Genomic DNA, 72089 nt, shown 5'->3' on the forward strand with positions numbered 1-72089 from the left:
GAAGAGCAGAACACTGATGAGTTTGATTGTCCTGCAAGCAAGATATTTTCAATGAGACTGTTAACAAAATGAAGCCACTATGATAATTTAATTCCTAGTTCAGGCCTTCCAGCAGCTTTTCAACATGAGTAATCTCCATCAGTTCAATACCCCCAAAATTATAAATAACAACCAGTGAATACATGCCATTCAAATGTCAGCAGGCATGAACTTATGAGGTAGTTCATAACTTTTATAGCCTCATCACCAATTAACAATGTAAATAAATTGCTAAAGCCCTATCAGATTATAATTTCCCCAAAATAACATTCCTGTGATTATGTTTGCATGATTATAGTTATGAAGTAACTAATCAGAGCTGGGGGGAGAACCCTAGAATAACCCAAATTAGCAGGAATCAAGATGGTTAGCTTGTCATGGGTCCCTGCCTGTAGTGTATCTTTACATCTGAGAACCACCCCCTAGCTATTCTGCCAACTTCTGGGCACATTTGGCTCATTAGCAAAGTACTGAGTGATGAAAAAGGAGTGGACTCAGCATTATTTGATTGGTCACAGTAAAGATGTTGTCTAAGGATGAATGTAGTGAAAAGTGTGAGATCTCCTCATCGCTCAGATAATGAAAAAGGCAGGAGGCTACACCTAATTCAGCACATTATTCAAAGTTCATTGATACAGCAGTAGCACCTTCCCATCACAAACTGTATTACAGACTCAAACAATATTTAGCTACTCCTTCGGCACTACATGCTGTATCACGTGGGAAGGAACGTGGAGAAGGGAGGAAAACGGACTCCCAGCCACACGTAGAACTTGGGGAAATTGCATTTAACTGTCTTTTGCACAAACCCAAGAAAAGCTTTGATCAATAAAGAATTCCATTTTTACACAAGAAATACCACAAAGAGGCAGCAAAGCCTCAGAAATAATTGATAGATGTTTCAAAGGGTTTTGACAGAACACTAAGTTTCGATTTCTTTAGTGACATCACATTTGAGCCAATTAAGAAAAACAAACCTTGTTAGGAGAAAACCTAGGAACACATTTGTACCAGAAATGGTTTTGCAGCTTGTAAGCCCATGTCCTTTTCTTTACATATTGGCCAAAATCAAGGGAAAGAATAAACTGTTTTTTTTAAAGCACGTTTTTTAATGTTGAAGTTTTTTAAGTAATAAGAACAAAGATTTACTGTTGACTTTGTTCCTCATTTAGGAAGTTCTACTTTGAGTCTAGAAAACCCAGCATTTATAGAGTTGTTTTTATAATCAAATTAGTTTGCTAAAAATAAAAGCAAATTAATTTCTGAGACCTCACTGTACCTAGTGAGAGATCTTAAACTTTAGTCTCATATCAAGCCATTAGACTACAAACATTTGGAAGGTTAAACATTACTTGCAAAAATAATATCCATTAGAGACAATTATTTTGTGAAGAACAAATGTGATTATGAATGAGATCTCAAAGTGAGATTTTCCTATTCACTTTACCTTCCATAAGCCTTCTCCAAAAATAAGCAGGATTTCTGTAGGCTGCAGAAGAGTCAGAACCACCACATTACTGTTCAACTTTGTATTTGACAATACTTGAGAATGTAGAGATCAGACATTTGAATAGTGCTTGGATTTACATAGCAGCAAGTCCAGCAAGGAGCTTGAGAGCAAAAACACTTTAACACTGGCTTGCTTACAAGGAGAAACTGCCCATTGTCCATAAATTTACAGAATATTAAATGTTAGTTTTGAACAAAAAGGGTACATATTGTGAACATCAAGACTGGAATTTTAAATTCTTGCCAATTCTTGTATTTGACTTCTACTCTTAATCAAAGTATGTGTTTAAAGTATGTATAAGTAGAGGTAATTTGAGTTTACTTCCATTATATTGTATAACCAGTAACACATTGGAGCAAAGCTGTCAATGCCCTCTTGGACAGCTGCTTAGACAAACTTGTTGTGACTCATACTGCTTCAAACCTGCTGCTGCTGCGGCTGCACAAATTGTAAACCTTTCTGTACAATTTGTAAGCCTTTCAGGAAGGGTTCAAAGGGCATTTATTTCTTTAAAAGAAAAGTACTATCCCTGTCACAGTAAAGGCTTATCAGTTACTTGTTATTCAACATGCAAAATGAAATAACCTCAAAGATACCATCCTAAGGTTTGAAAGGTCAAATTAAGTCTGTGAGTCTTTAAAGCAGTACACGAATTTTGATAGCAAATACTAGCATCTGCATAAAGCTGAAAAGGTTGATATTTTTCAGGTTAGAACTGGTTACTAATATAAGAAGTGGTTTGACTGCACAGCTGAATATTTAAATAGACAAAGCATTCAGGAAATACATCCACCAGTACCCTCCACTTAATGGAGCCAGGTAAGGGCTGGTGCTCTAAGTGTTTATTGTTTATGCTGCTGGAAGCAATGAGGCTGGGAACATTAACGGAATAGGCTCACAAAATAAACACTGAACTCAAATGGAAGGCAAGAGGCCTACTTTAGCTAAAGGAATAAGACCAACCCAAAATAACACATGTTTAAAGCCACAAGAAATATTTATTATCAGCATTAATTTGTGCTATGTTTTATTTTTCTATACAACAAAACTACTGCATAGCTTTCACAGCTGGAAGAACCACTCAGAGCTGATGTACACAAATGAAAATTATTTTATCGTCTGTCCAACATACATTCAGTGTTCCTGAGAAACCACTATATCCGAGTTGAAACTGCAAGATCAAACACCTACAATCAGCAGAACTAGTCTTGTTATCTACAGGAATGTTATTTTACTGCTGTTACCATATTTAGTTTAATCCCTTGATAGTGGAAGCTTGGATCTCCTTGATGCCAACCACTTATCTCAAACACATCAGTTCCAATTAAGAGGCAGCCCAAGCTTGTCATTTGTGAAAGGAAAAGAGAAGAGAGGGGCAAATGCTCTCATAATGGTTTCATTCTGGTTTTAAAGCTGCCTGTTTGAAGCTTAAAAATATGAGACATTTGTATTACTGGGAACCAATGCTCAATTCTAGGAACAGTTCCAGCAAGCACACATACCCCAAAACAAAACTACCAGTGTCAGAGGTACTAGTAGAAAAACAAACTAGGCTGACCATTTTTCCCTCTGCTTCACATAAATCTAATGTCACATACAGAGTCATAAGGTTAAATAAATTTAGGTCAATAAACTACCAGTGTAAGTTAAATAATTTTGAAAGGTCAAAAAACTACCAGAGTAAGATTATACTTCTAATAGTAAAATATGTTTATTATTAAAACCCTCAGCTGTTCTAAAACCAAGATAAATGTCTAATCTTCACGAACTACAGTAAGTGAATAAATTTGTGTACTTTACAATATAACTCTCTGCTATCTACTGTTATGGTGTGCTATGGCTTTTTATTGCTATACATTATCAGCAATGAACTAGAGCAATCTGATTACAAATTAATAATTGTAGCTGGACTGGATGGTAGGAAAACTCTGCCTTTTGACTTCTGCTATGGTATCTTTTCAAATGAAACCAAATGGTGAAAGCTAATGTCAGCATTTTTGCTTTAAACTGCATTTCTTATGGCAAATAATGAGCAGTTTTCAGTATGCACCATGTAGCAGTGCAGGATGCAGGTTACATGCCACAAACCAATGCTGTGTCACAAGCCCTGATCCAAAAAGGGAGGTGGTGATCAGACAAAACTGACCAAAATGATACAGAACGTACCAACCCAGGCTGGCCCACGCCAGCTGCTCTCTACCTTCCGTGAGTGGGCAGAGGTACAAAGAATGAAGACATTCCCATAAACCCCAAAGGAACGTCAGCATCTGTCTTTAGTACTGCAGTACCTACAGTTCTCCCAAAGTAAGAGTTCAGGGGCTTTTATGGCATTAGAACACAGCAAAGCATGGACTCACCATTTATCCTATTCCCTGACAAAATTTCTAAGTGCTAATCTAAACACAGTATTAACTGGTCACGTCTTTATATCTCCATAATGAAGGTATGTACCTAACCACACGTACTTAACCATTAGTAACTACCTCTGTGTCTAACAAACCTAAATACAGTTACTGTCTCACACTGATACTAGCCCTTTACTGCTCTGAGGTATTACACAGCAGCACAATTAAGAATGAAGACTTCCTCTTTTCAAAAAATATACTCCTTTCACTTAGTACTGTTTTCCTGTCATCTAATCCATATTCTGCATTTCCAAAAGTCCCACATTATAAACAGCTTATTATATACAAACCAAATATTTTCAAAAAACATCAGAATGTCTCTGACAAAAAGATCACTCTAAGTAAACAACACATCACTTTTCCTTTTAGATTCTTCCAAAGCAGATAACCAGTTAATCCTAAGGAGCAGTTCATCTCTACTCCAAAACACATGTACACCCTTGACTAGCAGACTGAACACTCTAGAGTGGTGTCAGTAAGGCAGGGAACACAGCAGAACAGCAAATGGTGCAGCTGCTGGGGGCAGCTCTGTAGTTTATTTGGGAACCCTCGCTCCACAGACCAGCAAAAAGAGCCCCAGTGTCGTGCAGTCAGATGTGCCTTTTCACAGAACAGAAGCTGAATTTCTATTTGACACCAGCAAACTCTTAATTTCCAGCTTTTCCCCTTATTTACTGACTGCATGCTGTGTAAGTAAGTATAAGCAGCTAGAGCTCTGACAATGGGCAGAGCTCTGAGTATTTTTAACGTTTAAAAGGGAGGCAGTAACCTCCCTACACTTATAGATAAAGCAGTCTAATTTCTATGCCTCCTTCTTGGTCTCCTTTTGTTTCTCTGGGCAACCTTTTTTGACATTTTTCCCATCAGAAAAAAGAGAACAAGGTTTTGTCTTTCAACACTGAACTTTAAAAAAACCCAGAGCTACTCTCAAACCCAAGTTCCTCAGCATGCATCTGCTGTACCCCTGAGACAGCAGTAGCTAAGGAGGTTGCTCCTGATAGTTTCCCTGTAGGAGTCAGGAAACATCTTACTTCAAGAAGCCCTGCTGTCCCTGTCATTACTCCTTCAGAGATAGGTAGTGACTCCTTAGACATCTGGCTCCCCTCCCACTGCTATATGGCTCTAAAATTACATCAAAAGTGAGATTTGCAGTAACTCTAAGATATCCACAGTGATTTAAGTGAGTCTATGTTTCTGCCCTGAACCCCTGAATGGCCTCAGCTGAGATCAGTACTGGACAGAGAACAGACTGCAGAAAGCCAATCCAACCCTAGGGCTATTCTCCACTACTCAATTCTTAGCAAAAGACTCCATACACAGCACACACAGTCCCCTCTAAGAAAATGCTTTAGCCCTAAACTCAAGTATTACAAGTGCTTTGTGAGTTCTTCAATACAGGGGTGTGTTTTTCAGGAATACACAAGTATCAAATGCAATAGGTTCCCCAGGTGTCAAGGCTTCCATGTCTTCCTGAAGCACTATCCCCCAGATTCCATCAGCATCCCAGCAGGAAAGCTGTTTCCTGTTGTTTGCAGGAGGGGTGGGGGCACCCGGCCTGCTGTGTCCCCAGTGACAGCTGCGACACCACCAGCCTTCCAATTAAGCCCAGGTGTCACCAGCTTAATTGGAAGGTGGCAGAGTTGCAAAGCTGTCAGAGGACATGAGTTGGCCAGTAGTATTTGTATTCCTAGTAGCAAAAGAGCCCAGGTCAGCTGTCACAGCCCAAGCTGAGCTTGTGGGTATGACAATTTAAGGAAAACCACCAAAAACAAGCCAAAGTCTTTCCTGTGTCAAGTTCCACTCACAGCCATAGCCATCTGCTCCCCCATCCCCAAGGACCTAAGCTACAGCAGCTGATGCCAGCTGGTTCTGGGGTCCCTGAGGCGTTTCAAGCAGAGAACTGTCTGTGGCCCTTGCCAGACCTAGGCAAAGTCATGCAGAAGGTGGTTCTACACCATTTAGCTGAAGGCTGCACACAAACACTAGAGCAATTCTTACCTGGGAAGCAGCCAGTTTTCAGCACTGCACAAAGCAGCCCCCTCTGCTCATCACACAGAGGATAAGCAAGTCATCAGGAAACCCCACATATCCAGCCCAAGCCATCCTACTAGAGCAGCAATTTGCAAAACCAACATTTCCACGTTCAGGAATATTAGTTTGAAAAGCTGCTTAAGGAGTTCAGAATCCCTGTTTTACATAAAACCTCTTCTAACTGCAGTCAGAAAACACAATCCAATTTGAAATTTTATGCAGAGTGAAGCTCTTTCCTTCCTTTCTACTAAAAATGGTTTGGTAGGGTAACAAAGTCCAGACTCATCTAACATTCCCTCTCACTTAGCAAACCCAAGACAGACTCCCAAGTCCCACTGCATATTATAAATCCACTCAAATTTTAATCTTCTGACATCTTTATCTTCACTATTACTATTTTAGGTCCTAGCAAAGTTTTCAAAACTTCTCACCATCATATAAATGGCAATTAAAAGCTGGAACTGGAAGAAAATCCTCCAAGTATTCAAAGTAATTTTATAGCCCACTACTGATTTAAATAGGACAGGATACCCCAAACATCAGTGTTTAAAATTAGTCTGAGGTTAGTTATCAGCTCTGCAAATGTAACCTATTTTTGCTTCAGCCTTACAGCGGCACAGCTCTCTTCCTAAGGGAACCAGTTTCAGCAAGAGCTGATCCAGCTGCTCTTTGCCAGAAGGACCAAAGCTCAGTGTATTCCAGGGGGAGGGAAAAACAGAAATCTGATCAAATACATTAAACCACAGAATGGCTCAACCAGACCTTAAAGATCATCTAGTTCCAACCCTCCTGCCATGGGCAAGGACACCTTCCACTAGAGCAGGCTGCTCAAAGCCCCATCCCACTTGATCTGGAACTCTCTAGGGACTGAGCACCCACAACTTCCCTGGACAATCTGTTGCAGTGCCTCACCACCTTCACAGTGACAAATTTCTTCCTTATGTCCAATCTCAATCTACCCTCAACCAGAGTAAAACCCTTGCTCTTGCCCTGTCCCTGGTAGAAGTTTTTACCACAGGCCCTGGTAAAAATCCTCACTCATTCTTCTAAAACCTCTGGAGGTATTTTAAAGGTCATAATAAGGTCACCTCCTTCTTTTCTCCATGCTGAACAATACCAAGTTTCTCAGCCTGTCCTCCTAAGAGAGGTGCTCCAGCCCTGAGATCAAATTTTACTATAAATTCCTCATGGGATTATGCTGTCAAATCATATTTCACAAAAAATCACTACAAAATTACAATGGTGCAGTGTGATTTGATCTACAGTGTCACTTATGCTATTGCTTGTGTTGATCCTAAACAGTACCTGAACACTGCCCAGCAGAGCAATTTCTACCTGGCCACACACACTTCACTTCATAGGACACGCTACTACAGTTCTGTCTGAGAAATATTTAGGGCTATGTTGGAAGAAAGCATTCTCCTAACACATCTGCATGCATTCTGAGTTTTCCTAAATAATTTTAACAAGTTTGCAAGGGATGAACATTGTATGCATCATATTATATCATCATTGTGCTGTTTAAACATCTGTACTTTTAGTATTAAAATATTAAACTACTGCCATGTCAATCAAACAGCAGTTTAATGGGAGACTAAATGGGCTTCTCATATTACAATCAAAACAATAGAAATACTGACATACTGTGGCACAAAATTAGTATAAATAGACTTTATTGAAGTCAGTACCCTTGTACTGAAGCCAAAGATTGTGTCTACAGAAGCACAAGTTGTAACATTTCACAACTTCTAAAAGGAATGTCAACAATTACAACGATCATGCATACCATGGTCGATAATCACATTTTTAGAAGCATTTTCAACCATTTCTAAAGAAATGCTTATAACATTGTTATATATAGAACTACTTTCAATAAACTGCAAAACATTGATTAGCTTTTCCAGTATGAGCTACAGTGTCAACACAAAAGGGAGGCATAAATGTTTAATTTATGAAATCAGAATGGAATATTTACTGTAAAGAAAAATTAAAAAGCTTTCAAATAAAGGCCATTATTGAACCAAAGTGAAGAGCACAACTTGAACTTTGAATCCTTTCATCTCTTAAAGCTGTCCTCTGAATAACTTCAGTTCAAAGCATAAATTCAGTACTGTGAGTATTCCTTGGACTGAAGTTTGGCAATGATGCGATCCAACTGTCTCTTTGCTTCACACTGTGGAAAATTGCTCATGTCATAATATTGAGGGGCAATTTTCACCAGCCTGTCAAAAAAGGAGAAGCTTGTTACTGATACTCAAACTTTAAAATGCATTTTACAGAAATTCTACAACTGAAAGAAACAAAAGTTATCCATTATTTTCAGCTCATTCTGCAATTCTAAGATTAACTGAAATTTACACAGATGCACACATTTAAAATGGCAGTGCCATCCTGAGTAAGTGTCTAAGTTCAAAGCGAAAAGCACGCACATGAGTCTCACGAGATGCTTCTGTCTGGCCATGTGCATCTTACAGACTCTTGCTGCTGCTTCAGTACCTACCATGGCAACCCACACGGTCAGAGCCTCTGCTTAATGTCAGAGTCCATCAGCCACAGAAGTCTACACAAACAACCACTTGTGTCAAGAGTACAGCTCAGCCTTAGCTGTTTTAAACTCAGAAGTACAACCAAGGCCATAGGATCCTGCTTTAGGTTAGTGTTTGCTGAACCAAGATTTCTAAGCAGGGATTCAAACACATTTTCCATTAAGATACTACAGACAATAAAAATACGTATGCTGTGTTTTCCAGCTTATGAATCTTTAAACTCTTCCTGCACAACCTGCTTACTACAACCTGGTAAATAAAGTACAACCTTAAAGACAGGCAAGATGCTTCAGATCTCTGCTTGTATGCAGAGATTCAGGCTTCTGATTTCCTTGATATATTTAGCTGATGAGTAAGTATCATAACATGGGAGGCTGTACCACTATTATCATCTCTTTCCTTAGAATTTTAAGCAAGCACGAAATACTGTTCAGAGCCTTCTGAAAAAATCAGACAGAAGTCTTAGATCTTGAGAACAGAAGCACTGATACTGAGCTATCTCCTAGCTAACTCAGGTATGCAAGTGGGTACTAGGACATACCCACAAAACTCAAACTCCAAGCAGCTCCAGGCTTACTGAAGTAACTAGTTCTAAGTCAAGCTGTGCACTGTACACAGAGTCCAGGCATCCGAGGTCTAACACAAAACCCATGAAAAGGCACAAGTACCCATAAAGAAAACCTTCAGTCATCTACAAGACCTCAGTCCATACCACTGCCGTTCCTCAAACCATTTCTGTAAAACTAGCTTCAGGAAAAGTGAAAAGAATTAACTTGACTTAAAAAAAGGAAAAAAAAAAACACCCCAAGAACTCTACAGTAGATCATGACTGTTGCAATACTTTGGCTTACCATTCTGGCTTGATGTCTGTACATGTCCGGATGTAATTCTTCGTTGTAAGGACAAACTCATTATACAGCACCCATTCTGGTTTGTGATCAAGAACAGTGGAGGGATGCAACTGCACCACCTGGTTATCTTTCACTGTTAAATAATGCCCTGTTCGCTCCAAATGTGCCACCTAAATAAAAAGACATTTTTCCATTAACACAGGCAATTTTTAAATGAAGCAATTTCAAGCTGATTGTTAAGTGTTTTATACAAAACAAACCAACCCAGCTTTCAAACCTTATCTAAATTTGGCACGTTACTTGACCACTTCAAGTATTCAAGGTTTTTTATAGACACAATCAAGATGCCACATGTTTTTGCTAACTACCATGGTATGTGTATATTCTAATACACAATTCAAGCAACATACAAAAATAATTATCACCCAAAGAGAATAATCATTATTGCAACAGCAGCAATGCAAACACAAAGGAAGGGAATATATACTGGACAGGTTTGCAACATCACACTAAGTCAACTGTGGTCTACTACAGACATCTGCTTCAAGCATTTCATTTGCAGTAGCCACTGTAGGGCCAGCAAGCCACAACATTATCCTTTTATGAGAGAGGTCTCACTAGAGCATGAGCTTCAGAGCTGAAAAATGTAGGTTCAGCGACACATTTGTGCTGTGACCTTGGTGAAAATCAATTAACCTCCCTCTGACTAAGCTTCTTGCTCTATGAAAGGGAATAATGCCTGCCTTGCCAAGATGCTCCGATACCCAGCTCATTAAGATTTGGTAAAGCAGACAGTTATCCTTTGAATGATATCCTCTGTACCAACAGCTAATCTAACAGAACAAGTAACTAAAATTAACTCTTTGATACCAGTAGTTGAAAATAACCTCCTCTCATTATGTATATACACACACACACACGGAGTGAAAAGACTAAATAGGTTGGGCAATGGCTGAAAGACAGCAAAAATTTGTATTCATAATAAGATCATTAGCTGTTTTCCTTTAATATAGACTATATACTTCCTTGTTTTCTTGAATTCCTAGGTATATTTCACCTTTTTTTTTTGCCAAGTCAAGAGCAAATTCCACCTATTAGATTAAAACCCCAGGCCTTCTAAAACAATAGCTACCTCAAGTTTTAAACCAGAATATCTCTTTACTAAGAAATTACTTACTTTGAGTGTACTTCTCTTTAAAATGTTATGACATTAATATCCAGAACATGTTTTAGGAGTAGAACAAGATATTTCAATAGTTTGCAAATTTTGTCACACAAGATTTGAGAGATAACAGTTTATTTCAAGTCTGGGAAACCAGAAGACATTCCTTTAAATGGAGATTAACAGCACACTGTCTGTAATGATTTAGGCCTAATTTTATTTAGCTCAATGTAACATCTGTAACATTAAATAGCAGTATAGGTGCAAACCAGACTAGATTAGACACTCATGTGTCACAGGCCTAGCACAAACACAGCACACCTTGCTGTAGGATTACAATTTTTTTCAAAGGAAGTTTTGTTTAAAAATCAATTTCATTTTTCAGATCAGAAGTACACATGCATACAGAAGTATCTATTTTACCTGTTCTAGTTCTTTCTAGAAAAGGACAGAACAATGCATTATTTAGGTTTTATTCTAGAAAAGTGTGCTGTTAAATTCAATACAATTTACCTTTAGCATCTCAGTCTCACCCATATGTATTAAAACAGTAAAGTCTTATACTCTAACTTTCCCAAATACAATTTTCTTTTACATGTCATTTGTAATGGTAGAGTTATGTTTCTTATTGACTTTGCATAATTCTGAAGCATACTCAAAGAAAAATAAATGCTACAGAAATGTATCTCTTAATTAGCTCTTAATTTCCAGGGAAGGACAAGAATTTAAATAACCCCAATTACAAAGAAAATGTTTCCTCAGACCATTGATATCAGGGACAAGCCACCTTTAGGTGGTTATATACTATTGTGACTGGCATCAATCCTGAGGTAACAGTGAGCTGCAGTATTTATCCTCTTTAGCTGTTTCTACAGAGTGTGCTTGCTGGCACACACCTTGGTAAAGAATTTCAGGGTCAGTGATGGCAACTCTGTGGGGAAATACACAGTGAAGCTATAGCTCCAGAGCAAGTCACGGGGATCTGCCAGCTGCTGCATTTTCCTGCTCATTCCTGGCCTGCACTGTTCCAGCACAGATGACCGAGCCCATTCTTGCTTCCACTTTGTGAGTGGCCTGCCAGGTCACTGAGCTGAAAGAATTTAGAATGGGCTCAGGCAGGCACCAAGGCTGACATAAGAAAGTGAACAAGGACAAATGGGAGGCAGCTTCTATCGCTCCTCTGAAAGCCTGGCTTGCAAGCATAACCAGTGCCTTAAGTACAGGGGTGGATAGACCAGGTGTCCTCCAGAGGGCCTTTTCACCTCAACCATTCTGTGATGTTTGTCAGAGTATAAAGAGCATAAGCTTCCACAGAAACCACAGGATTATACAGAGTATGTTGAGGAAATGGGTGCATTTTTGATGAGCAGTGGTAGCAAGCAAGATACTACAGAACATACCTGAACCCTGAGATCCCAAAGAATCAGGCTAATTGGACATGACTAAAAGAATGGGCAAGTGCCAAGCCAGCCCATGTATCTCTGCAACAGATTACTTTGAAAAGCTCTCTAAAACATGGCTGATGTTTTAGAGACAATTATAGTATTTCTATGAACGTGACAAACCCAAACAAGGGCACATGCCACAAGAAGAAAAAATGTTTCACTTCAAATTCTCACCACAATTTTGTTAAGAATTACACACCCTCCTCTGAAATTTTAAGTATGCTTGCGCTAATTTATTAGCTATCATGTCATGGAATCTAGAGGGCAAAGTCAGGGGTCTTCAATCAAACACTAACACTAAATCCAAATGCACTTGGAAGGTCAAAAGCAGGAACAGTACCCTAGCCCTTTCAGATTTAAGGCTATACATTGTGATGCGGTAGTCTTGACAGACTGTTTAGAGAAATGATTGGTCTTTATTCTTTCTGACAAACCAATGCTAGCATGCACCAAAGGAACCTTGGCAGTTGCCTGGATTTCCAAAATTTCTGCTTGGAGCACATGCAAGAGTGTTTCTGAATCTATTAAAAAGTTTTACACCACTCTTCTGCATTCCTAAAGAGCAAAATGAATACTATTAAATGCACCACTGACCACCTTTGTGTCGTAAGTTTATTAAATTACCATTCTATTATTGTAGGAGCCTGATTATGTAAAGACTTCAAAATATACATAATTTCATATAAGAAATAAGCACCAAAGACTGAGTAGCATCAGGAATGAGATTTTAATTAGAAGGCAAATCATCTGACATCTAACTTCCTGTACAGTATTGGTCATTATCCTCTGTAGTGACCATGATATGTATAGCCTGTATTTGACTATGTCACATCTCCCAAGAAAGATTCCAAGCTTGATCTGTATACCTTTCTAGCCAAGAGGGCCAATGGTATCCTGGGGTGCATCAGGAAGAGCACTGCCTGCAGCATGAGGGAGGTGATCCTGCCCCTCTACTCAGACCTAGTGAAGCTTATCTGGAATGCTATGTCCAGTTCTGGGCTCCTCAGTACAAGAGAGACATGGAGCTCCAGGAGCAGGTCCACAGAAGTGCTATAAAGATGAAAGGACTGGAGCATCTCTGTTACAAGGAAAGGCTGAGGAAGCTGGGCCTGTTCAGCCTTGAGAAGAGGGACCCCATCAGTACCTAATCAGTATCTGAAGAGAGGGTGGCAGGAGGAAGGAGCCAGGCTCTCTTCTGTGGTGCCAAGCAAGAGGACAAGAAGAAACAAACAGAAATGAATTTAAGTTCCATTTGAACACGAGGAAGAACTTCTCTACTCAGCAGTAGCAGAGCACTGAAAGAGACTGCCCAGAGAGTTTGTGGTTTCTCTCATGGGAGACATTACAGATCTGTCTGACCACAATCCTGTGCCATGTTCTCTAGGATGAGACTGTTTGAGCAGGGAGGCTAGACCAGATAATCCAACTGTAGCCCCTTCCAACCCAACCCATTCTTTTATTTGAGAACATAGGACTTGCTTCCACCTTTAAATTCTGATTTAAACTATCAACTATCAGTTCTTGTTCTGTCTTCAATACTAGATTGAAAATACAATGATAAAAACCTAGGTTGCTTTTGACAACTGATAAAAAACAAAATCACTAAGAGGAAGATGACCCATCCTGAAGTCATTTGCTTGCCTTTTCCAATTTGTTTCCTTATCTTACTTCCTGTGGTGTTACTATTTTTTGCTTAGTTTTAACCACAGTTACTTCAGCTACTATTAACACTTTAAAGATTCTAAGCTTAGTTTTGAACAGGTATCAGAGATAAGCCTCCATTAAGGGGTTATCTAGTCTTTTGACTTACTTTGATCCCCACCTAACACTAAGCTACAGTATTTATCCTACTTAGATTTTTCCATAAAGTCTGCTTAGTTACTTAACAGAAGTAGGAGAAATAATCTATACCTAGTTCCGTAAATTTATTACCAAATTACAAATATATTACACAGTACAATATGCCAATTCCTCTCCCTTTGTAAGACAGACTATGTTTGGAACAAAGTAATTGAGAAATCAGTGCTTCTCTTTTTGCAAAGACCACCCTTGCTGTATTTTACATATCCTTTGCATATTCTGATATGTGATACAGAAAGTTATTTTTAAAAGTTTTGCATTATAAGAACTAGAAGAAATCTGAGACACAGCACAAAAATTTTAAAAGACATTTAACTTGTCAATATCTATCTTTCCATAAGTTTTACTATACACAGAACTGTTGACAGTTTTAAATTATTTTACTATTCACTTTGCTTGTCTATGGTAGATTTACTGGAATTCAAATTTGCATTTAAATATGAAGGGTAAAGAGATGATTCATCACCAGCAGAAATTCCACATTTATCTGTCTCTGACACACAACTGAAGGCAGGTATACAGTACTTAGCACTGATTACATAACCAGTACTATTACAATAGTCAGTACAAACCTATACTGTCTGACATAAACTACATATCTTGATTAGTACAGTAAATTCTACAGTTAATTTTTATAACTGGTTTTAGGACAGTAGGCAATTACCAAAGTCTAAACCATCCAGCAAACAAGAAGTATTTCAAGACAATGGCTACCATTGCTTTTTCCATTTCACACTGCCTTTTTAAATTTAGAAAGTTTGAAGAATCAACTTCTGCCATGTGTTGTCCACACACCTCAGTACTTTACATGCAGAAGCTATCCAGAGTACATGCACACATTTCACAAGTGCCCACACTTGGAATTCCACACATGTTCTCTACTAAGAGGACAAAGGATGATGTATGCATTTCATTACTAAGGTTTTCTGAACAAGAGCCCCCAAATGCTACAGCCTGAATATTAGCATGGAGAGGGTGTACTGTAAGTACTGTAAGTACTTCAGCTGCTGGTAAGTAACATCTGAGTATTTAAAATTTTTCTACTGAAGGTTTCTTAAAGCAACATGGAATTCATCATAAAAAGTTCAGAGCCAAGGTCAAATACATACCACACTATCACAGAGGTTTAAAGAATTGAAGAAACTCAAACTAAAATAGACAAACACTTTGAAGCAGAAGAGTAACAGCTGAAATGGCTTCTACTCCAAAGAGGTCAAGAGGATATAGTTATAGCTATATCCTGATACACCCCAAAAATTCTACTAGGCACTTTGTGTGAGGGAGGCAGTAATGAACCTACTGACCATGGAAGCCCAAGGAGACTTCTGGACAAGCTTTAATTTTCACCTGCATGAGCCTATTTACTACTGTACTTACAGCAAAAATACTAAGTCAGATCTTTAACTCCTATGACACAGAGACCAAAAATCTACTTGCACCAACACTGGTGCAGCTCCCCATGCATGGGAACAGGTGTTCTCTAATAAGAAAACACCAATTAAGAGGAAGAGTTTTGCTCCGAGTAACATAAAACAAACTGAGAGCACACCAACTTCCAAGTACATGGCCTCTCCACAGGTCCAACTAAGAGAAAGAAGGCATGGGGTATAGTGCCAAACAAAAGTGCGGCTGTGGCACTCAGTCCTGCCTGGGGCCCAAAATGGAATGCTGGGCAGAACTGTTCTTTGTTTTTCAAAAAATTTACAGAATTAAAGGGGTAGGTGGGAATGTGTTCTGAAGCATTTGCCAAGAAATATGCAGAAAACATGTCCCAAATTCAAGGACTGAACACAGTTACAGCCTACTTGCCTGAAAGGTTACAGCAAGTAAGGCTTTAGAACCATTTAAGTATTTAAAAGCAGCCTTAATCTGACATTTGCATTACAGTGAAATGCAGTTGCTGACATTGGGATCTCTGTATTCTGAAAACCCAGAACATGTTTTTGCTGCAGACTGGCTGGCTGAGCCCTGGAGACAACACTTGGCAGGGGCGGTTTAAGGACAGGGTGCCCAAGTCTGCGCCCCAGCTGGGGCATGTAAGTGCAGTGCTTGTCAGGCCCATGCCATCTCCACCTGCACAGCACTGACCAGCTGGCAAGTGTCTGTGTTTGAACACCACCAGAGTGCAGTCCAAGGGAAAAATCAGGAAATGCAATGGGCACTGGTCAGCCTCCTAAAGATAACAAGATTGTACTCTCCAAAAGTGAGGTTTTAGGCTCTAGCAGAGATGTTGCAGAGACGTGACAAATGCTTTTTTGCTATGAAAAGCATTATCACAACAGTCCAAAATCAATGAGCATGGAGATCCACAGTTTGTAACTGCAAGAGCCAGCAAAGAGACTCTAGCAGTCTTAAGCGATGAACGTTGAAGAGAAAAAACACAGCAGGATGGGACTAAGGGGGGAAAAAAACCCCAAAAAAACCCAAAACCAAACAAAAAATAGACAAAACCCCAAGCAGTCTGCATTCTAGCTTGGGGCATGCTTAACCTGAAATGCAAAGCACGCAGGTGGCAGCAGTGGAGACTGGCTTCCATAGCATCCTGGCTCAACTGGCAAATGCACTTCAAACAGTATACATCTTAAGATTACAGAAGTGCTCCAGTATCTGACCCATGTAATTGAAAATTGAAATATAAATATGGAAAAATATACAAACGAAAATACTGTCTTTCTGTAAGTACCGTGTTTTTTTCATATTTACATATCACTATACTTCCCCTTTTTGGTATCAGATTACAAATAACTTTAGAACTACATATTCTGCAGTTACTTCGAAATGTTTTATGTAGGCATGAATGCTCATAGCAGAAAGGAGATTTTGATACACTGATAAGACTGCCCTCAACTTTTTTTCCATTTGACTAAAGAATGTGCTACTTGAGTCATCACCAAGCAACCTGACAAAGACTACATGGTAATACAGTTAGCCACATGTAATTTAAGTAACATTTATTAAGCTTTAGCAAACTATAACAACAATACTAATATTATGAGCCACATAAACACTGAACAACTTTCCCTATGAGAATGCACACATACCTGCATGAAATACCCAGTAACTAACGCCTTCCTTATGTTGATGTAGTAGTCTCGACTGGTAAAATCTGTGCTTCTACGAGGCAAATTAAATCTATCCATGATTCGTGACAGCTGCTGGCGTACATTGTCTGCAGACATCAGGGACCTGTAGTTAATGAAGTTGTCGTAACACCACTGAACCGACTCATGATCTGCAACATTAGAAAACATGAATCAAAATTAGAACAAGTAAATGAAATAGCAACTAACCAATTCATCAATCAGATGAACCAGAAAAAAAAAATCCATAAACTTTTATAAATGGTAACAGCTCTTGGTTTATTCAGTTGATTTCCTGCACTAGGTAACTTGAAAAAATTTTCTATCCAGGAAGCACGTGGTCAGGACAGAAGAAAAGCAGGGGTTTTCCCCCCCTCACCAATATAACATAAACACAATCACTGCTGTTTTACTGAAATACCATACCACTAAATATTAGACACTTCAAAAATCCCACCCTGCAACTAGAAAAACCATCTTCCTAGAAAAACCTGAAGTGTAAAACATTTCATGATGTCAGGAGGACTGCACAGCCTTTAACTGCAGCATGTAATAAACATACAAGATAACTGTACCTAACTACGCTGTATCTGAGAAATGAAACCCTACTTCAATTAAACATTCAAGTAAAAGCTAAGAGCTATACAGTCTGTTCTCAAAGTGTGACACACCTCACAGCAGTTTAAGTAAATGTGACTGGTAAAATACAGCCACTATAACAGAACTGGTAGCTCTGAAAAATCTGATAAAACAGCAAGCCTCAGCTATTCTGTCAGTATAAATATCTGCATGTTTCACATCAAGAAACCTAGTTCTCCCCTAGCTACTCTCTGACATTTCAAGTAATGCTCTTCTAATCTATGTCAGTTTAATAATCCAACAAAGCCAGTCTTAAGAATTAAAACTTAAGGTAACTCTTGGAAAGAAGAGACTCTTCTTAATTTGCACTGAAAAGAATGAAGGCTATGGAAGTCGAGGTAAGTCCAAGTTCTTTCTTGCACTTTACCTTACAGAATATATTTTAAACGAAGTATGAATAAAGCTGTTGCACAGTTATGATTGTACTGTACAGTACCATAGCATACTACTTGCTGAGCCAACTGAACTATGCATCATGGATAACTCATAAATGTTTTATATTGTTCTATATACAAACAGTAGAAGCATTTTGTCTTCTGATTCCAGAAGACAATTCAGTTTTACAAGATGACTCCTGAAATAGCTCCATCCCTCAGTAACCTGAGTATTAAAGCAATGGTTTCCAGAAACATGCACAAATTGTCTGCCAGATATTCTGCATCCTATTAATGAAAAAGCTAACAGGAAAAAAAAAGCAACACACGTTTTTATTTAGAGATGTTTCATAAAACTTTCTCAGCTACTGCTTGTATTGTAAACTGAATGTATTTGTTGACTTTTGCACTTATTTTAGATTGTCATATAATGACAATGTTAGAAGGTTTCAGTACAGAATTTCTAAATCAAACTTGTAACAGAAAGGGGCATTGAGCTGCATTTCTTTTTATTCAGGGTAAAAAGACTGCTTGTTTTTTGTTTGCTAACAGGAAAGTATAACTGGAGCACCCAAGTTCACATGGCTGGCAGTTTATAGCCATCTTTTTATTTGCCACCAATATAAGTCAGTTTAAAAAGTGGGTCACTTTCTCATTGTTGAAGAGAACTATGAGAAAGTACTCATAGTGCTAAAATACACTTTGGCTATGTTGAAGAGGATCATATATTTTCTCTAAATTCCATCCACAGAAATTACATAATTGAAACATATGTATCATACAGTTCTGTGTTATTTCTTGTTGATGCATCATGCCTTTGCCTCTCAATCTATTCCAAAGCCTTATTACAGAATTCCTAACTACATTAAGAAATCAGAATTAAAAAGGTTTTTTGTTCTAAGGCCGTATCCTTCTCCAAATTCACAGTTTTTTCTGCACTGCTCTCCCTGAAAAAATCACTAAGCAATTATGCCTATTTTTTATAATTAATGTTAAATAAACGTCCAATATTTCTTAATTACAGGAACACTTGCTTCCTTCTGTCCAAGGTTACCCAGCATTGATTTAAAAGCCCGGTTTGTTTGCATGCTCATCACTTTATTACAAGATTGCTTGGGTAGTTTTTTGGTTTTGTTTGACCCCCAAAGGAAAGTAGCACTTAAATAATAAAAACCAAGCCCTTCAAGTGTCCTTGGAATCCAGAAATGGAAGTTGGCAGTACAAAGCATAAATAATTTTACTAAGACACAGACTTACTTTGCTTGAAAGCATGGTAGACATTCAGCAACGTCAAATGATCTCCATCTATGTGGGCAAACCTCATCTTGGCTTCATCTGCTGCTTTCTTTGCTTCCGTGGGGCGAACAAAACACTGTGGGACTAAACAAGGTTGGTATGGGCCCAACACAAACGCCCATATCGATGAGTCACGCATTCACAGATAGAGGAACAAGGCCTAGCTAGGTCAGTGCACAGAGCATAGGGCAGGGCAGGATGGCCTCCAACTGCATCTTGGACTGTTTACTACCTTGATTTGGTACATCAACACCTAACCACATCTGTAAGACAAGAGGGTTTCAAAGCTACAGAGTACCTGATTATTTAAATAGAATTATATGTATGCATCAAAATCTCTAGTCTGAAGGCCATCAAGGTTACTATGCAGACTGGAAGGCTAAACAAATCTTAGTTCAAATCCAGTGCTGATAGCTCTACCAGGAGCTAATACCCCATGGAATTAAACACTTTAATTACAAATCTGCTTTTTCAGAAAGCCCCTACAATGTAAATATTTCTGAAACTGTAGTGTACTAGCACAGTCTAAACCAACTTGAGGTTTGATATCATAAGTCTGTTACTAGACAGAACACACCAGTGAAGTCTCTTCCCACATGGCATTGCTATCAGCACTGGTATACAGAAACATGTGAATGAAAGTATTAATAAGTCTAAAGGCTGTGATGGTAGCGGTAGTGGTGGAAGGTTAAACCGTCCTTTGGCACTACTTCAAATAAAAAATATATATCAAAAAACGCAACATGAACTTTATCATTATATTCTCTTACATACATCTGACTCTTCTCACTTGCATGCAAAAATCCTATGTTACCATCTCTTTTCCAGCCACAAACTAGCAAAGACCATAAACAGTATTGCAGCCTAGTTAATTCATGGTCTGTCAACATTCTAGTAAGTTGTAAGATTGATATCAATCCACAAGATCTTTAAAGTAGTTATAAAGAGATCTGCTGGAGCAGGGAGGTTGCACCAGGTCACCCACTGTGATTCCTTCCAACCTTACCCATTTTGTGATATACTTTATAGAGCTTTACGCCAGAAAATAAATCAGTTTGGTTTTAAGTGTAATTTTTAAGAGGTTAAATTTCAATAACATTAATAATTAAATACTAAAAATCTTTTATCATTTTCCAGCTGCTTGGGACTACATTAGTTTTCTCATTAACTGAAGCCCTGCAATCACATGAGAACACCTCTGCATATGACATATCCTTATCAAATGAGGGCTTTTTTATGCAGTGTTGTGTAGTTTTTCTTTAGTCTTAAATTTGCATAGAAGCCCCAAAGCATGAGATATTGTAAACTGAATACCAGAGATGCAACTTGAGCAAAAAAATTCACACTTTAACAGTGAATCATGGTAACAAATCAACAAAGACCAATGCATTAAAGAAAACGGAAATGCAGGCATGAAATAAACACCCTGTATAATGGGTCCTGCATTTGAAAAAAAGAGATAACATCAAGTGTGTATTTTAATTTCTAATTCATACTAATAAAAGCAAAACCCAGATTATTCTATCACTGTCTTAAATCAGTATTTTGAAAAGTAAAAGTACTTTCCATACCACAGCATGACACCATGGCTCTTATAAAATGTAGTATAATAATTTAATCTGCTCATTTAATCTGCTCATTTTTAATGCTATTTTTGCTCTTTTCTGTCACCTAGTTTCACATTCAGTCCAAACGAAATACATGGATTCCTATAAACAACCTGACAATCTTTATGTGCACTTAATGCACCAAAATACACTATCTATTATGCTGCTGGTTTAAAGTGCTTACTTTGGGAAACAGCCGTCACAAAGACCAGGACTGTGGGTTTTTTAAGAGTAGTGTTTTAGTTATGACCCATACATTAACCAGCTTCAATCCATTTTTTATTTTTTCCCCCAAAACTTATTTATCATTATGTTAATTATGGTTTAAACCAAAGAAGATATCATGGCCTGGAGAAAGGTAAATTGGAAAAGCAGTAAGGCAAATCAGTTGAAGGCCACAGACAAAAATACTAAACTGACTTGTTCTACAGTAGATACTGGGGGGGGAGAAGGGGGAAGAGAAGAGAAAGACAGGCACCAACCTACCACCACCTCCGCAATTAAGGCTACCATTTAATTAAAGAAAAATATTATGATTCTGCCCTGCCCATCTGCTCTGAGTCTGAACAATCATAACTCTGAAACAAACATTTTAACTTGTTCTTAAAAATGTTCATATAAATATACTGTAAAACTAAACTGAAGCAACAGATTTTACACTTAGTCAAAACTTTTTTTTTTCTCTCTACCCAACCAAGTAAAGCATGTCAGCAAAACACCTGCACTGTGGAGAGCCCGGTAAGTTACCACATCCCAAAGATAAAAGTGTTCTTACGAATATGAGCACCCCCATTTTCATAACAGATTAAAACTTGCTGCTTGTCCTATGACCTCAAGTCATAAAACAGTCACTTCTACACAATGGGGAAATTAAATACAAGGTTTGCTTGGTAACATTTTCCTCTCATTAAGCTCTCTTAGCAAGCAGCTCTGCTCCGACACAAAGCTATTCATGTAACAGCAGCAAAGTACAACTGTACACCTCAGTTAATTCTTACAAAGATACAGCTTCCTTCTAAGCTTCTTTTTTCCCTTTCAAAGTACTGACTGTTCTCCAGTTTTGTCATTTAGTAACTGAAAAATGTATCGTGTACAAGCTTATGATTTAATAGAAATTATACTCTAATCCCTTTGGGAAGACTGTGACTTATCAAAGTGCAGAAGAATGCACAATACGAAAGAGATTTTACTGCCTGAAAAATTAGTGGTCGAGATGACATTTCTGGGCCTGACTATTTCCTAAATGGAAATTTCTCTTCCACTAGCCTGGTTTCCCATTCTCAACCATTCATATATATAGATTTTTAACTGATGTTAGGAGCAAACACTTAGATCATTTTATGCAGTAGTTTTCAACACTACTGCTCACTAGCTTCAAGGTCTCTACATAAATCCATAATAACTGAACCCATATATGAAGTTTTAAAAAGTAAATCTAATTTTATTAAAAAAATATTTATGTTATTTTTCTGATGTGGGAAAATTAAATTTTCCCCAAACTGACGATCTGCAATTTGTTTAGTTTCTCTTTTCCTGCTATTACCTGACAACATGGCAGTAATAGATAGGACCTCATTAGAACAGTTGTAGTCACAGCTTGCAATAACCATTTTAGCCAGCTGTGGATCCAATGGAAATTCAGCCATCATGGATCCCAACTCAGTCAAGTCTCCATCATCATTTAAAGCAGCCAGATAATTTAAAAGCTCTAAGGCTCTCATCAGAGTTTCAGGAGCTGAAAGAAAAAAAAAAAAAGTAAATTTGCATATTACCCAAACGCTCTAAATCATCTAAATCAGCAAAAACCAAGGAAGCACAGACTGTTACTAGGTATCTTTTTTTTTTTTTTTTTGTTCTCCATTCACTGGCGTCAAAATGCAAAACTGTTGCCAAATCCAGCAATACACGCCCAAGAATGAATGAATGGGGGCGGCAGGGAGGGAACGCTTACTTAGAAAAGCTTTAAAATAAATCACAAGCTTTGAATATTTGAAGATTACTGCTCTTCAAAATTCAGACAGCAGTGGCATTGTGAAATATTCAGTACCAGTAATATCACTTCTTCCTGTAGATACTTTTTCCCTTGTTCCATACTAAATAAATCAATAGTCCCAAAATTTCAGTCGTTAACCATAGATACCTACAAGCCTTTCAGAAAGCCACTAAGAATGTTCTCTTTATCTTGCATTCCTCACACAGCCAGTAGTAACCCACAAGGAAAAATAAAATGAAATCCAAAAGTCCTTCTGCTAAGCTGTCATACATGTTACACAGAACAAAGACTCTAACTGTTCTGCAGAACTATTTTAAAACTTACATACTAGGTCAGATTTTTATTTAAGGGGAAAAAACAATGAATTTACCTATTTATATATGACTGATTTACTTTTCTGATTAGCAATATCACCCACTTATTTCTGAAGCATATATGAACATTTAAAACTTAGAAGAAAGATGCATAAAAACTACAGTTAGAACCAAACCGTGTATTCAGCTTTAAAAACACCAGCCCATTTTATTTACCAACAGTTGTTACCTGATTGCACAAATCAGAATGTGCAATCAAGGTGATAAATAAAAACCTCAAATAACAGACTTTGTAATGCCAAGAATTTGCTCTTATTCTCTGAAGGCAAGGGGCTTTCAACAGGCTTCCTTGGTTCCACTAAAACCTCTTACACAGAAAGAAAAAACTTGCTTGGATATGACACAGAGCACTACATTTCAGGATAAACAGAAGACAATTCTTGACAGATTACAATTTAAAAAAACAGAAAAAAACAATGAGAGAATTTATTCCATGTTGTCATTATATAAAGTAGTCATAAAAATAAAGATTGTAAAGATGGAAAGAGATACCTGGAGGATCCATAAAATCAAAGTGCACCAAATCATCTATACCAAGCTTCTTGAGCTGTAATACTACAGATCCTAAGTTAGACCTCAAAATTTCAGGGTATGTGTTGTCCTGGGGGGGTGAGGGGGAAAAAAAAAAGAAAATTTGTAACACTTCTTCAGACATTTTATACTACATCAGTATTCAAATTCTCATTTCGTTTAATACCACAACACTCAACAACCTGAATCAGACATGTTTATAAACCCAATGTAAAAACCACATCTTACCTGCATTTCAGTTTTGTAGGCTTTCTCTGTATAAAGCCTGAAGCACTTGCCTGGTCGAGTACGACCAGCACGGCCAGCTCGCTGCTGGGCAGACGCTTTACTGATGGCAGTCACCAACAGAGACTCCACTCTGATCCGAGGATTGTACACCTATTTCAGAGTGGACGCAGAGCAGGACAGAGGGTTAAAGAATAAACAATGTTCATGGATAGGACAACTACCCAAACTGCTTTAAACTTATTTTTAAACACAGCTTCTGCACAAGTTGTATGTATCTGAAAATGAAAAAAAAACCAAAAAACTGGCTACAAAAGACTCTGGAGAGCTTCAGATACAACTGCCTAGAGAACAGCATTTTTTATTCATCTGTTAACAGCAACTCCTGCCAGGCTCCCTGTTCTTAAATGTATTTTTAGATAGGATTTTCATGGCAAATGGAATGTGTCCAATTTGTTCTACAGAGTACTAAGCACTCGTGGCGCTTAAAAAATCCCATAAAAATGTTGTCTTGATATAACTACTGATGTCTTAAGTTTTAGCTTTCGTATTTTTCAGATTCTGTACTGACTTAGAGTGTAACTCTGAACTTCATATAAAGTGTCAGAAAGTTCTCTTCACAGTTCAGGCAGACAAAACAACCCGTTTCCAGCCTGAGAACCAAGGACACCATTACACCGTTACAGCTTCAGGCCCAAAAAGCATAAACAACAGTGAACTGAAGAACGCAATTTGGGAGGACGGGACTTCATAACCTGAAGGTGTAATTGGACAATTAACCCAAATATGTAAATCAACCAAAACTTATAAAAGTGTGAAAACTCAGACCAGGCATGCATCTTGGGTAGAGCCACAGTCAGGCTCTTGTACTGCCCAAGGTGTATCCTTTGAAGGCCTTTTAATAAATACCTACTTTATTCCTTTAACTCTGTCTAGCCTCCATTCCAGGTAGCCTCTCAAGGCTACAAGGTTGAATAATCATACTCAAGAAAAGAAAAATCTAACATTAAGGTTTCATGCAACTGTAAAGATCAGACTGATGACAAAACTGTATTTCAAGGATACATGCAGACTATGACAGTACAAAATATCTGCTGGTATTTACTGTAAAACTTCCACTGCAGTCATATCTAAAGAGCAGCGCTGCCAACTCAATAGGGCTCATGGAAAGGAATACACTGAAAACAAAGGCAGTAGTCAAAAAGCAGTGTCAACTGAAGACATTTTCAGTCCATGTTTTAAGACCTTTCCGGTATGATTCAGTATAAAATATGTACAGAAACCTTAATTCTTATACTGGAAGAATGCAGAAAGAACTATTTGTGAAAAAAGTTCAGCCTTAATGGTGATTGAACTGGCTGTACTCACATTCTGCTGTGTGTCTGTCTCATTTTGCAAAAGTTAAAAAGGCTGAAAATGTGTACCACTATTAAAGGAAAATACTAAGAAACCAAGTTATAAAGAAAGCTACATTTAGTGAAAAAAGCAAATGAAGCCAGTGACACTCGTATTTTATCTTATGTAGCTACTGGGTTGACTGTAGGAAAGCTACTTCAGTTCCTCTGAACACCCTACGATGTTCCAAGAACCACAATACGAGCTTGATTACAATCTTCAGGGCTGCAACAGTGCATGATAAATAGTGACATGAAACAGCAGGGATCATTTCTTCTCATTTTAGTGCTGGAGTTTTCTACAGTGACTTAACAGAAGGCTTCCAGAACCACTTTTATTTACTTTCATACGATTTGTTTCACTTGAGCATCCTCAAGCACAGACTAACAGTACAAAACTGCCCTTCCTACAGTATCTAGAAAAAACTATATTCCAAGACAAACACCAGACTAAGTGCAAACTGTAAAAATTGTAAGTTAAAAACAAAAAAAAATCCAAACCAACCAAATTCAAGATTTCAACTGTAAAAAGGCCTGTAAAGTGTTTGCAAAGGGAAGAGAAGCCTGAGCAAACCAGATTCCCTCACCTTTCCTACTATAAAGAGAAAAAAAAATGGTACATACCTTCTGTTTTGCAAAGCCAGGATCAATCACAAACACTACGCCATCTATTGTCAATGATGTCTCAGCAATGTTAGTGGACACCACAACCTGTCAAAAAAAAAAAACAAACAACAAAAACCCAAACAACTAAATGAAACTACTTCATCCTAAAGATGAAGGGCTCCCATTTTGTGTCTGCACAAATAACTTTCAGTAAACTTTCCATCACTTAATCAATCTCTAGCAGAGCTGCTCTCCAACACTTCCACAGGATGATCTGAAATCAACCAGAGGAACTTCTAGTGAAAAGAAAACAATTTTCATCCACTGTTTTTTGCTCCCCTATGAGTATATCTAGCGTAACAAATCTTAGGTGAGAAAAAGAAGAGCAAAAATTTAACTTATGAAACCACTACTCAATTTTTTTCCACATATCGCTAGTACAAAACAACAAGTTATACTGGAACCCTTTAACATCATGTATTAATTCTAGCTTTTTACCTTTTTCTGAAAGCCTGAACATGGTAAACTGGTTAAATAACATTAAATTGAATGTTATAACCAGAACAGGATTTTTTTAATTTGGTTTGAAATAAAGCTGTTACCAACACATTCCAGCTACAATTGTGAAAATATGTATTTAATTTCTACTGTCTTTTTCTATCACCAGAAAGTCAAACACCTTTACATATCTTTAATGTTTCATTCTTAGCCTTTCAGAAGGTTAAGTCCCATGCAAAAATTAAAGCAAAGGTGACTACCAGCGTTCCAAGGCTTGATTTGCCACCATTTAAATTTTTATGTCCAGAGACGCAGTGTAACAAGCTGTGGATACCATTAGCTCTCATCCCAACAGTGACCACAATGAAGCAGGTTATTACACATTATTACCTCAGAAAAGATCCAAGACCTGCTCAGGACTTCATCGAAAGTGCTTACCCTTCACTTCCTAACTCAGAGCATTCTGTCATTAGCGCTTTCAGTTTATCAGTTAGAACTGGAGAGAGCCCTAATACTTAGTTCAGAATTACAATGAGGTCAATGACTGCTGATTTCCCTTCCTGCTTGCTGATCACTTTGCCAGTCAGCTACTTATCACACTCAGCTTGTCTCTTCTTAAGGTCTAAGCTTGCCCAAATACTACAATATATTGAAAGCAGTATTTTAGGAAAAACACTGACAATTATGTTGGAATTACAGTGTTTCACCCTAAAATGACGTGCTACTTAGAATTCCTCCAACAAACAGAAAATACTGTGCACATCATTTACAGGTGACCTGCACAAATTAGTCAGGAGATAACAGTTACATATATCAGTGCAAGTCAGTGCAAAATCTCAATACAGATTCTTCAAATACTAATTACAGAGCAGAGACAAAAGGTTTTTATCCTGCTTTTAACCACTGATTTCTATGAGGACACTTCAATATCAGGAACTCAATATAGTTAGCGTGCTTAGTCCACAGCTGTACAACAATTTAATTTGTACCTGAATTCACTTAATCTATACAGAACTTTCCTAAGGTAGAAAGAAAAAAGTTATTTATACAGTGGATTCTGTTGCACATACAGATATCATTTGTTAATGTCACATTGCTTAAAAAATGCCAATGACTGTAAAAAAAAGAAGCAACTTTAAAAAAGACTGAAGAAATTATAGTATCTTTCAAGTCTAAATCAAAGTACAAAGCTACTTGAACATCAAACAATTGAAATTAGCACTTAACTATATAAAATAATGAATTATAATTAACCTTCGCTATAGTTTCGCAGTTTCTGAGATTAATTTAAAAACTTTGTTTTGAATATTAAAACATAGTGTCTACATCTAAAAACATATCCATACTGCATATGTATTAACTAGCAATGCTTAAGGCTGCTGAAACAGAAACTGCCAATGCAGTTTGACAAGAAGGGATAGGATGACAAGGAGCCTTTAACATAGGACAATAGAAGCATTAAGTCATCTTTGTCTTCCTCAATTTAAAAAAAACATTCTTACTAGTTAATCAGAATATTTGTCTGTAATCTTAAGCCTTCTCACAATAATAACTGCTTTCTTAGCTCAAAGAGGACAAAGAAAGTGCAAAGTCGTCAAGGTGCATCACTACTAGCTGTTACCATCACTACTACAGCAAAATGGCACACTACTTCCAGCATCTCTCACTCCATGAAGTAGGAGCTCAAGAGATACCTAAGCTATTGCAAGCACTTCACTTACACCTGTATGACCATTAGAGCCTTTGAAAGGATTCAGATCAGCTACTAGCTCCCTCCTCAGCAGCGCTAAAATCTAGGTTCAACTCCCACAAAGGACTGGGTGAAAACAGACATTTTCTTAAATAGACAGGCACAGTGTCACAGTTTTACTTTACATACCTTGACCACAGTTTTACTTTACATACCTTGATCACTAAGACTATCTAAAACTAAACCAACATTTAAAAAAATTACAACATGGATGCACTTTCACTCATAGTTAGATTTGTTATGGAGATAAAAAGTAAAATGTGGAAGTCAGAATATTTCAGCAAACATGAAAAGTAACTTCATAGGTCTAAGTGTGCTGTCTACATGCTGTGCCTGCTTTTCCCTATAGCAGGCATCTTTTGGGAATAACAACTTTTCTAGTAGTAAAACAGCTGCTACACCAAGAGTGTCCTCCTCTCAGAGACTGGTACTGGCTCTGTCATTTCAACTTAACAAAAACTACACTTTCCACTTATTATCCTCTTACGCAGAAAACCAAAACCTGCCTATCCTGAAAGGCATAGTTTTAAACATGAGTGAAAATTTAATTAAATATATAGCTATCACTTAGTACTTAAAAGCAATTTCATTCATTTAAGTCATTTGCAAATACAATTTTGTTGCAGCATTAGTTTCATGATTTGAGACTGAATGCTTTCAGCAATCAGCTTCTGCAGGAAGAGGAAGAGAATATCACTAAATTTGATAAGTGATTTATTCTTCCAGAACACTAGAAAGTTGTCACTAGTATTATACATGCACTGTACTGCACAAAAACAAAAATAATCAAGGAACAAACCCTGCCTAGAGCACATATGATTCAGCTTTGACCTTCAAAATCTTAGCTTTGTGACTGCCAGTTCTGTAGAGGAGTTTAGTTTTAGGAAGCTTTAATATGACTCCTTTCTAAAACACATATAGCTTCTACTACAGATTACTGGAGTATTGACATAATAATTTAATTAAGAACATTCATTGTGCCATTTCAAGTTTTTCAGTTTCTCAATCGATTTTGCCTAATGAAAGAACCTCAATTCCTCATTTATTACTACCAAAATACAAACCTTGAACTTCAACATACTTGTTTTAACTTGCACCTTCTCATAAACCTTAAGAAACAGGTAAAACCTGCCTGACAATCTACCCATAAGAGACAGCTTAAATTGTCTCAAAAAAAAAAAGAAAGGGGGGAAAAAAAGCACATCTCAAAATAATTACTTATAGAAAAAATCCCATCCTCCACATAAATCATCTTTCACATAAGAAACTTAAATGAATGCCATTCCCATTCAGTCAAATCAAACTGTTAGCACATCCTGGCCCTATATAGATGGAGGACAGAACTTTGGTTCGTATGGAGAGACAAATTTCAAGTTATCTAAAAACTGTAATGTGATAAAATACTGCATTTTTAAGGCTTCATAAAAAAAACCCTTGTACTTGTTGCTGTTGAAATATATTTAAATGAGCTGAAAGTCATATTTCATGGCCCATGCAACCATGAGTACCTACTTACAGAACAGAATACTAACACAGCTTAGTATTTACCTTTCTTCCTATTGCTCCATTTTGTTTTTTCGGTGGGGGAGGTTCAAATATTCTTTGCTGTTGCTGTGGAGGAAGGGTGGAATACAATGGAATGATTTTTATGTCACCAACTTCAGGACCTAAGTCATCAATTTCACGTTTTATCCTCTTGCAGGCTTCATCAATCTCCTGCAAAACAAAAATACTGGTTAGAAGAGAACTCCATGAAAGAGGACGCATATTTAGAGAGCTTATGACAATTAGATTAAGTATACACCCTGAAGAACAATCACAATAACTTCTACTTTAAAAAATAAAAAATCAATCAAGGTGCTTACTGAATCTGCAATCAAATTTCCACAATACTTCAAGATGTTTCAGCTTCTATACTCTAATGAACAGCATAATTTGCATTCAAGATCCTTTTTCTTTTAGTCATGTTTCCTAATTAAATCTCTACAAATTGTACTAAAATTGAAATCTCTCACCCTGGAATATTAAACTGCACTCATGACCTTTTCAATTTTCACAATCTGAAGGAAATTGATGTGCAAGATATTTAAAATAAGCCAATTAAGCTTTAATGTCACGTATCACTAATGCAATTATATGGAAGATTTGCTTCATTGTACCTAATGAGAACAAACACCTTTACAGTATAAACATGGATACTCAAAACCAAACCTCTCAATCCTAGGCTTCAGATCTTACTTTAAAATTAACTGAAATTCCATTTAAGCTTAAGAAAAGTCAGTGAAATTCTCTGAAGATGAAAGATGTTTTACACTTTTTTCTACCATAGTATTTTCTAGCCTATTTTCTGCTTACCATACAAAACAGTTCGCCACAGCCCAATTGTTCTAAGTTCATTTCATTTTCAAACAACTACATTTAAGCCACCTATGTGACCAATCGTTCTGAGAAGATCTAAGTAAAGTTCGATTGCACAGAAATTTAGGTTAATGAGTAATACCATTCATTATCTCTAACTGAGAAGTCCCAACAGAGCCTTCACTAGTGTAGAGACACACTGACCAAATATCCATTTTCCATCTGAACCACAGAGGGGAGAATAAAGTCATGACAAAAAGCAACAGTAGACAAAAGCAAAAAAATTTACTACAACATTCTCTGAGAAAAGAGGAGAGACCTCCCTTACCATATTCACTAGCCTGAAGCTGAAGTGATACTTTAAACCCTAAAGCAAGTACACAGAACTGGTAATCTAAAGGCTCTGTAAAATGACTGCTTTAAACTGTGATTTGAAAGGCAAAAGCAGTCTCCATTTCAGAAATCATAAATTCGGGTAGATCTACACCAAATCTGGGTCGTTCACTTGTTTTTAAAGAGACATTTACACTCTCAGCACAAATGCATTAAGTATGTTTTAAAGAAGCACAGACAATACTTGTTCTGTATTGACCAGTGTATGCAATTAATGTAAGCATGGCAAAAGCCAATTCAGCATTGGATAAGCATTGGCATATCCAATTCAGGATTTTCTATGATTCTAACTGTACGCAGAACCACACACAGATGATAACCAAAACTGGTATCCCCAAGTACACAAGATAGAAGGATTATGTGTAGCAATAATAGTTTCAAAGTGTTAAGGATACCTTTGAGTGGTCAAGATTTGTTTGCATCACATGAAGATACCTAAATCCAGAAATATGACACATACAGTTGAAGGCACGATCCTATATTTAATCCTTTAAAGATTCAGTAAGTCTAATTCAATCATCTCACTTTATTCAAGTATGAAAGGCTTCTTAAAAACAAACAAACCATACACTTCGAAATATTTGCACACCATCTACTCCAAACAAATTCATTATAAAACTCCTTCCTGGAATAAAGATTATTGCAACAATCTGCACAGAAGACACTTCTTCTCAGGCAGAACAAGAAGAAGGTGGAGTGAACTTGGAAACTTGGATTGTATTTGGATTATGTCTGAAAAAGTCCTCAAAGCCCTGAACTACCACACTGAGTACATGAGATAGTGGGTAAGGGGTACAGGAAGTAGGAACAGACACAGGATAAAAGGACCCACACACAGACCCATGATGCCCAGTGCATCAGCAACAAGGACCTGCTTCAGAGTTAAAGAAGAGAACAGGCCTAACATACAAAAAGCATCAGACTATTGGCAATGCTGAAGTTACTAGATTGATCCTAGTTCTTCACAAAAAAGGCTTCTTCAGACTAGTACTTGAGAAATACTTCTCAGTAAAATAATATTTAATGAACTTGTCCATTGATGCAGTCATGCTAAAAAAAGGTGACTACCAAAAGGTAAAAAACAAGCAGGCCACAAAAAGAGGAAAGACTACACTAGCATTTGCTCATTATTCTCAAGCTGCAAGTGTCACAATACATCTGTACTTCAAAAAACCCAGTAATCAGACTTGTCCCAGACAGTCATCTCAAGTACTTTAAAGCTTCCAGAAACTTGCTCTTGATCCCATCAAAATAAATTTACAATACACAGGCAATAGCTACAGTTAAGCTGCAACACTATGGAAACTAGAATCAAGCAGCAGTTAAGAATCCCTCAGTACTACACTATGAACATTAACATGGAGTCCTCAACATTCTTCCACACCTTGGAAAAGCTTCCAAAACAACTACAATCAGTAAAGAGAATCTACTTCTTTTTATATGCACCAGTCATCAACAAGGTAGTGGGGTGGTGAGTATTTTTTAACCAGGAGAAACAAGTCACCTCAACATCCAAATGACAGTAAACAATTTTTATTTTGAACTTACAGCTAAGTAAAATAGCTTAAAAAAAAAAAAAAAAAACACCAATCTGGAAAATAATTTTATCAAGATTATTATTATTAAATCAAATTTAAGCTAACTGAAATGGTGTTCCTTCCAACAAATCTGCATGATTAAGACCGATTCTAGATGAAAACCTGAGCAGGCTGCTTTGTTTTCAAATAGCTGATGGGCAACAGGCAATATTTAGAATATCTGTCAAATTAGGTGAATTTAATTCAGGAGTTTAAATATCAGTAAGCAACTCTAAGACCCCAAAAAGCTTCAAGATTTTTATGTCAACTTCCATTTGTGCAAGACCTATGTCTGTATGAGAATCAATACTTAGCATTGCATTGTTTAGAAAACAAAGCAAGACCAGGGTGCACAGTTTCCCTTCAATTTATAAGTAACAGTAGTGCAGCCATCAATATTTTTACAGAACAGTAAGTAGGTTAACTTAATGCCTCCTGAATCTGATAGGAATTTTACTCCATTGTGAATCGCTTTTTCAAAGAAAACAGGTTAATGGCTAGTGCCTAAAAAAAACCCAAAACCACCTGGATTCACCAACTTTTATTCCTCTCACTGAAGCTGTGTTTTTTCCGAGCAGCTAGAAAAGGTCCACCAAAATGGCAAAGGTCCACCAGCCCAGAAGCAAACTTCTGCGTATGAAGCCTGTTAACAAAACGAATAACTCCTAAACTCTCAGAATGCCAGGACTGAAACCCAGAGGACTGTAAGTTTTCCTGTGGCTTAACTTCAAGAGTATCGCTTACAGGACTAATGGTTAAATCTTCACCCCATCAACATCTTTTATGCATACTAGTAAATACTCACCAGACTGAAAGCACAAACAGGACTTTGTTCATGTCCTGAACAAAGTATTACTAAGTAATATTCAACAATACTCACTTTTTTCCCTAAAGAAAATATAACTTACAAAAGCATTATTACTAAAAATCTTCCAGGTATGACTTTTAAAGATTGTCTGTGCCAGTTCCTGGCTCCTCAGGCTCTGTGTCAAAACACACAGCAAAGAGAAACTTAGAAGTAATCGAACCACAAACCAATACCTTATCAGCTGCCTCCAATAACACATTTCCATTGCTCTGTATCATCTCACTACTTCAATACCTAACATACTCTAGCTCTGCATCAAAAACTAAGGATTTGAATGTATTATTAGCAGTTCATCTAAAAGGAGCTGTATAAAATTAATCACACAAGAGACTGATTTTGCCTATTATGCACATTACTTTTTTCTGCGGTTGAAAATGAAGTCTTTATTACATGTTCAAGCTGAATGCTCAGTAGAAATTCCTTTCCATTACTTTTCCTGATAGCATTTTTGCAGTCAAAAGTAAGGTGTTCATACTGGAGACCATGAACAACAGAAAAATATTCTAGGAGCAGCTGCACATCTTAATGAGTTAGTGTACCACATCTTTAAGAAGCAAGTTTGTGCTGAAAAAAATACATGGTTCTTACTAGCTCCACTACAAGCTCCATTCAATGGTAGGCAAAAAAAAAACCAAAACCCACAAACATCAAAAGAAACCCAGAATGACAAGCAGCAATGCAGTTTACAGAATCACAGAACAAGAGGTTGGAAGAAACCTAAAGGATCATCTAATCCAACCTGTCTTATCAAAAACACAATCTAGGAAAGACGTCCCAACACCCTATCCAGCTGAATCCTACAGGTCCAATGTTGTGGAACCCACCACTTCCCCTGAGAATTTATTCCAATGGTTTATTATTCACACTGTGAAAAATTTTCCTCTTGTGTCTAACCACAATCTCATCAGGATTAACTTTTATCCATTACCCTCATCTTCTCATGTGGGTCTGTGTAAAAAGGGAGTCTCCATGTATGTTGTAGCCATGCTTTAAATACTGGCTCATGATGAGCCTTCTTTTCCTAAGGCTGAACAAACCCAGTCCCCTCAGTATTTCCCACTCTTTTGAAAATATTTGTGGCCTCAAGTTACTGAGTTACATTGCTCTTGCAAATCCAGCCATCCTTGGCTTCTGTTTGTGGGCTAGACTCACCAGTGCTGCCATGGAGAAGGTACAGTGGAATTACACTGACAGTAAACAGCAGCTACTGAATGAGGGCCCATGAGTTACCCCAAGCCAGTGATTCCATCGCCAGCGCGCACTCTAACTCACAGGCCAGAGTGGGCTGCGCAAACAGCCACTGAACCTGCTGGCCAGGCTCCATTCAATCATAAGGTCAAAGCTGTATCCCATCTTTACAAAAACCCTTTCTACAAAAAGATGGTGAATAGTGATGTCATTTAAGCACATTCAATGGGACAATTTGAGCACCTGGCATGCAAAATAGAGTTCAATGATTTTGTAAACATGGTCCTTGGGAACATTATTGCAGAACCCCTTTCTTCAGCTGATCCTGTATTTGCTACACCCAAAGAATCTCACAGGATGAGCAAAACACATTCCTCCTTTTAGCATTTGAACAAAATTAGTATTACTGCTCTTCTTTCAGTTCATGCTGCCCAACTCCCCAAATACTTCCTATCTGAATCTGAACAAGACAACTTGTGTTCACTCTTAGTATACAGACTTCCTCTTAACCTCACCCAACGACACAGACTTCCTCTTAACCTCACCCAACCACTACCAACTGACACCAAGAGTAATCAATTTTTACTTCAATTAGCACATAAGAAAGTCTCTGTTTTCTTTCAATTACAGAGTTCAACCAGTCTCACAGTGATGAAAATATTGTGCCTTTAAAATAAATTCTCATTTATCAAACCTTTCATCAAAAACATCAAAAATGTTTTGTAATTCTTTTCTAAACCACTAGTTTTACCAATATCATTTTAAGCTTTTCTAGAATACTGAACTTCACAGCAACAATTTTAGGTGTATTTATCAACAATCAAGAACACTCCTGATCTGTACTTCACATCTCCAGATGCAGCTTAGATACTCTCTCATAAATGTATAACAATGCATTTGGCTTTATAAAAAAGGGGTGACAGAGAATACAACTGCCATTTGTAAATGCCCATGTTACCAGAACATGTAAGACAGATCTATACTGTGGCTGTGTCATTATCTCTGTCTTTCCCACCCCACAAGTTTCATCTTTAATTATGTTACACCTACTCTCGAATTACTGATCTTAATGGAGTGTAAAATCTAATACTGTTTTAGGAGAACTCCAGTAGGAAATAAACCAGTTGCCTCTCAGATCTGCAAGCTTAACAAATTTGTATCTACACAACTAGACTACCAACCTTGTAATCCCAAAGACTGAGAACAAGTTTGACAACACCTATTGTCTAAGAAAGACATGTTGACTGAAAGGTAATTATGCTTTTCTCTTGTGAAACAAAATCCCTCTCAGTTTCCAATTTTGCCTGTGACTGATGACAGGCAACCTAGCTTACAGCTATCCAGGTGTAGTCGGTTGATGCTGGCTGGATGCCAGACACTCACCCAAGCCTCTCTATCACTCCCCTCTGAGGCTGGACAGGGGAGAGAAAATGTAAGTGCTCATGAGCTGAGATAAAGACAGAGAGGTCACTCATCAAATACCACCATAAGAAGGACAGGCTCAGATTAGAGATATTAACTGAATTTATTACTAACGAAATCAGAGCATGATAACGAGAAGTAAAATAAAATTCTCAAAACACCTTCCCCCCCTTCCCAGCTCTACCTCCTACCCTGCAGCACAGGGAGACGGGAATTTGGGTTATGGTCAGTTCATCACAAGGTATTTCTCTTGCTTCTCAGGAAGAGGAGCCCTTCTGCTCCAACATGAAATCCCCCCATGGGAGACAGTTCTCCATGAACTTCTCTGACATGAGCCCATCTCATGAGTATAGATCTCTGCCAGCTGCTGCAGCATGGGTCACCCTTCCTCGGGGTGACTGACCAAGGACAGACTGCTCCAGAGGGGGCTCTGCCCTCCACAGGCCCTCACATGGTCACAGCCCTCTGTCAGGCACCCACCTGCTCCAGTATGGGCATCTTCCATAAGCTGCAGGTGGATTCTGCATCCTTATCATAGATCTCCATGGGCTGCAGGGGCACAGCTGCTTCACCACAGGCTGCACCACAAAGCTCCAGGAAAATCCCAGCTCTGGTGCCCAGAGCACCTCCTCCCCTCCCCCTCCTTCTGCACTGACCTTGGCGTCTGCAGAGCTGTTCCTCTCACATGTTCTCAACTTACTCTTCTCTGGCTGCAATTACAACTGCTCAATACAGATTGGGGTTTTTTTCCTTCTTAAACATGCTATCACAGAGACATTACCACCATTGGCTCAGCCTTTATCAGTAGCACATCCATCTTTGGAGCTGCCAGGGATTGACTCTGCTGGACATGGATGAAGCTTCTAGCAGCTCCTCAAAGAAGCCACCCTGCTACCAAAGCTTGGCCACGCAAACCCAATATACCAGGTTATACCTTTTTTGAACACTGGCAATGAACATGAACAATATGTTCTGAAATGGTCTTGATATACCGGGGGGGTTGTTTGTTTTAAAAACCAACAAATGAGCTTTCCTCCTTACGAAGCTTGTAGGACAAGTCCTGCTTCAAAATGTTCATTCCTAATGTATTTTGCTTTTAAACTTTCTCTTTTGTCATTAAGGGACTTAATAGCAGTTCATACAATGTAATCATAGACTTTTGCTCCTTTCAGGATTCAAGAAGGAAAATTTTTACTGAACACGTTTCTACACCATTAACAACAATTTTATCATCATCCAGTAGCAAGCTAATACAATTAAGATTCCTTTAGTTTCCAAACACATTTAAGCTTCTTTTAATTTTCAGGGTATGACAACACAATCTTCCTCGCTATCTCCAGGTTTCATCATCTTCTCTATGTCTTAACTAATCTGTACTAATTAACTGCTATCCATCTTAATTCCCATATGAAATTACTTCAAAATCATTTGGATGAGAAGACAGTAGCCAATAAGGAACCCCATTCTACCACAGGCCACTGCAATTACACCTCATTTTCAGCCTCTTAAACTCTTAACAAGTCACATTTGCACCATTTCAGCCAAAGCATGTTCCTTTTCCATAATTTAATTTAGCTGTGTATATGCACCTTTCTGACAAGAAAAACAAATAATCTTGCACTCTATGCTGTTCTGAAGAATCTAAAAGAACTACAAAGCATTTCTGCCTAGCATAGATCAATTTTAGCCTAGCTACTAAGCCTAATGAACCTGAAGGACATAGTGGTAATGGTACCTACAGCAGTTTCCTCCTCTTGAGAGTACGGCAGGTCACACCACTTTAGATTCAACAGTGATACACACAAGAGACTCTATTATGATGCTCAACAGGGGCCCCGAAATGTCATTAAATCAAAAGGGTTAAAGTATTTCTCGGCTTCACTACAGAAGCTAAACCAGACTTGAATTTCATGCTGACCACCCAAACTAAGACTAAGTCTGGGCAGAGTCAGCTCCAGTGCCCTGGGTAGTACCATCAACTGACACATGGACAACTCTAGACCCCAGAGCAGAGGATGCCAGCTTACCAAGGCATGTTTTAAAGTGATTCAGTAATACAGTGTCAGATGCTTTTATGCTCAATTATATAAATACACTTATGAGCACGTACTGTGTGCAGCATTTTATTCAGAATTTGCTTATAAAACATCATGTCCTGCAAATCAACCCCATGAAAATCAAATAACCTGTTCATACAAAAGAAAAGAGTACATCTGTAGCACTGGCAGGTCTGGAGTCTAGAGCCATTTGCCAAAGGAAGACACTCATCCCATGCCCTGCAGTGACTGTTTTAACAGTTATTTAGAGTAATACATAGCACGTAATGCAGCAAGCACATAATTCGTAAACCAGAAGGCCACGCATTTGGGCTTTATGAAAGGTTGAAGACCAGCCTGAACTAGCATCTTGCTAGAAAAATAAAATCTGCTGAAACAGCAGGACAGCAGTGTTCCTTTCTCTTGCCACCAATTTTCACCCTTCTGCAACAGCTGTTTCACTAATTCACACACTGAAGTACCCAGCTAGTCTGAACTACAACTTGAAACTAAAACCAAGCAGGTAGGTTTCAAAGCCACTATCACTGAAAAGTATTTCTTCCTACCCGTACTTTAACTTACAGCAATACTCCAATCAAAGAAGGACATGTGAAAGTCAGAGCATTTGCTTTTATAGTGACAGTCATTGCTTTGGTTTTTTAAGGGAGCTGACCTGCCAGAAGACACTTTAGTCAAATGTCTTACAATTCATGCAAGAGGCAACACATCTTTATGGCTAGAAAGTCTACTCTACTCAAGAAACCAGGGTACCTTCAGCATCACAAGTTACTTATACCACATCCCCGCTTGGCATAGTTAAGATTGTGTTTGCTTATAAGAAAGGCACTGAGTTATTCCACATGCCTTGAAAAGTATTTCTTCAAGAGTACTAACTGAAAGAATAATGAGTAAAAAAATAAATAAAAAAAAAAGCACTTCCCCTACTAAAAACACATTTAGGTTGACTGAGTCCAGCACACTTTCAAAATGCCTACAGGTTTTTAACCTCTTCTCCATCTCAGTTTACAAATATGGACACTAAAAAGAGCTTCAAAGAAAGACCAGGACTAAAAAAAACCACCCCAGGTTATTTCAAGTAAAGTATTTAAAATTTTCAGAAAATCCCCATTTCCTGATGCAGTTTAGCTTAAGTGCTTGAATACAATCTCCTTTGCAGGGCATGGAGTCTATTTCTGAGACCTAACTCCCTGAACTTAAGGTACACAGTCTCCAGGCTAACATTCCAAGTTATTGATAAAAAACCAAAACCTGAACATTCTTATTAAAGCTACTACTGATAGCTAAGCAGCAGAACCAAATGGTTATTTTTCAGATAAGTTGTACAATACATGTACAGATGTGAACAGAATTATCTTTTCACTAAAAACCAAGGACGCTCTCAGGTACCCCTATCTTTGGAGTTTCCATCAGGACAAACCTAGGGTTCATTCTCTGGGTTTCTGTTTTTGAAGTACTTGAGTTGATGAGCATTTTGATTTTAGAAACGCCTTGCATACCATTTACATTACAGATATGTACAATGTCAAAGGACCTAAAGTGTATGGCAGGCAAACCTCAGGTTATCCAAACAATAAACTAGAAAAGGAAACTGTTTTGGTCTACAAAAGTCACTTGAAGCAGTTTCTGTATGGAACAATGAACAGTAAACAGAAGAAAATACCTCTTGTCCAGTAAGAAAGAGTAAGAGATCTCCTTCTTCTTCTTCACACATGTGGATTTGTATCACTGTTCGAATGGCAGCCTCAAGGTAGTCCCTTTCGGGTTCTGGAGTATAGAATATCTCCACAGGATGGGTGCGACCCGGGATAGTTAGAAGAGGACAGTTATCAAAATAGATCTGAAACTTGCCGGCATCTAAAGTAGCACTCATAACTATAACCTGTAGAGTTGGAGGACAAAAAGTTACTCAACATTTAGAACTTGTGACATGTTATGCATGCAACATGTAAATTTAAGAAAGCAAATTGCTGACTGTGACATAAGAATGCTTTTATTACCTGAATACAGCACCCTTGTTATAAAGACTCAAAAAAATTCCAAGTCAAATACATAAGGTTAAGGTACAATTGTATTGTTTCTAGGAGCTTCCTCAATACAAAACAGGTTCAGAATTTCCTAGGGTTAACCTTCTAATATACATTATCACAGATCAAAAAACAATTATAAAAATCAGCTAATGGTAAGCACACAGATACTTTATCCAGTATGACTGCAACTAGAACAGAGATGCTGTTGGACTCCATCATTACTGACCTTCAGATCAGATCTTTGTCTTACAACTTCCTTCAAAACTCCCATCAAGATATCCGTAGCCAGTGTTCTCTCATGGGCCTCATCAAGAATTATAACACCATAGCGCTCCAGCAAAGGATCGTTCATTGCTTCACGAAGCAACATACCATCAGTCATATACCTGAACAAACAGAAACCATTCTGACTCACACTCTGCTTATTAGGTTGGATGCAGAATCCTCTTCCATATTTACTAGGTTGCCTGAACTAAGCTTTTAATCAACTTTTTAAATGTACTTTTTAAACACCAGCAAACTACTTCCAACACTGTAACATGCCCATTTTAAGTTTTCACATAGAAATAGAGTGTTAGTGGAATCTGGGATTATGGGGGGAAACCTTAAAAAAAAAAAGGGGGGGGAAGGGGAAACAAGGTTTAGTAACATTTACAATAGTTTGTAGAGTATTACTGGCAGACATCCACACCTGAGCTCAAGAAACAGGAAAAGAAAGGGGAAAACACCATCTAAAATCCAAGATATATTGTTTCTGCAATTGTTCTCCTTTTCTGTCTGCAGATCACCTGTTCACTTCTTGCTTTTCTGGTACTGTTACATTTTTTTCCATATTATCTTTATGCCCAGTCCTTCAACTACTTGTACGACCAAAGAGAAGTCATCTCTTGATAGAAAAACATTGATCCTTGAACCACACTGTGATGTTTTTAACAGAGCATTCTGAATGTAATCTACAAATGATGTATTAAATGCACCTGTTTCCTGGCAGCACAGGAATCTATAGCAGCTGAAAGTAAAACACTCCTGACTATGTGTCTCAGAGCCAGGTATAAGCCAGTTCTGCATCTTCAGGAAGTTCTCTTTACTGAAATAAGCTACTGAATTTCACCAGAACTAGAGTAGAAGACACCTGAGTGTCACCCTGAGAAGAAGACACCACACATAAACCACCAGCTGAATTTACAACAAAGAAACTGTACGTTGAAGGGCTTTACTATGAATAGCACCTTAATAATAAAATATTTATTCAGATCACCTCCTTCTTTATGGATCATTTAAAATTAATTTCTATCGGGTGCAGTGCCTTCTTTAGGAGGAATGAATCATTTCCAACTCTATTCATGCCTCATACCTCTCATTTCCCTCAGCTTGTGCTACAGCTCCCATGTCTCTTCCCCACTCAGACACAAAGCACCAATCCCCAGAGTCACTCCCTTATTACTCCTTTCATAACTTTGCTCTCATCCTTCATTACCCTGTGGTTCCCCCACCTCCAAGAATGCTGTTACACCTTTACCTGACAGCTGTCACACTTACTTCAGGATGGTTTTAGCGCTACTGCAATCCTCAAAGCGAATGGAGTAGCCAACCTCCTGGCCCAGCATGACGTCCATCTCATCAGCCACGCGCTGTGCCACGCTCATGGCGGCCACCCGCCGCGGCTGGGTACACGCCACTCCCCTCTTCGGGCCAGGCAACGAGCGCATGTAGTCAACACACCATTGAGGGATCTGGCAGGAACAAACTCAGTGATCAACACACTTCAAATGGTCACACAGAATCTGTAACCTTTCTATTGAATTCAAAGTCAGTTAGAATTCCACGGAGACATCAACTGCACACACAGAAACAGCCAAAGCAGGAGAGACTAGACTAGAAATAGACTAGTTACTTGGATTCAGTGCCACTAAATAAGGCATACTCTTGTTGTATGTACATAACTATCTGTGAAGTTATCAAGGAAATACATAGGTTCAAGGTACATTTTACCCATGTTAGATCAATACCTTTTACAGGTAACATGCTCCAGAGCAACCAAAATTAGCCCTACCACATACAAGATTTGAGATCAGTAGCACAATTAAAGTTCTACAGTAAGCAAAATGTATTTTGTGTCTTGAAAAAGTAATGCTTATTAATATGTTTAAGCAAAAACAATTGTTTCAGTAATAAAGAACTGTCTTAGCCAAGAAGTGCAATAAATAAAATGAACAGATAATTAGGTTTATTATTATTCTTTGGAAATTTCATCAACCAGATATAAAACCCTATGCTTTCCTTCCTGTGTTAGCACTACTTTTATTTGCCAGTCTGTACTTTTCTGCTCCTATTAGGAATCTGGAAACAGTAAGAATCATCCAAAATAAGATTTATTCAGAATTCCTATAGTCAGTAACAGTTTGAGGGAGATTATTGTCAACATGTTCTCAGTTTGACACTTTATGAGGAGACATCTCCAGGCCGAACTAGTTCCAAGCCTACAGACCAAAAAAACCCACTTGTTCTTAGTAATTACTTTCCAAGTATTCTTAAAAGCACAAAGAGGAAAAGAAAACATACCCTTTATACATGGAATTCCAATGCGGAATAAGAGAGAAAGCAGTATAATTTAAACCAGGAAAATGTCAGCTCCTCATTATTATATTTTCATAGCAAAATGGACGTAAGTCAACAGTAAGACATAACCAGAAGCAGATCAGTGTAGTCTAAAGCATTTTTAGTGAAGAATATACTTCCACTATAAATACAGGAATAAAGCAAACAAAATCAAAATATGACAGGAGCCTACTAGACTGCTGTGAAGAACTCAAATTTCTGAAAATCCTATTCAAAACTAGAATAGCAGTTCTTGAACACTAACAGCAGCAACATGAAACCTATCCTGTAACATATACATTCCTCCCCAGCTTCCCAAGACACTAGTAACAGCTCAACTAAGTATATTAGTATATGTAAGTATATTAGGTGAAGCTTTTTGACTTAAAACAGAGCAAGTCCTGAAATAAATTTTGAACCAGCAGATCTGCCAGGCCACTGCAGCATGAAATAAAACCAATTTAAAAGTGATTTTCCAGTAAGCAACAAAACCTTCAGCAGTGGTGTCAAATGAAAGAAAAGGGCTCCACAGACTTCCCCGTGCTAAGCTGATACAGACAAGCACCCAAAGACTTTTCCTGTCCAGCTTTCAAAGACATACAAATACTGGGAAAAAGGACTGTGCCACACTGCATTTTTTACTTCACTCATATCTGGGAATATACTCTCATTTGGTTATTATGAAACCTAGGCTAAAGTTAATCTCACTGACAGAAAAAAACCCACCCTATACCATCATCAAAACCCCTGACGTTCCTTACAAAAAAGGTCATTATATCAGTATCAAAAGCAGGAGGAATGGCTTTAGCGCCATTTCACCTCAAGGACTTTCTCAAGTAAGAGATTTTCAAATATGACTTCCATAAACATGAGGAGGTAGTGACTACACATACAGTGGCCTCTAAGATCAAGGATGAATGGACTAAGGATTGTTAGACACTACTTCAAAGTCAAAGGAACCTCATCATTCTAAGGAATGCACAGCAAGAGACAGAAGAGCACTGCTCTTTCCGGCTTTTTTGAGCCTCTCCAATATCTTGAAAACTTCCTCAGTTAAAAGTTACATGGTAGAATTCTCTGAATTTTCAATATTTGAGAACCTGTATCAGTTCTCCTGCACACTAAAGGACAAGAATTAAGCTATATTCCATATCACCTTTTTTCTGGACTTTGCCAAAAAGGCCTGCTAAAGAAGTGGCATCACTTATGTTACACCAATACACAAAGGAGATGCCACTCTACCATTCTCTTCACCAGAGTGAAATTATACCAGAACCACATATGATCCCAGATTTAAAAGAGAGTGAATGCTGCAATTACAGTAAGTAATTATCCCTTCCTAAGAGAAATCTGGCACACCCATTCCACCACCGAGCCTGTTTCCAGCACATTTAGAAAAACCACTTAACTTCGAAGGTTAAGTTTAAATTACCAATCAAAGTACTGCAAACACTAAAGAACTGAAAATTAATGCCTTGGCTTCCAATATACTTCTTCAGTACTTTGGGGTTTAAGTATATGTAAAACAAGTGAGAAAAGTTTCTCACTTCTTTTTCCATTGTCTGAGCCAAGCATTTCCAAGCCTGGGTGCTCTACAACACTAATGGGAAAACATGCACATGAATCATAGAATCACAAAATGGTTTAGGTGGAAGGGATCTTAAAGATCATCTGGTTTCAACTATCATGCAATGGCCAAGGATGCCACCCACCAGACCAGCCTGCTACAAGCCCCATCCAAACTGGCCTTAAACACTTGCAGGGATGAGGCACTCCCCAAATTCTCCAGAAACCCGTTCTAGCATTCTACTACTCTGACACTGAAAAATTTCCTAACACCTAATCGAAATCTCCCCTCTCAGTTTAAAAGTAATTTCTCCTTGACCTATCCCTATCTGCCCATGTAAAAAGTCACTCTCCATGTCTTTTTAATTTCTCTTTAGGTACTGAAAGGCCACAATGAGGCCTCCCTGGAGCCTTCTCCAGGCTGAACAATTCCAACTCTCTCAACCTGTCTGAATAGGAGAGGTGCAGAAAATCAGAGAAGGGACTTGAAAGGCAGCAGCTCACTATCAAAAACATATCTGTAGAGCCTTCTACTATCACAATGAAAGAAGATATTAATTTTGGAAATAATATTTTTCAAATACTGCTTGCTTTTATTTGTATAAAGTTGACATTAACAGCTTATGTACACCTGTAGTTTGAGCATTAAAGGATTTCTTAACTGCAGAAAAGTATTAATCTTGCTCAGATTGATGAATTTAAGAAAAACAATCATGCCCAAACAGGTTTTAATACAGCAATTGACCACAAAAATGAGGTGACACTACCATATGCAAAATGAAGTTTTCATTAGGTTGCAGCAGGACAATTTTTAGCAGTATGTCCCTAGAGAGACACTGTCAATTGTTTAAAAATGTGTCTGCAATTTCACAGAGCAAATTCAGAGGAAGGAGGGAAGTTTCCAAGACAGCTGACATGCTTCTGGTAGCTGAAATCCCATTTTTAGGAAAGATATGTAACATTACTTAAACCCTTTCAGAAAGTAAGGGTTAAAGTAGTCAGATAATGCAGGAAAAGCTTTATGCCCGAGGAATGACACTGATACAACCTTTAGATCTTAAAATTTTCAGATCACACAAGAAGTAATCTTGTTTTCATAAATATAAGTACCATTTTTTAACATAATATTCAGGCTACTGCATCTTACAAATAACTACAGGATCAAACCTTACTGAAGAATTCTATACAGCCCTGGTCTTAGCTTATACAGATAAAAAAAAACCAGATAATGTATGACACTACCTGCTAACATAACACTGGTTCCCAGAATGTGCAGCAAGGTCCTGTAACTTTAGATATTTCAGGCACAGCTATAAAAGATATTAAATATACTATGTCCTTCACATTTTCTCAACATCCAAAATTGTATGACCAAAATTTTACTGCCTGTACGACTTAAAGCTAGCTAAAATCCATTTTAAAAAGACTAAAATATTCTTCTGCTTTTATTTTCTGCCTAGATGAAAGGATTTTATCAGATTACGGAACAAAAAACTCTTTTACATTAGTTTTCAACACAGACTTTAAACAGCAAACTAGAGGATAACGTTTTGAACAAGTCTGCCCTGCTATAAATACCCAGGTGTTCCTATGTATATTCCTTGATATTCCCTGTTTACTGGTCCTCAAAATTTTTCTTAAGGCTTAAGGAGGCTCTGCACATCTGTTATCACTGCTTTTGGTGCTGAGGAAGACTTTTAAAGCCATCAGTCTACCCAAAAAAAGCCAGTGATTTTTAACTGCAGCACTAAAAAGCTCTACAACCTCTGAGGGGTTTCAGCAACAAAGAAACACAAGACTATACCTTTCAAGTTTGAGTAACACTAAAAGCTAATCAGATGTCAGAACCGTATCTGACATTTCAATTCCTTTTATCTGTAGCAGTAAGTTTCATAAAACATGAACAAGTTCATACTTTGTAGCTGCCATCTACACAGACAGCTAAATAAATTATTTGGAACCACCACTTCAGTTTGTGGATTAGTACACTTCTGTCCCACCATTAAAGCTCTATCTTCCTCTAACAGAAACCTACCAATTATAAAGCTCCATGGAAGCAGGGGCCTGGAAACAGTACTGGATTTTTGAAGTGGAAGAAGCTGTAAAATTCTCCTCACCTTTTGCACTCATTAAGCAAATCTAACACTCATCACATTAGTTTTGCTCAGAGTTTGTGAAGTATTCTTACACAATTTATTTCTCACACACAACCATGACCTTTAAAAAAATGCAGTATCACACAGATATGAACTCACCTGTGTTGTTTTACCAGACCCAGTCTCTCCAACCAGCACAAATGACTGATGCCTAACCAAAATATCCGTAAATCTTTCCTTATATTCCCAGACAGGAAGTTGCAGCCTTTTTTTCAGAATATCATAATATCGTGGGGTATGTGGTAGATTTGTGAAAGGGTTAATACTGTGTGGAATCATTGCTGGTTTTATAGCTGGTAACCCAGCAGATGCATAATAAGTGGAGTTGGATGTAGGTCGCAGATCTTTCTCCTTGTCCCTCTCTCTGTCACGATCTCTATCTCTGTCACGGTCCCTGTCCCGATCCTTGGAACGGTCATCTCGGTCCCTGTCCCGGTCCCGATCTTTCCTAAAATGGGTTAAGAGATACAGGAGAAAATGAGACACTTGAATATATAAATGCAGAGGAGGAATTTTAATACAAAGCAACCCTAAAGGTGCCCAACCCAAATCTTTCAAGTCTTGTAGGCAGCTACCTGGAAGGATAAGCACCAAGGAGTAACAGCAGTATATAGGATTATATACATTAGATAGACATAGCTACCACACTTACTGTACCTAAACACAACAACAGCTCCTCTCATTACAGGCAAGACTGAATAAAGCTATCACATGGAGAAATGAATGTTTTAACTCTATTCATCTAATGATTATAAAGAATCAGCTGTGCAGTGTAGATATCTCACCTCTCCCCATCCTTACTTTGCTGCTGCAGAAAAATAAGAGGACACTAGTGTTTCTGCCTACCTACCAAAGGAATTATACCCATCCCAAAAAACTAACTCAAGATAATAAGCCATGGAAGCAAAGTTTGATTTCATTATTCCACAATTACTCTGTAGCTTTATTTTTGTTTCAAGTCTTACACAAAATTCTGACTTCATCAACTTTGGCTGTTGAGTCTGGAACTTAAGACTTAAAACCAGCTACTACAGTTCACAGAATCAGAATAATCTAGGTTGGAAATGACCCTTAAGATCATGGAGTTCAACTGTTAACCAAACACTATCAGGCTGCACAGCATCTTCTCCAGTAGCACCTCCTACCACACGCCTGAACAGCACTTATGTATTTGCATTTGTTCCAAATATTAAGTACAAAAATTCACTCATGTGCAAAAGAAAAACAATATTCTCAAACTCTGACCTCAGTCTTTTTGAGAGTTTCTGACTCTGCAAGTCCATGTACTTGTTCCTGCACATAATCCCACTCTTCCTACAAACACACTTATAAAAGAATCCTTAGTTTGACCCAAAACCTACAACTTTTTATTAAAAATTCCCAATTCAGGACTTTGAAACAAGCCCTGCTTTACAAAAACAATCAATTTCATTTTAAACTAGATCAAGTTAAACAGATTAATGGCATCTTTGCCTGCAAAACTGAAGATATCCTCAGCTTTGACTCTTTTTGTACATTAACTGAAATCCCATCAAAAAGGCAAAACAAACTAAGTCAACACCAGCTTTATAGTAAATACACACAAAGACATTCCTAGGATATATTAAGCAAAAAACCAAAACCTCGTCTCCTTCAACAATACTCAGGCAGGTCTAGAGACCATATCCAAAGAAAGCTCTTGCCAACACTCCTCTCCACAGCTTTTTTGTTCTAAACATGCATTTGGCACTCAAATGTAACTACTGAAATAATACCAAATTCTGACCCATAGAGAAGATGCAGTAATCAGGATTATATTAGCACTGATTCTATAAATTTTAATTTAAATGCGCTGTGCTTTGGAAACAACCACCACTACTCTTCTTGTATAAATCAATGTAATGTGTGCAGCCTTTTTTTTCTCCTCAGTACTCTAGCTTTATCATTACTTCTAACACAGTCAATTATTGTACAAGCTGTAAAATGCCAGGCAGATACTGCAGAACCCAATAGGTTCATATTCTCCATAAGGAAGTTACCCCCAGGAACTAGGCTCCATTATGCTGCTCAGAAAGGCCTAGGAGTCTAAGAACATTTATCAAACAGCAACAAAGCTCTGGGCTTGGCTGATGAGCTGTTCACCTTCTACACAGCTAGAGGTACCAGGACATACAAGTGCATGGTCAGACAGTAACATCATTGGTAGGAAAAAGAAATAAAGGTATAAAAGCAATTAAAGAATGGTAAAGCCAGGGTAAAATGCAACAACACACTTCCCTAAAGGCAGAATAAGTCACACTACTAATGTGCAGGTTTGGTTTGGTTTTTTACAGTATTCTTTTGCATATGTATGTTTCTGAAGGATTTGTATCCTTCACTGGCATCCAGTTAAAGTGTAAATAAACGACACCAACAAAATCTATTCCACAACCATTTACTTAAACAGTATCATGTCAGCAGCTTCTGCATTACAGACCATCAAGTGTACCTACCCATACTTCAGCCCCTATGAAGCAGCCCTAGTGCTATAATGAACAGATCCCCACTGCTGCCTACCCTTCCCAGGTGTCAGCACAAGCATTTCACCAGCCTTGTGAAGAACCAACCTTCCAACACACATTAATTTTAACTTGGATCAGGATCTCTGATCCGGCCTCCTAAACACTCCCTTGTAGCACTTATTTTCTGTGCTGCTAGCTACTTGTGTGGGCTTAAAACAAGCAAAAATATCTCATGAACAAAAAGTAAATTAAATGGACTACAAATACAGTCCATCATGGAAAGTGCCATTAATCCTCCATTTCTCACTTTCTTCACTGAACTCTTACAGCTTTTATACTGTACAAACAGAAGGGAAACCTACCAAGCTCTATGTACATTTCAGAAATAAAAACTATTTATGTGTTAATAAAAGGAGTTCACTCTTTTTTCAAAAAGCAGAAGAGAAGTGGGGCAACCAGATCCTACCACAGAAACAACACAACATACAACATGCCTTCAAACTTACTCTCTAACACAATTATATAGCAGCACTTTCTTTCCCTGAAACTGTTTACCAGTCTTCCATTATTACTGAAGCTTAGCAGACACACTCCCTTGGTCCACAAGTAAAAAGAGCAATGACAGTTATGCTGCCATATTAATTTCCTTAACTTTCTAAAAATGTGGCTTGGCAGTTCTTTACTTATAAACTGTCATATTTTAGCTGCTTTTTCATTATTGCAAAGAGAAAACAGAACTCAAAACCAAAAATTTACACTAGAGTAATAATTTAATCACATTTGTCTTACACCTGAAACCTGTAACAGCCTTCATGATCAGAAGGGGGCTGGGATTTTTTGCTCTGCTTCTAAGAGCAAAAGTCTGGTCTGCTATTTGCTTTCACTTCCCGACATTCACACACATATAACGTATATAAACACACAGATGAACACAAGCACTATAGCAACCACTAAATAAGCATGCTTTTTTTCATTAGAAATCATATAAAAAGGAATCAAAGGACTCAAGGTAAACCACTGATCATCCCAAGTTTAAGCCCATCTAGGAGATCATTAATATTCTTCCCCATTACTAAACAATAGCAATATTTGATGCAAAAAAGGCAGTACAGCTAAAGGAATTTCTGTTCTATAGAGAAGTCAACCAAATTCAATTAGTTTGAATTATACATCCCACTAGATCACTAACTCTGATGTTACACAACTCAAATATATTTGAAAAGCAATTAACATATTTTAAAATAGTATGTATGGAATTCACACAAAACACTGTAAAACCTTCCATACAATTTCTATATTTCCAAAATGTTTTTTACTTCACAGACAATACTTCACGTCTAGAAGAAAACAGATGTCATGCAGATGTTTAAGGTTACACCAACAATTACAAACATGTTGGCCAAGTAGAGCTCATGTGGCACTGCTGCCATGTAGAGCTACTAACAGAGGCCTCCATCAACAAGGAACTGAAAAATACAGGTTCACTTGAAGTAACTTCCATATTTTGTCAGGTAGTCCAGTTTGGATGCAAGCTCTGGATGTGAAGTGGTAACCATGCAAGGAGCTCATCCAGCTTAATCCAGCTCCACAACCATCTAAACTGCAGAAAGGCTCTCTCAGCACACAGGAAGACAGGTACACACACGCTTTTAACACGACTCCACACATCCTCCTTACGGCCTTGCATAAGCTGCAAAACCAAACTACTCTAAAATAAACCAACCATGTAACATTAGTATGACTCGTGCTACCTGAATTAAGATTGGAGGTCATCTGAGAAAAAGTCACGCTCAGTAATTATGCTTACAGTGAGTTTTTTCTCAGTCCTATACCATTTAATGCTTTTACCAGCAGAGGAGGGAACAAAGAAGGGGCACAAGACCAACATTTCCACAGTTTTCAGGTGCCATAAAAGTCAATGTCTTCTAGTTTAACCACCGGTGGGAACTCACTGCAGTATGTACAAAATGGAAGGACTAAGAGTGCAGAATAACTTTCATGATAAGTAAAAATAATGACAAAGCCATACCAAAACTACAAACCCCACCACCACACAAACAAGGAAATACTGACCTATGATTATCTTTACAACCAGCTGGAACAACCACATTTAAATAATGCCCCGTTTTGACATAACCACTTGATAATTTTACAAAAGCCTCTATGTACAGAAAAACTGTGTATGTACAACATTTCTGTACACTCAGAGGAACTATTTTAATCTCTGGAAAATCCTACAAAAATGCATTAAATAACACAAATAGCTCAATATATTTTAAAAAACGTATGATGATCCTACAGACAGAAGTAAGAGTTGAATAATAAACGCTTGTTTTGTTTAGCTGAGAAAAATGAATCAAACTCTAGGGGCTAAAAACTGAAGCTGTACAAGCTCACCTTAAAAAGGCAAGCTTTGCAAAGGCTGTATGTCAGTGAATACTAACTCTTACGTTAGACTTAAGAGTTATCGTAACCTTTGAGAACGGAAGGATTTTTCTTAGATAAATAGTCCAAAACAACGCTGATGGACTTAAGCAATTGTTTAATTCACGGAAGCCTCCTGTGCTCCATAAAGAAGGCCAAATAAACACTGCATTTCTCTGTACTCCTTGAAACTTCGGAAATTTACTTTCAAGAGCTGCCCACCTTTCCTCCCCCTCCTGCGCAACTAGAGAAGAAAACGTTATGTATAAAGAAAGCTCTAAAGCAACGCTGAATTTAAGGACAGCACCAGCGCGTTGTCTGTGTTCCTGCTATTACATTAATCTCAACAAAAATATGCTGAAGCGTGTGCAGCACGGCCCTAAAACTTCAACCTTCGCAAAACTAAGAAAAAAATAAACACTCCCTTGCCCCCTACCTCAAAACCCACCTCACCATCGATTCTTACTTCAAGCCAAGCACACGGCCGAGGGTGACTGGGTGAAAGACGTTAACAAAGGAACAACGCTCCCACCAGTGCAGGCACTAACAACACGGGCTGCACAAACCTCGTGCTCACCTCTAGGCCCACGTTTGCCAGACCCTTCAAGCCAAAGAATAAGTAAACAAATACAAAGGGAGCGGGGGTGGGGGGGAAGGAGTGGGAAGAGCGAACACAAATATGAAGGCGAAGCACCACAAACAAAGCGTGGCGCGGGGGCGCGGGCCCAGCAGCGCGCCCCCCCCCCCCGCCACGGGCGCCCAGCCCAGCCCCGTGCCCAGGCGGCCGGGACGCCGCCTTCCTCCCTCCCTGCCCCCTCCCGGCGCCGCCGCACCAGGCTCTCCCTCCCGCCCGCTCCGCCGCCATCCGCCCCCCGAGGGGCCCGCCCGCCGGGCCACCCGATTCCGAGCCAGGCCCAGCGCTCCGGGGATCCGCGACGCCTTGGGGCCTGCTCTGCCGAGGCGCCGCAGCCTCTCCCCTGCCTCGCACGGCGGCCGCCCCGCGCCTCGGCGAGCTCCAGCTCCGGAGGAGCGGCCGGAGCCGGGGATGGGGCTCGGATAGCGCGGGAGCCGCCGCGATCCCCCCACCCGCCCCGCCGCGGGCCGCGCCGCCCGCGCCGCCCCTCACCCGTCGGTGGTGCGTTTCTTGCTGGAGCTGTAATCGTCGCCCAGATCGAGGCGGTGGCGCTTGGACATGGCGATGGCGGTCGGTCGATCGGTCGGTCAGTCTGGCTGGCTGGCTGGCTGGCGGTCGGTCCGTCCGGGTGCGGCGGGCGCGCTGCGCTCCCTCCCCGAGCGGCGGCACGGCGAGGCACGGCCGACAAAATGGCGGCCGGAAGGAAGCGCTGGGAGCGCGCGAGGCGCTGCCGCGCGGGCCCGTTGTCCAAAGCCACCCCTGGGCGCGAGCCCCGCCCGCCGCGCGCGCTCCCGCGGCGGCGCGAGGGGAGTGGGCTGAGGGCGCGCCCGGAGAGCCCCGGTGGTGGGATCGATGGATCACAGCGTCGCCGGGGTGGAAAAGAGCCCCGAGATCATCCAGTGCAAGCGTGCGCCCAGCACTACCACCGTAACCACTCAGTGACATCACCCTGTGCCAGATCCAAACACCTCAAACACCTCCGGGGATGGTGACTCCACCACCTCCCTGGGCCGCCAATTCCAGTGCCTGAGCACCCTCACACTGGAAGATTTTTTCTAATATCTAATCTGGATCTCCCTCGTCTCAGCTTGAGTCGATTTCCTCCGGCCGTCTCGCTGCAGGCACAGCAGAAGAGACCAGCTCCCCCCGGGCTGCAGCCTCCTGTAGGGAGCCATGAGGCTCCCCCTGAGCCGCCTCTTCTCCAGGCCCCAGCTCCCTGGGCCGTTCCTCACAAGACATGGCTTCCAGACCTTTCACAAGCTCTGCCCTTCTCTGATCACACTCCAGCACCTCACACAGTGCTCGCTCCCTGTCCCTCTGCAGTCCTGCTCGAGGTTACACCCTTTGCTCAGCTATTGGAATGAGCACTGGCTCCTGCTGCCCGGCTGTTGGAGCAAGGGTGCATTCACAAACATGAAGATCGTCAGGAGACATCACCTAGCAGCACTGACCTGTTCCACAAGTACAGCCAGCTCAGCAAGTGGGACTTTGTCCATAGATTCCAGTTCCAAAGATTTGTTGGAATTACTTTAATATAGTTAATAAAGTATTTACTGTAGACAAATCCATAGGTTATTTTCTTTAATAGAAGAACATTTCTCTCCCTAGTTTAAGATAACATAACAAAATGGCACACAGAGCTCTACTGGAGTTCTAGATGTTAGTGTAATAAAAATAAGATTTTTCTGCTTAGAGTTATCAACCAAAATAAATATTTCTGGAAACTGGAGTTTGAACTTCTCCTGTGAATCTGGAAGTAATTTTTAAAGTTATACTACAAAAAATATTGGAATATCTATGTCAGTGGTTTCCAGAGGATAAACACTACAGAGTAATCCTCTCTATCCTAAATATCAAACTTACTTGTTATGCTGTGGTAGTCTACACAGAGCTACATTGGCTGAATGCAGCTAAGGGAAGACTTTCTACATATCTTTCCAAGTGAGTTTTAAATTATGTTTATCTTTAAAAAAAGCAAGTGTACATTGAAATAGAGTACTTGAATAGGACACATTCAAGAGGGGAAAAAATAGTGGCTAAGTCTCCCTGGAAAGTGGGAAGAATGGGAAGAATATAAAAGCATTACATGCATTAGTTGGGATGAGGAGCTAGTGCTGGCAGGTTCTGAGAAGGCTGCAAAGGTGCAACAATGGGAGCCTGGAGAACTCTGCAGCTCTGTTTCAGGTCTTTGTTTCTCCTCCCTGTGCACACCAGAATAAATCTACTTATGGTCTTGCTCTAGCTTACTCTATGGCCAATATCAGGGAATTTTCTGCTTTAGGAGGTAAGAAAAAAGCAGGTGTCTCAGCTGGTATGAAATCTGAGGCTATAGCTCAGCAACAAATGCAGAAAAGAGGGGAAGAAGATTGTGTGCTAGTTGGGATGAACAACTACTTGTGTGCTATGCCCGAGACATATCCCACAAACCAGTTCACTCTTTGTTAACTTCACAAACTTCTGAACCCATCCTTCATGCAACTGTGCTTTGAGCTATCTGACTGCATAATAACTGATCTGGTCCCACCCCAAAGGGTTTACAACATAAAAACTTCCTCCTGAAAGCACACACATGCCTTATTTTGCTAATGCAGATAATCCTTTTAACTTCAAAGGGATTAACAAGGAAGGAGTAGCAAAACTAAGCATGTAGGTAAGTGTTTGCAGGATCACTGCCTAAATATAAGATGAGACAAGAGAAAAAAAGACTAGTAGGCACAAATTGACATAATGGCAAAGTGATAAGCATTACGTCAAAAGCCTAAAGGATGAAAGGAATATGTAAAATAGGGCACATTTAAGCATATTTTCTGCTTTTTCAAAGGCATTTGTTAAGAAAGAAGTTTTTATTTCACCCCCAAGGTCTTTTATATCCATCAATAGAACTAAAAATCTTGGGTTACTGAAACAGAGCACATTTGTATGAGCTTCCATTTGACTATCCAGTCTTCTACCCTCTGTTTCTTACTGCAGCATGATGGGAGGTGCAGGTGGGAGACAGAGACGACACACACTGAAATGGTCCTTGTGACAAACAGCCTCGAGTTTATTCCCACAGCTCCTTTATAGGACCTCCAATTTCCCTGGCTTACATATGTCATTCATTGAGGTCTTAGCACCATCCAGCTCTCTGGCCAATGATACATCTGCATTTAGGGCTGAATGACATTGGCTGAGGGTCCCTGTGTAGATTTGATTGATATCCTTGCCCATCCAGGGATTGTACTGGTAGGTCTTACCCTAGTTTTAAAATCACTGGTATCAAAATCCTCTTAGCCAACTTTCAGTGAATATTTCTTTACATTTGGCACGGGCATATTTATTATGCTATTGCGGTTGAAAGGAGCATTAACACTTAAAACTGAAACAATGGCTTAGGGGAATAACATAATGTCTATTTTTTTCCTGATTGTGCATTGCCTTCTCTCTTAAAGAATAAGCATGGGTCTCAGACCAGCTGTGATTCAGAGACCCTGAAACCCTCACCTGGGTGGTGTGAGGTTTCTGACAAAGTCTAGAGTCACAGTGTCACAGTTCAGGTTATTATTGCCTGAGGCTAATTGCTTCACCCTTTTCTAGAGATTACCAAGTCTATAAAGCACATGAGATCTATCCAGTCTAGCTTCTTAGGCAAAACTAACCACCTTCACTGGCTTAAGCTATAACAGGGGATCGTGAAGAGAAACCACAAACCTCTTTGCAATGGAAGCCATACTACTGAGCAGAGTGTTAAGACAGACAGCTAAGAAAGTTTAAATCTTCTAAAAGTTGTGTGTTAGAGCTCTAAAACCTGTGTAGTTGTTGAAGATTGCATGCAAGATGTTCTCCATTACCATCTGTATGGCTGATTACCTTGTCAAGTGGGCAGTTTGCCTTATCTCTCTCTTTGAGTGACCACATTCACACCTCCCTCGGGAGGGGACCTCTGCTGATAACAGACTACTGAATATCAGTGCATGACTGATAGGAACTATAACATCCCATTGGGAGATGCTCCGCCCAGAGGGAGGAGCCAAGCATTGCTACCCAGATATACTCTGAGATTCTGGAACACCAGCATGGCTTTTCTCCACAAGATTCCCCAGAGGAACAGCAGCTGCCTCTTCCTCCACTAGATCTCCAGAGGAAAGAATACATCCTTCTCTACAGATCCCCCTTGCTCCAACAGAACCACACCTGATACTTCAGAGGACTGCAGCCACATTTTCAATCGGACTACCACAACACCCTGACCAACAGGGTGTCAGGTTGGGTTCTGACTCTGTCCATGTTGTTCTAGTGCACTGCATTGTTTATTTTATTCTTTTTATTTCTTCCCTATTAAAAAACTGTTATTTCCTGCTCCCATATTTTTGCCTGAGAGCCCCTTAATTTAAAATTATAGCAATTCGGAGGGGTGGGGAGGGTTTACATTCTCCATTTCAGGGGAGGCTCCTGCCTTCCTTAGCAGACTCCTGTCTTTCCAAACCAAGACAGTAGTATGTATTTCTTTTATGATATGGCTAGTAGAGGACCCTAAGCTAGAGCCTATGTATGCTCCCAATGCCATGGACACACTTGTGCTGCCACTTTTTTTTTTTAATAATTTCCTTTCTAAAAACACATGTAACTCCTATTTTTAATAGATATACAAAACATATAAAAAATTCCTGCAAAAATATTAAAACATTAAAATTAATTTTTTTTTATAATTAGAATTGCAATCGCAAGATCTCATGTATGTATATAAAAATGGGTAATACCTCTAGAAAATTATCCAGGAGTCTTAAATGCAAAAGTGACAAGCTCTTATTCTATCCTCCCCCACCAAGCCTATGTGAATAAATGGATATTATCCTCATGTTCTGTCATATCATCAGGGAAAGAATCCTTGAGACAAGAACCCACAATCAGAGCATGTTTAAAAAGTCAGACTTCCACATCATTCAAATTAAAAATATGAAGATGAATACATCAACTGATCTCAATTTCTGCAGTGAAGAAAAGAGGCAGCTTCTCTGTAATTACAGAAGCTAAACTTTGCAACACTTCAAGTATATATAAATCAGGACTGGATTGCTCTGGGAAGTGTGCTGTAGGAAGACAGCATGGCAACAGCACTATTGCAGTGACAGCAAACTTTATCAGCCATACAGACACACTTCTGAATTTTGTGAGTGGTTATTAAATGTTATCCCATATAGAACACACCACTGTGACTGAATCTGCAGGTCAGAAAGGTCTGAATAACTCCAGTAAAGTTTCATAAAGAAGAAGAAAGGGAGAGAGAGGAAGAGAGAGATTGCAGCTTTTGTATCTACTAGAACATCAACTAGAGTAAAAAATCACTTTTTAAAACAAGCCCCATTCTGTAGAAGGAAACATATTGTAGATAGCCAGCTGCTGTTCGAAGCCCCTCAGTCAACTGTTAAGGCCTTATGATCACCTTTAATCCCCTCAGAGAAACCCTGCAAGAGCAGGTATTCATTATGTGCTTTGAATAGAAATCAAAGAAATAGTGTAAAAGCAAACCATCACCCCCAAGTAAATTAAATTATATGTCTAATTTATATGAGTTACACAGAATTCACACATTATTCTTATAACTTCCAGGTCTTCATTGTTAAAGTGGCATTGTTTAATGCATTCTGCATTTGGAAACATCTGAAACTAAAGGCTAAAATGTTGCATGTGAAGGCAGTTTATCTTTTAAATTCCTTAAAATCTATGCCAAGTCTGAAATCTTGTGAGAAGATCCCTAAATATAAGTTGTTTTTAGCAAGTAGTAGCTATTTCACAAAGAACTGTTTAAAGCCAGAGAAGATCACAATTTTAAGCATGTTGTTTAATCTTGTGCTAGAATATTAAAAGAAAAACCAATGCAAGCTTTTCAGCTGACACTTCTTTTGCAAAGGTCTGATTCTTTCTTGTATTTTCTTTACAAATTTTTCACACCAGCAGAAGGGAAAATGTCTACATTAGTATACATTTTTCGTTCCATTTATGTTGAGTCCAATGATCTCTTTCTTATTCACTATTGCATTAGCTCCTTAAGACTATTTTTTAAAAAGTTCTGTCTTCAATACAATATGTAAAACATTCATATTCATGCCTAAGATTAGCCATGCTGGAACTACCAGTGGTACCTGTTCACTCTGAGCATGTGCTAAATTATTAGGAAATTTATATGCTTAGGTCCTGCTATCTATATAGAGCTCTCACAGTTTCAACAAGCTAAGATTACAAAAAAGCTAATGAGCAGTGAGACAGGTGATCTAACAATGTGTACCTCATGGGCTACTAACATCTAAAGTGGTAAATACTAATACTTATTTTCAAAATTAGTCCCAGACTAAATTGCAAAATAATAGCCATAAAAAATTAAGCACACTAAAAATCCATCATATCCTGGAACCGGTCTGTAACAAACCCTAAACATTAACAGTCCTACCTTAACCCAGCTGGGTGCAATTTTTAACAAATGGCCTTATTTATTCTTTCCCCATATGATGAAGTCTTTTTCTTCCAACTCTATGAAAAGTCCACTTGCAGAAAAATCCTCAGTAGCAGATGAAAACACTAAAAGTGCACTTAAACTTCTGCAGCTGTGTAACCTTCCTCTTTACAGCTTCTTATCATAAACCCCCAGCCTTGCAGAAGTGAGGTTATTTTATTAGTGTGCATCATTTTTCTACTGACAACTCCCATGCGGGAGTAAGTGCCTTAGTATCAACTGAAAACCAGTGTAAGTCTCCTAAAGAAGCTGAAAGAAGACACTGAGATTTTGGGGGGAACATGGGGATTAATAAACTATCACCCTGTGAATGTAATGATGTCTCTAATGAGCAAGGCTGTTCCCAAAGGCAAAGGAGAAGGTGCTGCTAGAGCTGCTCCTTGTAAACATGAAAGAACCAACACAATGCCCTGGTTAGTGATCTTTGTAGATAGAGCAACTTGGTCTCAGCTGCAAAAACAGAGAATGCTATACCTGCAGCTTTTATTAAAATTATGACAGTCATATCTAGGTTGAAACAAGAACTGCCTTATGTGCCCTTAGGCTTATTTTTGTAATTAGAGTAGTGGTGACCTTGTCTTCTACATATTCTGCCTTTGCAAAGGTGAGCTATGTGTTTGGCCTCTTTCTTGTCTTGTAACTGGGCCTGCCATAGGCACACAGAACAGCTGATCTATACAGGTTGATCTATGCAGGTTGGATTTATTATGCAAGTGCTGCTTCCTGCCCAGATCTGGACAGTACCAGGAAAGAGGATGGTGGGAAACATGCTGTTGCCAAAGTCTTGCTCAGACTCTTTGGGCCTGGTCTGTAAAGCAGATAATTTGTTCTGAGTGCAGCACCTTGCTTCATTTTCTTGGGTCCCATCTTGATCATCAGTGAACATTTCCATATTGTAGGAGATTCCTCCAGAAAAGAGAATGGCTGGGACTCATCTGTATTTCTTGGGTGTTATTCAGAGTACATGGCCAAAATAAAGCAATGCTGACTCAAACTTGGTTTTGCATTTCATGAATGTGAAATATCACTCTGTTGTGTATAGCCTCCTATAGCACCACATGTAGTATTTTCATGTACTATATGAATGTGAAATTCCACTATGATAGCAGCACTTTACTATTACTGTAATCCTACTGTAATCAGAAAAGAGGTAGAATTAAGGGTATCACAGGTAAAGAAGTGATTTCTTCTCTTAAACATTTAAGACTTAAACATTTTCTTTAAAGTACCTTTTGTCTATGCAACTGTACATGCAATATCTAACACACAGACCATTCTTGTGTTATATTTAACATGCAGCAGGTAGCTCCCTGAGTAAATGAGGCTTTTCAAGATTGTGCTGCAGCATGACCTAAGCAGTCCCTGACCTTCCTGATGCTGACTGCTCTGCAGTACCCTCTCCCTCACTATGGCATAGTTGTTTGGATAATCATGCAGTGCATCAGGCTGTGAAACCTGATATGGCTAAAAAAACAACCTAGCAACAACAACATAAGTTTCTTTGCCTGTTTGGTTTCCCAACAAGGACAACAGATGGAGTAGCATGGGGACACAGACAAGCAGCTGGAGACAGGACACTGTCAACTGCCAGAACACCTAAAAAAGTCCATGACACAGCAGTCTGACAGTGCTTATAGTGAATAAAGTTCTCTTGAATATGTCTTTGGAGAATCAGGACCAAAGAATTGTATTTACAATTTTTTTTGTAAAAGCAGTTTTTTAATATGCATTTTTACATACCAGATGACTGATCCTACATTAAAGTGACATCTTCATTGATTTGGATACATTTACATGAATCAGATTAGCTCCTGTCATTCAGCATTTTTTGCAGAAATATTCATATATTTGACATTAGCTTAATTTTTCATAGATTCCAGTGGAAAGTAATTAATAAATGGAAGCAAATTTATGCTGGAGAATCCTGGAGAATTTAATTTCCTTTAAAAGAAGGCAGTGCTGCTTAGCACCTTGTGTGGGAGAGTGATGAGGTAAGGACTGAATCTTCAGTACAAATGCCCTCTGAAAAGTGTTCATATTCTATGAAAAGCATGCAGTTAAACATGTTGATCTGGGAACAGCAAAGTAGAAAAAAACCATTTCAAATCCCCCAAGACATAGCTAAAATACTGTGGACCTTGTAGAGAATTTTAAAACAAATGAGACTATATGTACTCATCCTTTTAATAGTGTATCTATTTGGACACTCAAAAAACCCCCTAAAATAAACAGAACAAGAACAAGACTGTCCTTTGGTAGATATTCATACAGAAGAAAGCTCTAATATCCCTCCTACACATCCTTTATCTCTAAAGTTCTCCCATAGGTGTAGTTTTTATAAGCCTTTTGATCTACTTTTGTCAAATAAACTGCATTAACAAAGACCTGCTTTTTGCATTGGTTTAAGTTAACCTTTCTAATCTGGACAGAAATGACTTAGGGAATACTTACATAAATTGCTTTCTTGGAAGATTATGGTAGCAGGAAAGTATTAACAGTCCAGCAGAGGGACATTGCTAGGAAGCTGATAGTAATAATGTCTTCTAATCCCCAGGATCTAGGAGAGGTTTGCTGCTTTGTGATTTATGAATAACACTGCACAACAACCAGTATGGATTCTGCAGGTGGTCTGCTGTAGCTTTATTTGTAACCACAGCATCTACTGTCTCTATTGTGATTGAGAGTAAATGTCACCCTGGTTTAATGCCATGGTGATTAATACTTTTGAAGTAAAATGTTCTCAGTAGCTAATACAAAGAAATAGCTAAGAGATATGTCCATAATCTGCTTTTTCATATCTTAAAAAGAAATCACGTTCCTGTGCTAATTCCACAATAGTTAAGACTGAGATTGGTGTCACTGCTTTCAAAAACTTCTGCTGACTTGATCCAAAAATTGTGCTATTTCATAGGGTCAGTATGTGAAATCCTAATTTATTTCAGCAGGAAGTTGTAGTTTGTCCTATGCACACTTGCATTGACAAAATCATCCAGTTCTGCTCATGACTATCATCTGGATGCTCCCTGGAGGAACACTACTTCTCTACTTCTATCTCAGTTCCAACATTGTGTTTCCCCATGGGGAAGGAAAAACAGCAGAGTGTATAAAAGATGAGAATGCCAAGGGAAAAAACAGCAGTGGCAAAGAGAGAGAAGAACATAAGAGCTGACAGGGACAAGAGAAAGAGCAGCAGAAACAGGAGAAAGAAGAAAAATGCAGCCTTCTCAGCCTCTTCTCAGACTTTCTACAGGGATAAAGATTCAAAGTGAAGATAAAGAGTCACAGGAAGTAATACTGAAAGACAAACCACTTAAGGAAAAGGAAAACAATCACCTTTTTTTGGCTTAAGGGCCCCTATCAAGCATTTAATGTGGAAGCTTGTATGTCTTCACTAGCACGCTGGTATGAAATTGCAAACCTCAGACCCATTTCCTTTCCATTGTTCCTCTGTTATCCTACTGCTCTAAAATGCATATAGCTGGTGGCTCTGCCTGTCCTCAGCAGTCCTCCTGTCTGCTGAATGCATAGGCTTGCACAGGCTGTGTAGGTACACCCACAAACCAACATTTACTTTCATTACAAGTCATTTGCAAGCTACCAACTCTAAATGATAAAGGAGGGTGGAGCAGAGTTAATATTTCATTGGAGGGAAAAGAAGAATATAGAACAAATTTAGAAAGAAGGTTGCAGATGAAACTTTGGTCAGGGAAAGAGCAAAGTAGCCATATGTTCTAGGTACAGTAGCACAGATCGCCCAGGAGATGAGCCCAGATGCTATGTGGAATGCAGCTCTGACTTTGTCATTGAGGCAAGTGAGAAGAGGAAAGAAAGAAGAAACAGGAAAAGAAAAATTCCTAGTCTTAAATGCCACCTAAATCTAATTACCCTAAACTGAGACAAGATCAGAAAGTGTTAGCCTAAGCTCTGACCTTGCTATTCAGTGAATACAGCTTTCTGAGTTTCATCATATTTTCTTTTGAGATGCCTGTGATGCAATAGATCCCAGGCTGCAGTAATGCTGCTCTTGATGCTTCTTCCTTCCTGCCCATTTCTCAGTGTGGTGTGTCACACTGAGCTGCTGCACTGGATTTATTATTTCTTCCGTCAGCTTTCGTTTCAATTCAAACAGATCTGCTGCTGTTGTCAGCAGCTCCATAAACCAGGTCTGTGCTAGAATGTTACAAGCACTTCTAATTATGAAAAGGAGATAAGTAGGAGTTTCTTTATCACTTCTTTATCACTGGTTTTGTACCTTTGAGATCAAGGCTCCCTCCCAGCATGCATTCTGTATTTCTGGATATGTCTTCAGTGAGAGAAATATATTTAAAAAATTGCCACATAATTAAATTTAGGTCTTGCAACCAACAAAGTGCCCTTCTTACAAAAAAACCCACCAAAACTACCCAAACCTTCAGCTCTTTCCCATCCCCATCAAAGAAGTTATTAAGGAAAACAAAAACCAGACTTTATATTTGCTCAATAGTTATTTTAAATATGCTCAACTGGTAGTGCCTTGGTCTGCAAATTGACTTTGTTACCATATTTTCTTAGCTTGGAGGAGAACCGTGGACAATATATTCATGCTACCAGATAAACTTCCTACAGGAATGATCTTCCTGAAAGTGTAAGCAGCCCAAGTACAGTCAAGAAGCAAAACCAACACAGTACTAAAAGTTATGCATTCCACAATCGTTCTCTAAGAACTAAAAGTTTTTACATTTCAAAGTCCTAATACAGGAAAACTACTGCAGGAACTCATTAGGTAGCAGTATTAAATAGTACCAGTTTTCCTAAGCCAGCTGTGAAAAGTGAAAATGTGATTCATTCAGACACTGTCAGTGAGGAGCACTGGCCAGGGCACATCTGCAGTCTGTGTCCAGCTCTGAAGGGCAAGTGGACGAAGTAGAGAGGATCCATCTGAGGGTCACCAAGACAGTTGTGGCATCAAGAAGGACTGGTCAGCCATCAGGAATGAGGGAGGAGGGCTTGTTCACTCTGCCAAGGAAGAGCTAAGCAGTAATCTATTAGCAGCCTACAACACTTGAAGGGGAGTCACAAAGGTGATGAAGCAAAACTCTCCTCTATATTAACAGAGAGTGTAACAAGGATCTCAGCTAGGGAGGTTTGGACTTGGCTAGGAGGGCACTGCAGCACTGGAGCAGGTTCATACCATTATTTCCCCAGGGAGACCGTGAAATCTATCCTCAGGCTTTTCAAGACTTACATGGATAAAGCCACAGCTAACCTAATCTAGCACTGGCAAGAGTCCCAAGTCGCACAGGAGGTTAGACCAGATGATCTCCAAAGGTCCCTTCTGACCAATATTTTTATGACTCCATGAACTAAAAATAAAACAAAAAGTCAGGAGTGCTTCAAGATCAGTTCAGTCATGGCAAAGTAAATTAAGCAGCATCATCGAATTATTGCTTGGCTGGTGTCACTGACATTTGTGGGGAAGTAACTATATTTGAATTGCATAATTCAGAATCTTCAATGACAGTTTCAGTAAGAGTTCTAGTAATGTAAAGTACATGGATTTTAAATCACATTACCCTTTCCACTCTAGAGATGTAAATTGCTGAAGAGTACTAGTGGATAACTTACATCAGAGATGTCCAGGCCAAGTTTCACTTTTACAGGAACTGCATTCTTGATCAGTTTTATCATGCCAGCACTGTTCCTTAGAGCTAAATTTATTTTTAAACAAAAGCACTGAGCAGACTGAAAAATTTATGTCCTTCTAAAAACAAGGCTTTCCAAAGAAATTCTCCATAAGTGAACAGAAAGGAAAAAGCAGCCAAGGGAAAAAAAAAAGGAAAACACTGATTAATGATATTTGCTTGTTCTAGGGTATGATCAAACAGGCCAGCACTAGTCAGTGATAAAAGAAGGCAAAGTGCTGTGCAGACTGCTATATTCATCTGCTTAAAATGGTCTGAGTTCTAGAATAATTTGCTCCACACCAGCTGGCAGACGTAAGAAGTGTGAATATATAGTGAGGGGAGGGCATGAAGAAATTTTCTGCATTTCAGTAGCATGTAGAAATACTGTATTGGGGTTTGCAACTTATTTGAATATATTAAATGCACAGGTAAACTGTAAACAATCTAACAAATCCTAATTATTAAAACACTTAGAAACAAACTTACTACAGTAGTATAGTAGCACTCTTTGTAGCTATTTAGGCTCAGAATATAACACAAACCATGAAATGCAATGAAGCAAGTCAGTACAAGTATTACTCAGTGGTCAGTATGAATTGTACAATGTCATCTATGCCCAATCCAGAGAGTATGACTGTTGTAGCTATCAGCTAAACCTCTTAGCTTCACTTTTAAGCTCAGATTTTAAAAACTTCTGCTTGCAACAGCAAAAACCTTCTGTGTGGGTCAAGGAGACACCAGAGAAGAAAATACTACTGGTAGATTGAAGCTGCTGTGGGATAGAGATATGTAGAATGAACATGCAGGAAGGAAATATGAAAGCCACTTTCCTAAATGTGTTTCTACCTTGTCACTCCAGAGAGCATACCATTCTCATACATTTTACTTTCATAGTCTGCTATGCAGACTGGGTAGTTTTTCTAGTTTTGCATAAGGACCAAACTGCTTTCAGACAAAATTAGGGCTGTTTGGAAAAGGAGTACAATTTATCCACTGGATTTTTTTTACACTGTAGAAACAATGTTATTGCTATTTTTTAAATTATAATGATTTTGTGACTGTGTGCAAGTATATTCCCATAGAATAGAATGCCAGTTATCAGAGTGAGCAGTTCCCAAAGTTTGTCCTGTCCTTTAGTCACCAAGGAATTCTTAGAGAGCACAGAAGCTCATACTGCATATGGATATGTACCTGTTGTTCTCAAATTTGTGCTTAAAAACCTCTAGCTAATAAGGCAGAGAGGAGCAGCTGAGTAGCAGATTTCTCTAACTCAAAGTGTCTGTGATGGTGAGATCCTGACAGATGGGCTCAAGAGGATTCATTTGGGACAATTTTGGATGTTCCTGGTCTGCCAACTTTTCCATCCCATCTAGGAGGCTGCTCATATCCCATGGGAGCCCCCTGTATGCCTCTGCCACCATCTGCCCCAGGTGTATTGTAGCTGCTGTTCTGACTACGGCTCCCACCCTGCTCTCTCTGCCCTTGGAGCGTAACTACAGCAGTGTAAGGAGGGGAACAGGCTCAGCTGACTAAAGCTAGGTATCCTGAATCCCCTAGCAGACAGCTTTAAGGATTCCATCCTCCATAAATCCAAAAATTTCGACCAATAAAATGTATCAATTCAGCTGTTATATCAATACAAGCTTATTGGCTGACTGTATGCTGCCACATTACAAAAAGCAGAGTTAACCCTTATAAACATCTGTGTCCCAAGGGTGCTGCTCAGCTCCACATCTCGGGTGACCAGAGTGTTTCTGCTTCCCCAGGCTGCTGCCAGGGGTATTTAATTACAGTGATACTGCTGTCCCAGTGCTATTACAGCACTGCAAGGCAGTCATAAAGGCTGAGAAAGCATTCTCCTTCCAAGCTTCTGATGTTAAGTGGCTTATAAAGTTTCCAAAACGTGACCTTTAGAGCTGAAATTTATTATGCTTGCATTATACCCAAGACAAATTTAATTAGGCAGTTTAGAAGAAAACCTGTTTACCAAATGTTAAGTCATCTACGTGGTAAAGAAGTATTTTTTAATTGCTAAAATAATTCTTCAAATGCAGGGGGAAATTGTACAAAAATAATTTTTTTTTTCACTTTAGGCATGCCACATGCTGAAGGGTAATCTCATTTTATGCAACCCTTTTTCAGATTTCCCTGTGTCGCTTGCAGTCAGTTTTCTCTCAGAACAGTCTCTGATGGTAATTTCCACATGTTTGCTCTTACTGTCTCAAGTTAGCGTCTGCAACCTACTCTTGCTAGAGCTATGACAAAGCAAGTGGTGGCCAAACAGCATTCTTACAGTGAATAGCATTCACTTCAGCTTAGAGTGGGGAAGAATGTCAATATCTTTGCAGGGTCAGCCTGTTTGTTCTTATTAGAAAGCTGGATTAAGTTTTTTGTGTAGAGAAAGATGACATTTCAGTGCTTAGTAAACTCCCCTTTAAAAGCTAGATCAAGACAGTCCTGCAGGAAACTAGTAATGCACATAACAATGCTTTGACTTTTATCACTGATCAAGTAAAAGAAAGAGTTCATGCCCTTTTTATAGCATTTTTCTGGCAGGTGTCAATAGGGTACTGATGCAGGTTTGTGCATTTAGCCAGCAGAAGCACTATTGCCTCCAAAGGTGGCAAACAAGAAGGGAAAATGGGACTGAGAAGAAACTGATTCTGCAGTGCCACAAGGTGTGGCCAGCTGGACACTTGGGGTGAAGGACTAAAAGGCACATGGAGGACATGGAGCAGTAGCTCCTGATGGTTTGAACAGGATAGGGCTGTGTCCGTGAGCCTCCATCACCTCTACTGATGGACTGAATGCCAAGAATGACAGGGAAATTTATAGGAGTGGGGTGGCTGGTAACAGATGTCCTGGAGACAAAGAACCCTGAGGGTGATACATTGTGGAGTCAAGATAAAACCTAATCAGCTACCTTATTTTTATCTGCAACAGTTATTAATAGTTTCTAGGCTGTTTTCATCACTTATAAAACAACAACCTAGGTCCTGAAAAGCCTACTATGGCAAGACTTATTTACTTCTAAAATGTTGTTCCTTATCACAGTACTGAGTGTCTGGGGGCTGGTGTACAATCATTGCAGGAGAAACTCTTCTGTGGGATCAGGGGCAGTAGCAGTTTCATTCACTCTCTATGAAAGCAAGGGACCGCTGATGGATTGGGCAGACATCATAAAACAACTGCTCAATATCTGTACCTCATGGAAGAGGATGAGGTTGGAAAAATGAAGAAGTGAGAGGGCAGGTGAAGATCAACAAAGAGAGTCAGAAACAAAGGGAAAAAAAGAGTAAGGAAAGCATGATAAAGGATAAGGATGTTTCTATCAAGGAAAAAAGAGAATGGAGAAAGCTCTAAAAAGAGTAAAAAGAAACATTAAATATAACAAAGTGGGTCAGGGAAAGAAGATGTAGAACCTCAGGCTGCTGTGTTTTGTGTAGCTCTGTGTGTATGTTATGCAAATAGACTGTTTTGCATATATAAGAATAATTACAGACATGAGTTTAAAAATAAATTAGTATCAATTATAAGAATTAGCTAATAGCTCTTTTGAATTAAATCCTTTGTTTATCTACAAGAAAAATTTTCAACAGATACAACTATATCTATATTGCTCCTCCTCAGTCTAAGAAGGATGTGCCTCCTGGGGACAACTGGTTGGCCTCCAGGACTGATGCAATTTGCAGCCTTCTTGATGAGGTTGCAAATTATTCCATAGTATAATAATAGCATGATTTAAGGGCAGGAATATTTCAAACAAGGGTTTCATGGATGGGTCTAACGGCTTGTGTACATACAAACATTACTCCAGGACAAAATAAGGCACAAGCTTAAATAGAGAACAGTTCTTGTACAAGGATTCCTAGTGTAAAAACATCCCCTGTAGCTGAAGCAATTCCTTTTCCAATTCTTAGTTTAAAGTGCTTCCAGAATGTTTCATGTAACAATACCTATATTGGTCCCTTCACACAGAAGCACTTAGAGATTAATTTTTAATTATTGTTCACTTGATCTGGTTTTAGCTGGTGACCTTATAGGCGGAAAAATCCGTGTCCAAAATGTCACACCTGTCTCAGTGTATGGCACCAGACCTGCCTGGCTGGCATTGCTTTCAAACATGTATAGTTAGTCCAGGGGTAAAGAGAGCAGGGAGGAGCAGAAAACTGGGATAAATTGAGGGAGAAAATGGTATACAGTGGAGAAGGAGCTGCAAGTAGCAGCCCTCAGTGGTTTCTCTATTGAAAGTTTGCATGTTTTTCAATTGCACCAAATTATAAAGTTGGTCTTGAAACTCATGTGTTCTGGATTCCAGATATTTAAAGAAAAAAAGGACAACTGGTAAAGAACATGTTACTCACATGGTGATTGCTTGGTACCTGGACTCTAATTACAGGTAGATTAAGGAAGCATTGAGGAAACATTTCTGGTAACAGCACAGTAAGGTACCACAAAAACAACTGTCTTTACACCCCCTGTTGAGGTCTTGTGCTGTAGCCCCACACTTCTCTTCACAGAGAAAAGCAAGGCACAATTCTTCCCAAGAATATTCTTATCTCATATGCTGTGCCTGTGTTTGTGCCAAAGTAGAATGCAATATGGAGATTGTTTACCCAAAGTGTTGGTGTTTTGTTTCCTTGGCCTATCAGGGTGTGTTGGGACTGACTGTTGGCTGACAGTCACGAGATTCAGAGCAGGGTATGTGCAGAGTTGAGTGCTTGGCAGATTCAGTTTAGATGTAATTTAATATAGGGCAATATAGTCTAGGATAATATAGTATAATAAAGTAATTAATTAGCCTTCTGATATCAGTGGAATCAGATGCATCAATCATTCTCTCTCCCCTCATCAGGGCTGCCTGAAAATACAATATTGTACTGAAGGCTGTTGCATGATTCACCCCTAACTTTATATTTCCTGGAATTTACTGGGGTTCCTACAATTTTAGCACTACTATTATGGATCTTTGGAACTATCTGTAACATATTTAACAAAGACTGAGTTATCTCTTATTTAAGTAATTTAATAACCAACATGCAGCAGGACTCAAGGTCTGTCTTTGGAATACTTTTAGAGATATTTTTAAGGACAGAAGGCATATTTACCTATCCATGTAATATAGACATATCAAGTATGCATGACTACAGTATTCACAGTTTACTGGTAATTTTGAAAGTAATTCACGTTAAACAAGTATGTCATCCAATTTCTTTCCAACAGAAGCCCTCAAAATTAAATAATTTTTTGTCTTTTCCCATAATTATTCACAATTTTACTATCTTTAGGTAGTTACAAGCTTATAGCATTGTTGGGACTTCTAGTCCTATTATACTTTATAAAATTATCATTCACTGTAATGGATTTTTTCCTTGTGTCTTGCTTCTCTTGGTAATTTGTGTGCTTGTAACATTCAGTCTATTTGTATCACCACTTCCCATTTGTTATGACTCCCAATTTAACTTATTATACATGCAACCAGTATGTGTGATTTTTAATTACTCTATTTATTTTTTCTCTCAATCAGGATGGGTTTTAGCAAATACTTTCCTGATAGTGAAAGTAATTTCTTTGGTCTAAGCCTGAAATATACATCTATATTTAGAAGGCTAGCAGTAAGTTTTAAAGAAAACCTCATTTACACAAACAAAAATATTACAAAAATTTTATCCGAGACTAAATAGAAGAAAAAGGTATTTTCCTGTTTTGTAAAATGTATCTACATCCTGTTGCATCAGAATGCTACATCTAGAAAAATAAAATTATGGCTGAAAATATTTAATTGCATGTTAAATACAGTTTGTATTATTTTAAGTGTAAAATATGAAATCAAGCATTAAGAATCATTAGCAGTATGTGATAATTAAAGTCTATATGTTGAGGATTTCTTATCTGTAAGTCTAATGCTGAAAGCACATTGGATTTCTAAGACCAGTCATCAGGGACTGGACAAATGATATTTACACTCTTAATTATCCAGTGAGATTAGTGTTTGTGGTCTCTGTAAGTAGGTCACAAACACAGCAATGAAAATTAATTGTGCTACAGAATAGCAATGATTCATATGTTTTCTAATCATAATTCTAGTACTATTTTAAAGATAAGACTCCTTAAATATTTGATTTTTAAGAAGATCTATTAACTCCATTCAAAAGACACTTTCAAAACAGAACAAAATACCACCTGCAGTGGAAGTAATTTCTCTGCATTTATCCAGTATTACTTTGCAGTACCATTACTTCAATTTTCAGAGATATGCAGAGTCAGCACTCCATCACTTGTGCTGTCTGTCAAAAATATATGTCCTCAACTGAATTTTGTTATTTTTTAAATATAGCAAATGGGAAGATACATTGTGTCACGAAGAAAAAACTCTGAGCCTATTTTTTAAATCAGCTGTGATGCCAGTTTCAATAGAAATATGCTTTATGCCCACATATGAAATTGTTTTTCACTATGCTTCAGAGTTCATTAGTCTGTGATGTTCTTGCTCTTAGACACTCCTTATAACAGTGCTGGCACAACACAGTGCTCTGCAAATGTCAGCAAAGGCTCCTGCCACATGCTGTAGCTGCTGACTTTTTTCTTCATTTGCTCCATAAACATTAGTCTCAAAATCGCAACATTTTAAAGCATTACCAACCTCCATGGGTTTATTCTTTCATTACACCCATTTGTTTTAGTTATTACATTAGTTCAATTTCCACAGTCATAGTTACACCAGTGTATCAGCATTTCCCACTTCAGTTGTTTTCAGTGCATTAAAAATTAGTCATAAACACTGTTTCATGATCAAATTTGGCATAACTTGCTTTACAGGTCAAGCAAACACATTTTTCTTTCACAGATTAAAAGCAAAATCTGCTTGATCATATTCAAGCCATTTCATTAGTTGAAAAACATTTAGGTTTATTAATTTGGAAACACCATGACAAGTTCTGCTGTTATTTATACTACTGTTAGTCCAGAGTAACTCAACTGTATTCAGTAGATTTGTCTGAATTTGTACCCATTTTTATAAAAATGGTCCAAACCTGGCCCCTTTTAGCTTAAATAAATAGGTATGGAAAAAAATAAATGGAAGGAAAAGAAACAAAATAATTAGAAAAAAAGCTGCCTGATCATTGAATGGCCAAAATGAGTGGTGCTTTGATTGCAATACTTGCCCCAGGAAGGAAGGAAGGCAAATTGCAAATGCAATTCCCACTTATAGATCTATATTTCCAGTTCAGATGGAGATTTAACTTATTTTTACTTTAATTACTAGACACCAAGAGGAAACTGGTGTCTTGACAAGCAAAGCTGCCTTTCCTGAGTAAGCATTTACTTCTTTCACATATGGAAAGAGCAGCTAACATATAAAGAGGGTTTCTGCACTATGTCTAGTCACAAACCATTCAGGTCACCAGAAAACCTTGAAAGTAAATATTTTAAAGCTCAATAACCTTTCACTGGTGCTAAAGGCATTTTCTAAGATCAAGAGCTGCCATGGAGAAGTCTTCTCAAGTGCATCTATTGCTCATGAACACAATGCTGTGACAGATACAATGACATTTTAGATTACTTTTGATCCAGGGTGCTTATCTTAAAGCTAAGTTTTCTGTAAAAGGTGTATCAGAGTTATTGTGTTGGAATAGCTCCTCTGTAGGTTCTTAATGTGGCAAACACTGGAGTTTGTTACCAGGAATGTCTCAGAGCACTGCACATTACTCAGAGGATTTCAGGATCCCACAGCTGTATAAATCCTTAAATTAAAATTCCTTTAAGGTAGGCAATGACAGTCTTGATGTGGGTGGGTGAGTTAAATGTTCTTTCTATCTCCTAAAACCAAAAGCTTTGCCGGGTGACAGTAGCTACCTCTGCTACTGAGCTGCACTTCTTGGCACCTTTTGGAATTTCTGCATAGTCATGTATCTCTCTGACAAGGATATACCTGCTGCCTTCTGTTTGATGGCTGTGCCACTGATGGATT

The 72089-nt window shown here is 38.7% G+C and overlaps 1 protein-coding gene across 1 annotated transcript; it reads right to left on the bottom strand.

Annotated features, from left to right (window-relative positions):
• Positions 1–2527: 2527 nt before the first annotated feature.
• On the bottom strand, positions 2528–52681 carry DHX15 (DEAH-box helicase 15). Its single transcript, XM_030948268.1, has 14 exons — positions 52457–52681; positions 46526–46874; positions 41646–41839; positions 40333–40492; positions 39740–39958; positions 29765–29932; positions 25987–26073; positions 23972–24121; positions 23705–23813; positions 22389–22580; positions 19200–19322; positions 16891–17081; positions 9383–9552; positions 2528–8207 (listed from the first exon to the last, which is right to left on the bottom strand). Exons 1-14 carry the CDS (start codon positions 52522–52524, stop codon positions 8090–8092), a joined length of 2298 nt encoding a protein of 765 aa, XP_030804128.1. The 5' UTR covers positions 52525–52681; the 3' UTR covers positions 2528–8089.
• Between the last annotated feature and the right edge of the window lie 19408 nt (positions 52682–72089).

Source organism: Camarhynchus parvulus, chromosome 4 (genome assembly GCF_901933205.1).
Source record: "Camarhynchus parvulus chromosome 4, STF_HiC, whole genome shotgun sequence".
NCBI classification, from domain to species: Eukaryota; Metazoa; Chordata; class Aves; order Passeriformes; family Thraupidae; genus Camarhynchus; species Camarhynchus parvulus.

Bases quoted from the DNA above. Each gene is read 5' to 3' on its own strand.
- DHX15 (XM_030948268.1), bottom strand. From the start codon at position 52,524: ATGTCCAAGCGCCACCGCCTCGATCTGGGCGACGATTACAGCTCCAGC. The intron at 39,959-40,332 runs GTCAGTAATGAT...CCAACTCTACAG, and splicing joins GACAAAGATCTGATCTGAAG to GTTATAGTTATGAGTGCTAC. The intron at 9,553-16,890 runs GTATGTGTGCAT...CTTTTTATTTAG, and splicing joins TTACTGGGTATTTCATGCAG to GTGGCACATTTGGAGCGAAC.